The sequence below is a fragment of the Uloborus diversus genome, chromosome 4 (genome assembly GCF_026930045.1).
Source record: "Uloborus diversus isolate 005 chromosome 4, Udiv.v.3.1, whole genome shotgun sequence".
Taxonomy (NCBI): Eukaryota; Metazoa; Arthropoda; class Arachnida; order Araneae; family Uloboridae; genus Uloborus; species Uloborus diversus.
In genome coordinates, this window is record NC_072734.1 from 53,600,176 (window position 1) to 53,672,264 (window position 72,089).

A 72,089-nucleotide genomic window follows, 5' to 3' on the forward strand; every position below is an offset into this window, starting at 1 on the left:
CTCTCACACTATTTTGAACCATTTCTTAACTATATATTACCGTTTCTTGCATAAAAAAAGCAGTATTATTCAACATAAAACTCTGTTACGATGTACAAAATTAATGGTCAATGGGAGAGAGACATGTAAATAAAACAATAATATAGTTACAGTGTATTAATAATTTAATAATGCACGCTTTGGTGCCATTATATCTCATGAACATTAAGACGAAGAATGAAAGAAACTAATGAAAAATGCGGAATAGTTGCACTGAAACAAAGCAATGTTTAGAGTAGTACGGTGTGGAAACTTCCGTTTTCAGTGATACTAAAAGGATGAAGAACCATCAAGAAATCAATGTGTAGTAACCAATGACGTAGTCGATGCTTGCACCCAGCGTGAGCAGTTGTACAAACGAACTATTTTCGAAATTATATTTGCTTGTATATTTCTGCACAAGCTAAAATCCTTTCATTGCATTCATTTATATCCAAAATTTTGTGCTGCGTTTGTATTTTTTTCATTTTTAGTTATCCGTAAAAGTTTTCTCCCCCTTTTTTAAATTATTCCACTTCCATAAAAATGAGTTGAAATCTACCCGGAAAAAACCATCCACAAAAAAAAAAAAAAAAAAATCTCAGAACAAACGTACAATTCATTTTATTGAAAGCATGACACATTTTAGAGGAAGGAGAAGGGAGGGTGGCAGATTGGGCAAGTGAAATTTGAATTCTCAGGCTTCAAATAATCTCTGTATGAACTAAAAATATAAATAAAGAAAAAGAGCTTTTTATTTTTTTTTTCAGTTTTAATTTCTAGTCTTGTCATAACTTTATTTTTTGGAATTTAGTAAAATTTCAAGTTGATTATTTAAGAATTGGTTTATTAATTTATTTTTAAATGCGTGAACGTGTTTAACACGACTCTTAATAGTTTGTTTAAAATGTTAATTTGCATCATTTACGAACGTGAATCTTTATTTTCTGAAATTAAAGAGAAATTTCAGTTGATTATTTAAGTATAATTTTATTTATGTTTAAAAAAAATTGTTAACATGTTGAGAACGACTTTTAATAATATATTTAAGATATTAATTTGCATTTTTTAATAATGTGAATCGTTATTTTCTGGAATTAAAGAGAAATTTTAAGTTGATTATTTAAGCGTAAGTTTAATAATTTGTTTTAAAAAAGTGAACGCGTTGAGAATAACTCTTAATACTGTATTTAAGATGTTAATTTGCATCTTTTAAGGGAGTGAATCTTTGTTTTCTGGTATTAAAGTAAAATTTTCAGTTGATTATTTTAGCATAAGTTTATTAATTTGTTAACGGGGGTGCCCACCTAGGGGGGGATGTTTTAGGAGTGTTTTTCTCTCTTTTGGGGGCTTTTTATTTGGGAGGGGTATTTATGGTTTTTAGGGGGTGGGCCCTTGCTCTTAGGGGAGCACCCCTGTATTTAAGATGCTAATTTGCATCTTTAGAGAAAATGTACCTTTATTTCTGGAATTAAAGTAAAATTTTAAGCTGATTATTTAAGTTTATTTATTTATTTTTTGAATCAAACTGGCCCTGTTTTAATATTTTCTTTTTTAACTTATAAGTTAGAAAAATATTACACGTGTATTATCTGTAATAAAAATGATTTCAAAGCAAAGTTTTATTTTTTGTTATTTCTAAATTGGAAACAAGAAAATGTATTACTTTATGATGAAGTTTAAAAGAATTTCTACACGTCATGCAAATCTAATAACAAATACGACTCATTATACGACCTTTAAGATTTTAACTATGAATAATTAAAAGTTTAAACCATGTGTACATTACATACAGAATTAATTTTTGCCGAAAGTTTATCCCTTTCGAAAAAATCTGTCGAAATAAAACAATATTTTAATGTTTCATTTTATATATAGCACAATTCCTAAATTAAAATATAAAGACTCTAAAAAAGTACATTTGAATGTACTTAACATGTTTTTAAAGAAATGATATGTGGAACAAGTTTGATTTATTGTTTTGAAACGGCGTTGTAGAAAAATATGCGAACATGCAATGCAATCGAAATGCCCCCTTACGTGCATCGGATATCCGGCCCGGATATCCGATGCACGTAAGGGAGCATCGGATATCTGGTATCCGGCAAAATCACTATCCGGTGCATCCCTAGTAATGTGTTTATGAGTCTATGTACGTATTTTTGTTTCTATGTGGTGTTGTAGCAGCTAAACGCCTTGGCCAATTTCGATAATTCTTAAGTTCATTATTATCAGTAAAATTATCAGTAGTTTAGACCACTGCAAGTTACTTAATAAACCTCACAATATAATCTCTCTCAATGAAATGACAAGATTTCAATATTTACGGTCTTATAATCATAATAACTGAGTCAATGAATATTAACTAAAATGTAAAATAAAAATAATTATTAAATAAAAGTGAAAAACCTGACTGCGTAAAAATACACCATTGAAATAGTTTTATAACTGATAAACACATAAGACAAATCATAAATTCAAAAGCAGAATAGAAGGATCACCAGTCGGGGCCCATTCCTTTTTAAATCAAGGAACCCTATAAAATTTGAATGGGCCCTGACTGTTGATCCTTCTATTCCGCTTTTGAATCAATGATTTGTCTTATGTATGTATCGACTATAAAACTATTTCAATGGTGTAGTTATTCAGAAATACTTAATAAAATTCTAAACTACTGGGCTTATATATATATATATATATATATATATATATATATATATATATGTATGTATGTATGTAAAATTAAGCAAACAGAATTACAAATATTAAACAAATTATAAATAACAAATGATGATAAAAAGGAAAAATGCAAACAGCTATTAAGTAGGAATAGAAAAAGAGTGAATCCAGAGCGCATCAGCCGTGGAGGATTCATTAATTATGGTCAAAAGACCAAAATTTTAACTATAAACTAAAAGAGAATGGTTAAGCTCCAGTATATGTAATATAGAGTAACAATGGGCAAACGCACCACTTGCTAAGCTAAAAACAATAAACTAGAGCTCAAACCTAAAACTAAAAGCAGGGGGTTTCGCCTCGACTAATTAGGAAAACAAGTTCCGATAATTAGCCTTCCACGGGACAGTACCTGCCAATAACAAAATTGTCTTACCTTGAAATCCGCGTAAACTTATCCTGTCCGTTGTTCAGCCTGATAAAAAAGCCTATCCATTCGTCAACAAAACATTAAAAAATATAAGAAGACATGTCCGAAAATCATTCCAAAGACGTACCAGGTCGCCTGTTTCGCACGTGTAAAGCTTATCCACTACGGTGATTCATAAAAAAATGGTTTGTCACGGTTGTATCATACATTTACACAGTTAAAACAGTTTCAAAAGAAGCGAAATGTTCATCGAAGGCTATACTTAAGCAGATGTTTTTCAACTAGATTTTTAGGGAAGTTATTATGAAAAAGTAAGTTTTTGAGTACTGAAATTTCTTGCTTAAATGCAGAAATGGTGTTGCAAATTCTTTTAATTCTGATAGCTTGCGAAACAATAATGCCAATAAAAACCTTTTTGCTTAGGCAGGAGGAGAAATCTTGTAAACTATTAACTGTGAAATTGAATTCACGTCTTTTATCATAGATTGTAGTGGAACAATTTGAGTCAATTTGTATGTTGATATCCAAGAAATTAAAGCTATTATGATTAGAATTGGTCTTTTTGAGCGTTAATGAACTATGATAAATAGTTTTGCTGAGTTCAGAAAAATTAGGAAAATTTATACACAAAAGGTCATCAATGTATCTGCAACAAAGAGGTGTAGAGGAAGGATTGTCAATCAAATATTTTCGTTCATAATATAAAAGAAAAAGGTTGGCTAATGTAGAGCTAAAATTAGCTCCCATTGCTATGCCATTAATTTGAAGAAAACATGAATTACCATTTTTGAAAAAATTATTGAAAATACAAAATTTAAAAAGACCAAGAAAAAACAATTCATTAAAATCAAGGGAATCCTTGACTGAATTAAAAAGTTCTGAAACAGAGGAAAAAAGTTCAACGAGTGGGATATTGGTGAAGAGGTTTTCAAAATCAAAAGTTTCTAAGTGGTTTATATCAAGCATATTAAGTAAATTGATGACTTCAACACTATTATTAACAATCCAGAACCAATTCATTTGTTGAAGTTTAAGTTGTTCAAGAATTTTTTTGAGAAATTGTTCAAGCTTTACACTCAGATTTTTTCCAATGGTGTTGGTGGCAGAGCAAATAAATCGAAATCCAACAGGTGTTTTATGAAATTTTGGAATGGCATATAAGTAAGGTAAGTTAACAGAATCGGGGACGTGGCAATTTAAAAAGTTTGTAAGCAGCAGCAAATTTTTTGATGATGGAGGATTCATTAAGTTTGGAGGAAACATAAGTGGTGGTTTTTTCTAGTTCATTTTTCAAAATATTAGCATATAATTTTTTGCAGCAGATAGAGTAATTAGAACTTGCTTTATCAACAACTGTAAAGACAAAAGCTTTTTTAAAATTCTTGATGGCATTATTTTCATCAGCAGAAAGATGGAAGTATGAAGATTCAGTGTTAGCAATATCACGTAAACGTGATTTCAGTTCAATTAAAAAGTGGTGTCTATATTGTCCATCTATATGTGTCCATTTCTTGAATACAGACACCACTTTTTAATTGAACTGAAATCACGTTTACGAGATATTGTTAACACTGAATCTTCATACTTCCATCTTTCTGCTGATGAAAATAATGCCATCAATAATTTTAAAAAAGCTTTTGTCTTTACAGTTGTTGATAAAGCAAGTTCTAATTACTCTATCTGCTGCAAAAAATTATATGCTAATATTTTGAAAAATGAACTTGAAAAAACCACCACTTATGTTTCCTCCAAACTTAATGAATCCTCCATCATCAAAAAATTTGCTGCTGCTTACAAACTTTTTAAATTGCCACGTCCCGATTCTGTTAACTTACCTTACTTATATGCCATTCCAAAATTTCATAAAACACCTGTTGGATTTCGATTTATTTGCTCTGCCACCAACACCATTGGAAAAAATCTGAGTGTAAAGCTTGAACAATTTCTCAAAAAAATTCTTGAACAACTTAAACTTCAACAAATGAATTGGTTCTGGATTGTTAATAATAGTGTTGAAGTCATCAATTTACTTAATATGCTTGATATAAACCACTTAGAAACTTTTGATTTTGAAAACCTCTTCACCAATATCCCACTCGTTGAACTTTTTTCCTCTGTTTCAGAACTTTTTAATTCAGTCAAGGATTCCCTTGATTTTAATGAATTGTTTTTTCTTGGTCTTTTTAAATTTTGTATTTTCAATAATTTTTTCAAAAATGGTAACCCATGTTTTCTTCAAATTAATGGCATAGCAATGGGAGCTAATTTTAGCTCTACATTAGCCAACCTTTTTCTTTTATATTATGAACGAAAATATTTAATTGACAATCCTTCCTCTACACCTCTTTGTTGCAGATACATTGATGACCTTTTGTGTATAAATTTTCCTAATTTTTCTGAACTCAGCAAAACTATTTATCATAGTTCATTAACGCTCAAAAAGACCAATTCTAATCATAATAGCTTTAATTTCTTGGATATCAACATACAAATTGACTCAAATTGTTCCACTACAATCTATGATAAAAGACGTGAATTCAATTTCACAGTTAATAGTTTACAAGATTTCTCCTCCTGCCTAAGCAAAAAGGTTTTTATTGGCATTATTGTTTCGCAAGCTATCAGAATTAAAAGAATTTGCAACACCATTTCTGCATTTAAGCAAGAAATTTCAGTACTCAAAAACTTACTTTTTCATAATAACTTCCCTAAAAATCTAGTTGAAAACATCTGCTTAAGTATAGCCTTCGATGAACATTTCGCTTCTTTTGAAACTGTTTAACTGTGTAAATGTATGATACAACCGTGACAAACCATTTTTTTATGAATCACCGTAGTGGATAAGCTTTACACGTGCGAAACAGGCGACCTGGTACGTCTTTGGAATGATTTTCGGACATGTCTTTTATATTTTTAATGTTTTGTTGACGAATGGACAGGCTTTTTTATCAGGCTGAACAACGGACTGGATAAGTTTACGCGGATTTCAAGGTAAGACAATTCTGTTATTGGCAGGTACTGTCCCGTGGAAGGCTAATTATCGGAACTTGTTTTCCTAATTAGTCGAGGCGAAACCCCCTGCTTTTAGTTTTAGGTTTGAGCTCTAGTTTATTGTTTTTAGCTTAGCAAGTGGTGCGTTTGCCCATTGTTACTGTATATTACATGTACTGGAGCTTAAGCATTCTCTTCTAGTTTATAGTTAAAATTTTGGTCTTTTGACCATAATTAATGAATCCTCCACGGCTGATGAGCTCTGGATTCACTCTTTTTCTATTCCTACTTAATTGCTGTTTGCATTTTTCCTTTTTATCATCATTTGTTATTTATAATTTGTTTAATATTTGTAATTCTGTTTGCTTAATTTTATATTTACTTGGCTTTTTAGTTTTGCTGCGTTGCGCATCTATGGGCTCTTGGTGTGGTCTTTTCAATATTTTTCACTTTTATTATTATTTTATATATATATATATATATATATATATATATATATATATATATATATATATATATATATATATATATATATATATATATATATATATATATATATATATATATGTATATATATATACAGGGTTGTCCAAATTAAAGTTCCCCAACTCAGAGGCCTGTGCAGGATGTTCTATGGGTCATAATGTGATGAAATTTTGGAAACAGACAATTCAGATCACGCGCTCGTGATTTATTTAAAAAAAAAATATTACCTGAAGTTACCGATAGGTGGCGTTGCAGATCAACAAGACATTCTATAGATGTTCTATATGTCTGCCGTGGTTCTCCACAACTTTTTCTATCCGTAAAGTGTATTCCACAGCGGAACGCAATAAGTACACAATTATACCACGCACATTCTAAATAATTGAGTCTTTCAGATCTGCCAAGGTTGCTGGATTTTCTCGGTAGACTTGATCTTTTAAAAATCCCCGTAACCAAAAGTCGCATGGGGTAAGATCAGGCGAGCGAAGAGGCCAAGCTGTTGGGAAACAGCGGCTGATCACACGTGCATCAGTGAAAGTTGCCCGTAACACCTATTGAACGCCCAGAAGAATATGGGGAGGTTCACCATTCTGCATAAATATCGTGTCCTGGAGGTGGCCACGTTGTTGCAGTTCAGGAATCACAAACGTTGTCAACATGTCCTGATATCGTCTTCCTGTGACGGAGCAGGTTTCGAATCCTCTTGGAGTCTCCTCTTCAAAAAAATAAGGCCCAATGATGAATGTTGCAGTGAAACCGCACCATACCGTAACCTTTGCAGTGTGCAAGGGCACTTGATGAATTGCTCGCGGGTTTTCACTTGCCCAAATGCGGCAGTTGTGCGCATTCACTTGACCATTCAGGTGAAAATGGGCCTCATCCGTCCAAAGGATATTCCACGGCCAAGCAGCATCGACTTCCATTCTGGCAAGGAACTGCAGCTCAAATGTTTTTCGAACCACACGGTCCCCGTCCGACAGCTGATGAAGACTATGGATTTTTGTAAGGAAATTAGCGTAGGATTCGACGCATCACACGCCAGACGGTCGTATAGGGCATATCCACAGCACGAGAAACACGTGGCACACAGACAACACCATGCGGCGATTGTCTAGTGGTATCCACGACCGCCAAAGCAACGTCTTCTACGCGTGCAGAATTCACAGCATGGCGTCCTCTACCTGGCAAAATTCCCAGTTGTCCAGATCGTTCGAACTTCCTCATCATCTCTCTTAAAGCGCGTGATGACATCGGTCCTCGGCGCATGTTCTTCAGTCGACGGAATGCTCTTAAAGCAGCACATGAGTTCTCGTCATTCTGGTAAAAAAAGTTTGACCAATTGAGCTTTGTCTTTCGATGTCACCATTGTGTACCAGCGAGGTTGAAAATAACTTTCTGTGCAGCGCCTATCTTCCACCTTCCACTTTTGTAGGGCTCATCTTTTGCATACGTTGCGCAGAAGCTTTATTTCTGCAAATCACGTTGTTGAAATATGCAAATTTCCCAAATACTTGTGTTACAGCGCCATCTATCGGCAACTTTTAGTACTATTTTTTAAAAATAAATCACGAGCGAATGATCTGAAGTGTCTGTTTCCAAAATTTCATCACATTATGACCCATAGAACATCCTGCACAGGCCTCTGAGCTGGGGAACTTTAATTTGGACAACCCTGTATATATATATATATATATGTGTGTAAGAAAAAAATTGAAAAGAAAATAAGAGAAAAGAATTTTTCGAGCGAAAAGAATATGAATAGGTTCAGCTAAGTAAATGTCCAGATAAAATGATGCTTTAATACATGAGCTAAACTAGCCACTTTAAGTTTTAAACTAAATCAGGGATTCTCAATTCATTAGGAGCTCCTTTCCAGAGAGCCGAAATGACACTAAAAAGTGGGGCGAGTAAAATAAATCCTTTTTTAACCCATTAAACGCCGCTATATGAACCGCATTGAAAATATTAAAAACTTTGTATGTTTTGAGGTTCAATACATGTCTCCTATCATATGCAATTTAAATTTTGAAAAAATATTTATTTGTTTAGAAGATATGATATGGTCCCAAAGACTTGGCACCTAATGAGGGTAACATATATATCTCCGGTAGGGTCAGGTGGGGTAAAATGGGTATAAAATAGCCTACTTTTGGATTTTCACTCAAGTATTTTTGTCAAAATATTTCGTTTCTAATTTTTTTTTGTTTTATATATACATTACGTATGTTGAGAGTAGAATTAAATGATTTTTATGACTATATGTTTGTAAACCCATTTTACCCCATGCAGGTGAAAATGGGTAGCCTATGGGGTAAAATGGGTATTAAAGTCTAAGAAGTGATAAAAAAGCATACTATTTGTTCAATGCAGTGTGATAGTAAAGACGTAAGATTCAGTTATCAAAATTTAACTATTTAATTTTAAAAAATAGTGCAAACACTAAATTTGACAAAATATTATTAAGGTTTCTTTGAACGCATGATATCCATACTTGTCTTTCTTTTAAAAAAGTAATGACCTATTGTTAATCTGTGGCTCATTAAATTTTTTTATTATTTGATGTTCTTCAATGAAATCCATGTCGTCTATATCAGGAAAAATTTAAAAAATCCCTAATCTCGGATTTTTTAAAAATATTTCACATCATAATATTTTCCTCAACAGCCATATATTTGCCAATAAATTCTTTCTTGCTTGTTTCCTCAAAGTATAATACTTATACCTTTGCACCTGTGGTTAAATTTTGCTTCATTAGCATATTTTTAGCAGTTTCTATTGCAGATACTTCCTCTGAATGGACACTTTTTTTTCTTCCATTTTTTATTTTCTTGTTTTTAAATTACTTACGTTTTTTACTTTCAACTCTTAGCCTTTCTAAAACATATTTTTCATTTACTTCCTGTATTTGCTAGCACCTGTTTAGTTGTTTTAAATAAATCATGCAGGTGGTTGTCAAATCTGAAGCACTTGTTGAAATTGCTGACAATATTGCACTTTTCAAATCTTTATAAGGTGACGAAATCGTGCTTTGCGACGCTTACTTTTCGGATTTAATCGAGGATGTGTTCCGAGAAATTAAAGGTACATTGGAGAAATTGATAGAATCTGATTGCAATCAAATAAAAATGTGACAAGCAGCAACAGTGTACAGGCTGGGTCCAGCATATTCTGAGGAAATTGTTATTTTGTGAGCAAGGTGCACACAAACGCTAGAATAAGTATACCTCTGGCTTATTTTTATTTATTATGATGGAGCGAAGTTTATTTTATAAAATCATGGCATTGTGTGCATATTTTTGTGTTTCAATCATACCACAAATGAAGGGAAGGAACCTACAAATTCATTTGATGGAAAATATGCTGTATCTTTTAAAACAACTTGCTGGAATGATGAGCCTAACCATATATACCCATTTTACCCCATTTTCAAAATATGAGATTAAAAATAGAAAAAATTACTTTTTTTCTTCCCTGTAAGTTGAAGCAGCAATAAAAATGTCCAACTAAAGGTATTATGACACAGTAAAAAAAATTCCTCGAAAATCAGGAGCTGGAGATAAAAGTTTAAGCAGACACCATGCGGTTTGAATTTATCGACTTCAATTTAAAGTGTTATCACTCACTAAAAAATAAACCATTGAAAAAATATATTTTGTGATATAGAATTAAGAACAGCCAAGTATAATAACCAACTCAAAAGAAAAATGCAAATTTAATTTAAAATAACTGGCTTTTTAAACCATATATTTTGACTACCCATTTTACCCACCTGACCCTATAATGATGTAGTTGAACTTTTAATTTAAATATCTTAGCAAATCTAGTAAAGAAACACTTAAAATTGGTTTTATCAAATAAGAAAAATTAATTATTGATACTCAAAACTTAAATTCAACAAATACCAGTTGGAAAATAAGGATGTTGTAAATTTTCATATATATGTGTACCTGTTTATTTCTTCTTCATTTACATTTTAGTATGAAACAAAACTGAGCAATTTTTGTGCAGCAAAACGCAACATTTCGTGCACCATAATCGCGTATTTTTCTTACAAACTTTCCATTTGGACTGCTTTCCTGCCTGTACGATAAAATGATTCACACCATCAAAGCGTACGTTAGAGTTAACTGGGGGGTGTGGCCCCAGTCGAGACATCTGCAACGGTTCCAGTCTCTCTGATTTCATAAGGCTCATCACAATGTCTCGTAAAAATGTCAATTGAGACATTTGTCCCTTCATCTCTCGATGAATTTTCCAAGCTGCTACCACAGCCATGTTTAAAGTGTTGGTGAAAAATGGCCACCACCATTTCTTTCCTTTTATTCTGGGCCGGTAAGAACTTAGAAATCTATCGAGAAGATCGACTCCACCCATATATTTATTATATGAGCCGATTATTCCTGGTTGAGGTAGATCAATTTTCTTCTTAGAAGTTTGACACCAACGTTTTGCGTGCCCCATGGGCTCAATTTATTCGAAATTTGACGCTAAACAAACTACTTTGTTGTCCTTCCATTTAATTACACTTACATCCTTAGTTATAAAATAATCAGATGCTCCTCTTTCTTCTTTTTTTAAAACTTTACTATTTTTCAAAGGACAGTTCTGAAGACGATTTTCTCTGATTATTCCACTCAGACGGCATTCTTTTTTTCGCATTTCTTCTAGCAATGGCAGAGAATTGAAGAAATTGTAAACATAAACTTTATGTCTTCTGCAGTTTTCAATGCATTCTGTCAAATTCATGACAACTCTCGTTCCAAGGGAATTCGTACTATCAATTGCAGCATCTTTTCCAACGTACTTGTAAATTGTAAGGATATCCCTGAGAAGAAGCAAGAACCCATACTTTGAATCCAAACTTGATGAGTTTTCCTCTCATGTACATTTTTTCTGAATGTTTTCCTGTATAGGGGATCATTTCCTCATCAATGCTTAAAAATTCAGAAAATGTTCCAAATTGTTGCAATTTTTTACAAAAGAGGTCTATAAAACCTCTAACTTTGGCCAGCTTGTCAGAACCATCTAATAAATTATTATTGCACAGATGTAGGTACTTCTTTATTTCCCTAAATTTCTGACGACTCATCGCCTTTTGTATAAAAGGCAAGTTACAGTCATCCGAATTGCTCCAATACAAGTCTTCTTGAGGCAAAGAGTAATACCCACTAAACAGTAGAATTCCAAAAAATATTTCTAGTGACTTCTCAGATAAAGAAAATGCGCAATTATTGTTTTGTGCAGCATACCATAAAGTTTCCTCTAAGATAACATTCATTATATCTGAATCAAAATACATTTTAAACAGTTCATACGGCGTTTTATTCGCTAATTCAGGGTGTGTTTCTTCTAAAACTGGCGTTTTTTCAAATTCCATTGGAGCTAGTTCTTTTTTCCAAACATACGGTCTTTTTGTTAATTTATTTTGTCTCTTTGCATCATTCGTTTTTGCTATTCTTTTCCGCTTTGTTAATTTTTCAGGCTTTTTTTTTGTTGCGTTTGACTTTTATTCAAGTCCTCTTCATCACTTGAAAAATAGTTTTCTTTCAGGTATTTTTTTCTTTTTTTAGATGAAATTTTCTTCCTTGAAATATTTCGCGTTTTGCGCCGTTTTAAATTAATTTCTACTTCTCCACACACATCCAATGGATCTGCATCACTCAAGTTATTTTCATTAAAATTTTCTTCGTCAGTAATCCGACCAGGATCTGGCGGCAAACAAGTGATTGTACACTCATCTGCTGAAATTTCATCTGAATCTAATGTATCCATATAGTCTAAGGCTTGCTGCACGGTCAAAAATTTTACAGGCATTTTTATACTAAAGTAAAAGCAAAAACACTCCCTTTTGGAAATCAATCTCGCTCTCTTATTGTCAGACTTGCAATGTTGACCAAGTATTTAGCACGCACTTAGCTGTACTGTATAGTTCTTTATAGAACGAATGGAATGTCACTTGTTTGTTGAAAAAACCTGCTCTTGAACAACAAAAGGGGGATGACCTTGTTCAATAACAAAGAGGTCAGAGTTTCAGCAGTAAAGAATGCAGAGGGGAGAGTTCATTCATGCAATAAAGGGGTTCACTGATTTGTGTAACAGGTGTGTGCTGTGACTCGGCTCTGCTAGTCAGATCAAGCCAAGTCTCCCATTTTGGGAACTTTCTAAATAAACTTCTATAAAATCCTTTAAAAATTTTTTTTTAACTGCTGTTAATTATAACTTAAAAAGACATCTATTATGCTTCAAATTTAAAGTTTCTGAACTTCTGATCTGGAATTAATTATTTTTTGTGATTTTTTTTCCATGTTAAGTAAAATGAAGCATTTTTTCTTAAGTTTGAACAATTTTAAAAAATAGTATTTAAAATGCATATTTAAAAAAAAAAAAAAATACCATCGAAGCCAGGCACGTCAATTATTAAGGGGAAAAATAAATAATTAAAATATCTTTATTATTTGTGTAGAAAAAAATTTCTAATCAAAGGTTCCCAAAATGGGAGACTTGGCCTTTAATGTAAAGAGTGTTTAGTCATTTTAGTTGAAGAATGTGTTTATTTTACATCGGGAGGGGGGAGGGGAATGAGTGATTTTCGCTTATTCAGATAACTGTTTTTACCTTTATCATTTTTTTAAACGATATCCTTTCGATTGTTTTATTCTTTTTTATATAGGGGATGTTGCAGTGGGATTTCCCGTTTGTTCTGGATGGGTAGTTAGTTTTTCACACTTAATATCTGAGGACTCTTTTTATCTTTTGAGTATGGCTGAAGGAACAAACCATCAAGTACGGGAGAAAAAATAGTTAATAGATCACCTGCTCAGTGGGCATTAGATAAATCAAGTTGTAATAAATATACGCATTCTGACACCAATCAGCTTAAAACATTTTCTTTTTACTTTTTTTTCTACAAAACGGCTCAAACACTTGATAGTTTATTGAAATTTTTTAACTTTTCAATTTGCAAAGTTTGAACAGAACAACGTCTGTCGGATCCTCTAGTGATACATATAACTTACATTTACACTGACATGAAATCGCCTTTGCTTCCATGGAGTTTATATGATGTCCAGCTCTGCTTCGTTATTTCGCAAAAGTTCACAAAAAAAAAAAAAAAAAAAAAAAAAAAAAAAAAAAAAACCTTATTAATTAAAAAACTATGTCTCCCAAACTTAGAATATTGCCTTTAAAATATATAAGGAAATGCGATGCCTAATTTCTATAGCAATCTTTTTATTTTAATTTCACTTCAAACCTTAAACTTGCGGTTTTCTCCATTTTTCCCTAAAAAATTGACCTTGATTTAGGTTTACCCCAACACTCAAATAACTTGCTTTAATCTACTCTGCAACACAAGCAATTTTTCGCGAAGTACAAATTTCATTGTCACAACCTCTTTTTTTTTAAAAATTTGATTTTTTACAAAGAAAATAATACAGCTTTTTTTTTTTTTTGCAAACGAAAATAATGTATTTTGGCAATATGACTAGAATTGTATCTTTAAGAGATCGCTAAAGCAATTTTTTGAGATGTATGAACTACATTATCACAACCTTTCGTTTATATAATTTTTACAAGCAAACATAATGAATTTTGGCAAAGCCTTTTTTTTACAAACGAAAATAATGAACTTTTGCAATATGACTAGAACTGCATCTCTAAGAGATCACAACAATCGCGTCATTTTTCAATCCATCAAACCTGACAGGATTTATGGATTGGAAATATTAAAAATGAATTACAATACTTACCGAAAATGTAAAACACTGAAGGCCACCCTCCCATCGAAGTACTGTCACAGATCAACCCTGAAAGGACTCCTCCTACTAAACGTCCTAGCTGATATCCTGTAAGTCCAACACCCGCCAGAAATCCTCTTTCAGCTTTAGGATACCAGTTTGCTGATAAGACACTAGTCGCTGGCAGCATAAACCCCTGAAAAACGTGCGAAATCTTGCATGTTAAGTGTTCAGTATTTAAACTTATTTTTATTGTAGGGGAGACCGGGGTAAGATGACTATGTTAACAATTTTTGTTGTTTATTAATTTATTTTAAGGATAGTAAAATTAATTTCAGATGAGCTGTTAGAGTATTCCCTTGTGGTATTAAATATATTACCATTTAATTTTTCAAATAAAAATAACGAAGGATATTTTAATTTTTTCATGACCTTAACAAATCATCATCTTGCCTCAGTACTGGGGCACGATGACTTTGACCTTGGGGTAAGATGACAACGTTGAAAAGGTTGAACACATTTTATGTTTTGAATGTTTTACCTAGTTTTAGAAATGATAACTGTTTTTTACGTATTACAAAAAATCAAATTAAACGTAATCCATTGGAGCGTAATGTTGTAGTGTTAAGTTGTGCTGCGAACAATAGACACAAATAAAAATGCCGTTTCCATAACTGGAACATGCCTCATGCCACCACTCTTGACTTTTACAGCACTGGGTCCGTTCTTCTGTTGGAGGGTCACAACATTCCTCTTTACAAGCAGGGTATCTTATAACACCATTTTTTGAAGTTGATGCAACTGAATTGATCGGCATGAATTGAATAGACTTGGACCTAAGTCTATTCAGTTGCTTTAGGTCCAAGGAACTCTAAGTTCCTTAGACCTAAAGGAACTTAGTTTACGTTTTTTTTACTCCCTTTTTAGCTTCACGAGCTTAGTTTCCCTTTTTTTTTTAAATAATCCTTTTTTGTCCTTCCGCTTTGCTCCTTGTTCTGACATTTCTTTGATGGTGCTTGGTAAGAATGTTTGAGCTCAGTTTTCTGCTTTTTTTTTTTTTTTTTGTTTTCTCAAATTGTGTTGCTTTAGGCAATGCATTGAAATCAGAAACACTAACAGGCTTCTTTGGTGCATCGGAATCAGTATTTGCCATAACCCGTTTTTACTGGAGGGTTTTTATTTTGGTTTTCCACTCCCAAGGTCTGAGGATTAGCACTATTATTCTCAGTTTAATCGTTAACAACATCATAGTCCGCTAAAAACAAGGGAATTATGAGTCTTGATCCCTCATTCCTTAAACCCTTTATTGGCATTTCTAACTGTAGCTGGTTTGAAATAAGCGGTGCTCAAAAGTCTACCAATAATTGTGTGTGTGATAGTTTGTCCTAGATGAATGGCCATAAAGTTGTAACATGCTTGGCTATAGTAGGTTTTCAATAGGCAGAAAAATGACGCACCAGGAGCTAGAAACGATGCGATGTGTGGGGTGGCAACCCAACCGCATGATAATGTTTTTTTCACTGCAATATAAGATAGTCTGCAAACTTATGATTATCAATAATCAACAGAGCAGGAGATTCTTTGCTTGGTTTAATTCAGTCAACTAGTCATTTGGTCAACTAGTTTATAAATAGCCTCTGGTCACCGGCTTTCGAACGACACCTCCCTCGATTCAATGCGTCCTTTAAACTCAGAGGAGATAGAAACGCAAGGTCGCGTGAACAAACACACAGACAAATAAGCGTTTACAGGATTTAATAAAATGGACAACGTAGTTAGTTTAATAAATTCCGAAACATGGGGCAAGATGACGACCTCGCCATCTTGCCCCGGACTGCCTGTTTGAACGGATTCTTCTCCATTGCCATAAGAGAAGGCGATTAATTGACATTTATTCATGGTAATAGGTAGTATTTATACTAAGTTTCTCATAAATACTAAAAAGACACGATATAACTTATCTGTAACTGTAGCAGAGCTTTTTTACTGATGCATAAAAGTTTGATCGTGGCAACGATGAACAATCAGAGCTTCAGAACTAACACAAATATGGTGATTTCAGCGTCTCTATACTATTGCTGAACGAACAGCAGATGGGAGAGACTGGGGGAAAACGGAAAAAATAAGGCATTCGTCATCTTGCCCCGATCTCCCCTACATTTATTTTGTGCAATATTTTTCCAAACAGAATTATTTCAAACAGACGAAATGCCTCTTTAACTTGATTTGACACGATTTGCATGCATTAACTGTGACTACGGCATAACGGTTTTAATTTTTACATACAAACCGTCAGGCACTTTTAACTGAATAACGTTGTTTTATTAACTTGACAAGTAAACACTTGAAAAATATCAGCACTCTAAACGTTTTATCTGCAGCTTAATGAATTTGAAGAATATAAATGTTTTGAATAGTAATACGTAATATGTAGGGTACAGAGTGTTAAAAAAGTCTTATACTGGTTGAAAAAAAGTGATTACATAATTGGTTCAGATTTAAACACAATTATTTTTTCGTTTTGACCATTTTAGCTCAAGTTTTTTTTTTACAACGTTAGTACAATTCTGTGAGTGCACCTTTCATAGTTCTGAAAATATTTAGACGCTTTACAACACTATGCCAGGCACTGACGCAACCAGATTTTACCTACTGGGGAGGGGGGGGGATTCTAATGAGACTGTTTATGAAGTCATATGGCCTTTACCAAATCTAGCGCTCTCCCCGACAGGGCATCAGTCTTTAATGCGAAACCACTGAAGCGCTGATGCATGAAACAAGAAATTTCTGACGCCCAGTTTCCACCAGATGGAAGCACCTGGGCTCTCTTTGATGCGAAACTGCGCTAGGAATTTAATTTTACCGAGGGCATTCAAAGACAAACGCGTCCAACGAGGAGTCCAGCACCTTACCATCTGGCGGGTTTGTTCATAACAGTCCTAATAGGGATATAAACTCTTATATTAGGATTGATGAATAAATTTTTCTATGGATGCAAGACTTCATAAATACTCTGCATTATCAGTTGGTGCAATTATGACCACTTCTAGCTTTTTTTATTTTGAACTTTTTCTTATGTCTCCATAAATTAATTTTAATTATTTCAACCGGTGTGGGTGATCTTTTTGACTCTTTAAAACAACCCTCGAAAATATTTACTTAGGCTCTTGAAGAGTAGTTACAATTAATCAACGAATTATCTCAAAAAAAAAAAGAAAGAAAAAGGTTTGATTCTGGCTACAAGGAGTAGAATTATGAACATTTCCTTTTATAATATCCATCAGAACTTTAAATTTTTTTGTACATTTTTACATTTTAGACAATATTTCTCCTATTTATGTGCTAAAATAAAATCTGAGGACCACAGAGTTCTTGCATTCCTTTTGCCAGAAATTAAGTCATCTGTTCGTCATAAATTTCAGTTTCCCTGGTATCTCTATCAGAACGTGATCACGAAATCTAAGGGTATTTCACTCACTGTTTAACTTGAGGTTATTAAATCTCTTTTCTTCTTTTCTTATCATTTTTTGATGCTTTGCTTGTCTTCTTAACTTGTCCACCTTTAGGTTTTCCAGTTTGATATGCTTCCATTCATCCTTTTTTTTTTCGTGTTCTTTTTTTTTTTTTTTTTTTGTCTTTCCTGTAGGGTAGACCGGAGCACGTTTACGCGGATTTTTTTCAATGAATTTTCAAAATTTTATGCTGTCACTTAGGAAATTTCCGATATTGCGGTTTGCTGAAGCAGTTAATGGAGTCAAAATTGGTATATTCAGTTGTTGCTTAGTTTCTGTTTTTATCCATTAAAAAAATTATTTTTGAGTCCAAGTCAGCTGCGTAATCTTGCCCCGGACACGGGGCGCGTTTACGCATACTTATTTTGATACCTAACGTAATTCTGATAGTGTTTTGAACATAATGTCTTACCATCGTTAAAATAAAGCAAATTTATTACAGACTGAATAGTGTGTAAGGTAAAAGCAGAACGGGCATGAAGACAGCACTGCAATGTTGTAAGCTACAATGTACGAATTTGAAACTCAATTAAAAATTAAATGGTGATTTTCAAAACTAAATAGTCTGAAAATACTAAAAAGTTTTGAGACAGTTTGGAGCGAAACGTTTAGAAGTAAGACACAGTAAGAACGTGCGTAAAAAGGTGCTTAGACTTCAGCGCGTAAACTTGCCCCGCCGCCAAGTTTGGATTTATTTTTAACGTGTAAAAGAATGTAATAACTTTCAGTTCATACTAATATAATTCTCAAAAAAGGATAAAATTCTGCTATCTTAAGTATTATTTACTCACAATAAGCTTCAAAACGTTCAACTCAAAATTTACTCGACTCGGTAGAAAACAAATTATTCTTTCTGCATGCTAGACCGAAGTTCGACTGATGCTCAAAAACTTGTGAGAATATTTGCTAGGGAGCAGCATCAATCTGTTATGACTGCTGGCTCTTCAGTTATAATTCGTTTTTGAAACTGGGCACTGCATAAACGTGTCCCATGCGCAAACCTACCCCGATCTACCCTACACTTCAGCAAAAATAACTTCAAAAAGACACTGCAATACTATGATTCATTTCTTTGTTTCAATATTTAAATATATCAAGATATAAGCAGGAATAACATTACACTTGTAGTCAATACAAAAAAAAAAAAAAAAAGGAGAAAAAAAAATTGAATTTTGACATTTTGAATTCAAATTATGTTTTTCGCAATCACGAGTGTGTATCTGTCGGTTTGTGTGTGCATGTGTGTGTAGGCGTGTGCATGTGTGTGTGTAGGCGTGTGTGTTTGTGTCTGTGTACAGGCATGAGTGTGTGGGTATGTGTGTATAGGAAGGCGTGTGTGTTTGTGCCGGTATATGTGTGTGCGTGTGTGTGTTTGTGCCGGTATATGTGTGTGCGTGTGTGTGTGTGTGTGTGTGTGTGTGTAGGTGTGTGTATCTATACGTGTGTGTGTAGGATATGGAAGCAACCTAGAGACGGTTTTCGCTAGAGGAGCAGCATCGCGAGGCCGGTCGACGGTGGTGCTGGCAGAGGGAGGTGGTGGGAAAATAAAATGATAGGACGCCAAAAACAGTCGAGTGAGAACAATGAGCAATCGTGATTGCTCAAAAAAAAAAAAAAAACATTTGAGACATGATCATTTAAAGACTAGTCTCTGAGCGGTGCAACGTCATGCTTTAGTACCTGCGGGGAAATTTACATAATGTCTACACTTCGTTGATTTATTATTAACATTTATATTTGATTATATGGCTATATACGTAAATGTGCCCCATGCGTAAACTTGCCCCGGTCTACCCTACCTTTTCCAGCCTTTTCGTAACCTTTTTTGTTGTCAAAACTAACCCCTGTTTTGGTTTTGGCCTTGTTTTAAATTCCTTAGCTGAGCTTTGTTTGCTGCTTTTCTATTTAAACTTTTTCATGTGGTCTTAATAATTCCATTCTTAAAACCAAATGGGGCTTGTTATGAAAATGTACATTGAGGTACTAAACGTAAATATATACAGAAAACAACAATCAAAAGTAGAAAAATACTTTATGAGTTTAAGTATAAACTCATTTGCACTTACTATAAAACTTTTTCTTTGATGGCTGAAATCACTTTAAATCTCTAAAGCCAATTAGACTGTAAAACGCCGAGACTGTTTTTCGAAGATTTATATACAGTAAAACCTGTGAAGTTGACCACCTGTCTAAGTTGACCGCTTTTTTAAGGCCCTTATCATATAAATCGACCTCTGTAAGTTGACTACCTGTTTAAGTTGACCACTAGAGTAGTGCACCGCAAGTGGTCAACTTACACAGGTTTCACTGTACTCTTTTGGAATTATTTAAATGTTTAACCTGTATTTATATCTAAGAACTATTTAAATGCTCCAGAAAAAAGTTTAGTGTGATAAAATTTTTCTAAATATTTTCATCCTGAAAAAGTTTTTTTTTAAAAATAGCACTACTAATAATTGCTCCGTGGTCAAATTACCAACTTAATCCAAGAGACTTTGTAGTTTTAACTTAAATTCACCTAAACTGAATAAAACTGTGCTTGATTAAACTTGAGCACATCAGTATTGTTACAACTATACTACCTGATCATTACTTAAATACGTGAATTAACAATATTTCTTTTCTCTACTGTCTATTTGTACGCGTTTTGGTTCAATCAAGTAAGTTGTTTGTTCTGTCCTTTAAATGCTTTTTTTTTGAAAGGGAAAATACTTTTTAACTAATTTTCATTCGCAAACTGTTCTCGTTTTTGCACAGTGAATGATATAGGTGTCAATTTTTAACCGACTTCAAAAAAGGAGGTTATGATTTCGTCTCGCGGTTTTTTATGTATGTTTTCGTATTACTTCAAGAATACTGGATAGATTTGAAAAAATCTTTTTTGTTTTTAAGGGTATACTTTCCAGATGGTCCCATGTTAATTTTGTCTGGATCTGGTGATGGGTCCCAGAGAAATCTAAGAAACTTTAAATTTAATACGTTGTGGCTACGTAGACCAGCTTGCGTCAGCTGCGCGATATGTCACAGGTCACGTGGTTGTGGCGTGAACGGTGCATTTCTTCGACGGAGAAATCTTGTCTTGAAAGATATTTAATTCTCACGAATCGGGATGTATGATTTTCATGACGCCGTCTGTTAATTTAAATTATAGTCTTACTATTTTATTTATTACTCATGTAGCGAATCAGTAAATTAAATATATTTTGCTACGGAAATAAGTTGAATTAATTACTTTACTATAAACTTTTTTTTGCTAATAAATAACTTCATTTAGTCATTAAAGTTTCTTTTTTTTAATCTTTCAGTTTTAAAATATATTTAGTGTTCAATTCAAGGGGAATCAAAGACGAAAATCCCCCCCCCCCGCCCCTTCTGAGGATTAAATTTATATTCCTTAATAAATAAATCGTAACTGGTGTCCGATTTCTGAAGTTTGACAAGTATTCTAGACCTAACATTTCATGACGCAGTCAGTTTAATTTGCACTTATGGCAATTCTAATTAACAGACTTCGTTGGAATTTTTTTATCTGCTATGCTAACCGATTACTAGAAGACGCCTGGACGGATTACGAAAACTCCTTTTCTGTTTGAAACGGTATACTTCTCCCGGTCGTCTAATGATCTTCAAATCCGGGTATGAGGAATCCTGGAGAAATCGAGAGAACTCTTCAAATTTCATATTCGCGCTTTGTTGTTTATAAATTCATAGTGTCTCACTTAGGGAAGCGATTTTTATGGTTTTTTTTTTTGTAATGGATAGGAGTGATTAAACTTAGGTCCAAAACCTTTGCTTCACCATTTTTGTTATTTAGAAAAAAGTTGTGGGCAAAAAAACAATTAACTACCTTTAATTTCAATAACGATTAAATGTAAAATTCATTGTTGAAGAAAATGCCATAAAACAAATGTACTTTCTTTACTCAGTGCTAAAGAAAGTACCATAAAACATTAATATTAATCAGTTGTTCAACCTTAAGGGCGGCGGGGGGGGGGGGGGTGTTTTGAGGGGTATTTTTCCTTTAAAGGGGGCTCTTGCTTGGGAGGAGTACCCCCTAAATATTTCCCCTGTATTAATCAATAGTAGTCATATCGCAAATTTTGAATAAAGACTCCTCTGAAGCAAACGGGAAGTTCATTTACAGTCAACTCCCACTACAACGTGATTCAACTTACGCGAAATGGCTACAACGCGAGTTTTTCACCAGTAACGACTTTTAGAGCTAACGGGAATTCCACGTTCTCAACACGAAAATTTTCGGAAGGGAATCACGGTGTGTAAGCATCGAATTCGTTACTGGCAACTAAAAATATTGGTTTCGTCGGTTGACTTTCATCCCTTTAGCATCACTAAAACTGGAAGTTTCCTTAACGTACTAGTCCAAGCATCGCTTTGTTAGTGTTATACAAATAACTACGCATTTTGCATTTATTTTTCTCATTCTAAGAGCAATAGTAGATAAAACATAATGGTTCCTAAGCCCATTGTTTCATGTAAAGTTTGTGAAGATGGAAAGAAAAAGGAAAATTTCTGACAACTAAATAAAAGATAAAGATGCTCGATGTGCTTGAACAACTAAACAATGCGTCGATTTTAGCACGACAGTTGGGTACGCATGAATTTTCCATACGTACAATTAAAAGTCAATAAAACGGCAATTCGTGCGTAAACATTCGCAGAACAGTATCTGTGCAAAATGCAAACCAAGGACGGATCCAGAATTTTTTTAAGGAGTGGGCGGTTGACTTTTTAACTTATCTATGTAATTAATTAAAACATGGTTTTGTGTGTGGGGGCTGGGGGGGGGCGCACAACATTATTATCTACCTGGGGAGATCTCCATACTCCTTTTTTCTTAATATCGCAAAAAATTGTCTGATCAAAATCTTTGAAACTTCAACTCTAAAAAATTTCCGAGAAGGAGATTCATATTCGATTCCCATTTCTTTCCTTAATGTCGTCAAATATGGCCTACATTTGTGTTTTAAGACTTTAATTCGGAAAATTTGCCAGTGCAGGGTGTCTCAAGGGAGGAGCGATCGCCCCCATCGCCCCTCCCTTGTATCCGTCCTTAATGCAAACATTGTGAAAATGGAAGCTGCTCCTGTATTGTGGATTTCAGAAACCAAAAGGAGGGGTGTTACTATAGATGGAAACGTCGAAGCAACTGTATTTAGAAAATATATTAAAATAACTATTTGAGATCACGCATCATAAATCATCATCATTTTTAAGTTACATATATTGCTACTGTATTTACTGCACACTGTATAGATCAATTAGTACCACAGACAGTACGTACCGTGATGTTTTGTTTTATGTCTTTCTCTCCCATTGAACATCCATTTTATGCATCGTAACAGTATTTTTTGTTGAATAAAACAGCTTAAAAAAATACAGTTAAAATTCAGTAATTTTTATAAGAAAATGTAAAGTATAGTTTAGGAATGGTTTATAACAGTTTTCAGTGGTGTTTACAAACGTCTAAGCTAATCGAGTGCGTTTGTAAAAATTCATACACGTACCTTTTTTGACAACGCGAAATTTCGACTTACGTAACTGACAATCCACCAAATCCTGAGTTAAACACTACATAATTTAACAAAACGCGAAAGTCTTCAAAACTAAACCTACTCAGTTACGTTAGGTAGTAGTTTACAGGAGGCCTCGACTTCAAACGGTTATTAAAAATTAATAGATCGTATATAATTAGTTTGGTATTAAAATAATTCATCGTATAGCAATTAAAATCAGTGTTTATTTTATGATTGGCTGTTTAGTTGATTTTTGTACTGGAATTGTAAAATAAATTTGATTTATACGTTTGCGTATTAAATCGTATGTAAGTATGACCAATTATTTTTTCTCTTTTCCTTTTTTTTTTTTTTTTTTTTTTGTAAATAATTTTACCTGAACACTGGCATCAAAATAATCATTTGTTAATTTTCAATCTAACGAGAAAAAACTTTGATATTGAACGAACAAAAGACAATCTCAATTTATATTAACAGTAGAAATATTTCGCGGTTTAGATTTACAAAAAAGCGAATACAGGTATCAAGTTTTATGACCCAAGACCAAAAAAAAAAAAAAAAAAAGAAAAAAAAATATGAAAATCAAAGAGAGGAAACCAGCATAGAAAGATTTAGGGACAGTGAAATGAATTGTCGCATCCCGACTTTCGCGAGGGATGCGTTCCTAGGCTCCTCGCGTAAGTCGAAATTTCGCGTTGTGAAAAATTGTATGTATATGCTTTTTTACTAACATACCCAATTATTATAGACATTTTTCAACACCTTTCAAACTATTTTGGAGTATTTTTTAACTATATGTTATCGTTACTTACAAAAAGATCTGAATTTTTACTGTATATTTAAAAACGCTGCATTATTCAACATAAAATAAAGTTACGATGCTCAAAATCAGTAATCAAAGGGAGTGAAAGACATAAAGTAAAACAGTCTGCAGTAGTAATAATGTAACGTTTCCATCTAAAGTAACAACCCCTCTTTCAGGGTCTCTATAATCCACAATATAAGAGCAACTTTCAATTATAAAGTAGTGCTTTAAACTAAAACTAAGTTCTGAACTGATACAGATTGCCTTTTCATGACCTTTAGTTGTATGAATGGAAGAGTCACTCATATCTAAGTGTCGTGCTACCTTATATCCACTTTTTAGTTGGTTAAGCGAATCAAGAATCTTTACCTTTTCTTAAAATGTCGCAAACTTTCGCTTTTTGTTTCATCTTCACAAACTTTAGATGAAACAGCGTGACTAGGGACCACAATATTTCATCACAATTCATATTTAGGATAAATAAATGAAAATATGGAGTGATGATTTCGTCGACACAGTGCTAAACTAACGAATGTGAAAAATCGTATTTTTCAAACTCAATGTTTGCCACAGTACTCAAAAAGGGCTACTTCAAACGATAATGTTTTTACTCGTAAAGTTATCTATAAAAATTTAAACGTTGAAAATAACTAAACGCGTAAGGTAGAAAAAAAATATGTTTAGATTTTGGCTCTCCTGAAAAGTGCCCATTTTCACATTCGTTAGCTTAGCATGGTGCCGACGATTTATACACTAAAAAAGTAATGCTTACACTAGTGCGATGTGTGAACTTGAGCAGTCATTGTTGCTAAGAGGATGAAAGTACATTCACGCAACCAATAATAGTAATCGATAACGAAGTCGACACTTAGCACCGCGATTCTTTCCTAATATTTTCGAGTTGCGAGCGAGTAATTCGAGTAATCTCGAAAATTCGTTACTCGTGAAAAACTCGCGTTATAGCCATTTCGCGCAAGTCGAATCGCGTTGTAGCGGGAGTCGACTGTACTCTCTTTCATAGAGAAACTATCCATATACAACAACTATCCATGCAGAGACTTACACGGAGGCAAATTACTCAGATGTGTAGAATAGAGTGAATGCCAACGATAATTTGCTGAGTTATAAAAGAAACCAGATATTGCGGAGTGGACCAACTTGAATATTCAAAACAAAAATGAAAAATATATTTTTAATGTGGAAGTAGAAATCCTCAGCTCCTTTAATCAGATTCAAATTTCTGATCATTAAAAATTTTCTTGAAACTCATTTCAAATAAGTAATATATGGATGCTTCTGTTGCCAAATCGATTAACTCCACTTTTAAAAAAAATCATCATCTATGCTTAAATAGTGCTTAATCAATGCTTAGCATGTGACTTTATATTAAAGTTTTGGTTCAGTATATTTCTGACCATGTGATGGCAGAAAATGCAACACGAGGTCCTATTTATTCCTACGTAAAACACAATCTTCTTCGTAATTTTTCTCAACTTTTTGCTTCATGGAGTTAATTGATTTGGCAGGTGAGGCATCCATATAACATAAATATAAATGGTTTTTTTTTTAAAAAACTAGTGCTGCTAAAAAATAACAGTCCATTAGTTTTACCAACCTGAGCAATTCCTCGAACACATTGAATGAATATCAAAAAGTAAACATGTACTGCTGGCGTTAAAGGAGTGATCAAAGTCGTGAAAGATGAAACAAATGTTCCACTAAAAAGTGCGATTTTGGGTCCAAACGTTTCTGCTAGTTTTCCTCCAACTGTCAGTGTTAAAACATATCCAAAGAATCCAGCACCTAAAATAATGCCTTGCATTTGAGGGCTCCAGTCATATTTTACTGTGGTCTAAAATAGAATAGAAAGTTATACTTCAGCATAGAAAATCAAACCTTAAATTTCAGTGAATAAAGAAAAGACCGAAATGGGAGATTGTCGAATGCACAGGTGATTCACAGGAAATAGTCACTAACCGATGTCTTTGCTATGTGAATGTTGACATTTGACAATCAGCGGTGAATATTTACTTGGTTTCGGAATTTTACAGGAACACATACAATATTTGCGTACTATTTTTAACAGAGTGAATAGTTCTTAAAGCGAATGTTAAAGCATACCTGGGCAGTTCTCAAAAGGTAGGAACAAAAAAGTTAACTTTGAGCAATTTCAAAAATTTTCAAATTTGACATCAATTTTGCTTTTATTCTACAGCATGCATACCTAGAACACAATATATGAACTTGAAAAGACAGCAGGTATTTGTAAAAATTGTTAATTAGCAAATCAAATCAGCAGTCTGTAGGTAACAGATTTTGGACATTGTTGTCCTGTAGGTAACGGATTTTGGACATCATTATAATGTAAGTTTCACCATTTTTGACAATTGTTAATCTGATTTTTAACTTTTCCAATGAAAATTTTATTTACTACTTTTTGAATTTTGAAATTTAATAATAAAGAGGATATTAATGAAGTACTTGAATGGCTATACATGCTGCTCTTAACATATAATAAAGTTTTGGAATGATTTTCAAGAAGTTGATGAAAGGTAAAAAAAAGCTTCATGGAAATAACTATACAAACTCGTAGCTTCTTTTATTAAATAACATTTGTATTTCTCTGGACTATTAACTTTCATTCCTGCAGATATTTTCCAAACTTAGAATATACTTCTACCAGAATCTCACTTTTTGTTCTACTTCTAGGAGACATAATCTCATGTGAGCATTAAACTTTGCAATAAATCCTTTTGAAAATAGGTATTAAAAATCAATAATGACTTCAAAAAGCATATAAATACAACACAAATTCCACAAAAGAACTTAATTAAATTGTTTAAAGCACTTTTTCAAAACATGTCAAAAAAAATTCTGAAGTCTTATCTTTCACCCTCTTTCCTTTATATTACACCGTAGAAACGCATTTATGCACCACTTTCAATGCTGTTAAGGCAACAGATGAGGGGGTTTGGAACTTTGCTCCGAAATTTTCCGAAATCGAAAATTCAAAAAGGTAACTTGCTGCATAAACTGCAGAGTTCCTCGTGTACAATCCCTCTGAGGCGCTCATCAACAAAATGTAGCCGTTTATTTCGTGTATGAATGTTTATTTATAGTCACCGGTACATTTTTCATTATGTCATTAGTTATCAAATTGCATGTAAAAATTTGTCAATAATAAGAGAATTATGTTTCTGATTTTATATTTACTTTATATCCAATGAACCGTTTTTAAGAGAATGAATTTCGAGAATTATTTAATTACCAATTCCAGTTGAGTGAAATATTTTCCGCTTTGTATGATATGCATATATTCATCTTGTAAGCTGTGATGCATATTGACTGCATAAACTGCATAGTTCCTCGTGTACAATCGATTTGAGGCGCTCCTCAGCAAACTGTAGCAATTTATTTCGAGTATGAATGTTTATTTATAATCACCGCAGTTTTATTCATTATCGTTAGTCATCAAATTGCATGTAAAAATTTGTCAATAATAAGTGAATTATGTTTCTGATTTTATATTTACTTTATATCCAATGAACCGTTTCTAAGAGAATGAATTTCGAGAATTATTTAATTACCAATTCCAGTTGAGTGAAACATTTTCCGCTTTGTAATGATATGTATATATCTTGTGAGCTGTGATGCATATTGACTGCATAGTTCCTTGTGTACAATCCATTTGAGGCGCTCATCAACAAAATGTAGCCGCTTATTTTGTGTATTAAATGTTTATTTATAGTCACCGCCACATTTTTCATTATATCATTAGTCATCAAATTGCATGGAAAAAATTGTCACTTGGGACAACAGCCTTAACTCTAAAAAAATTAAAAATAAAAAAATTGCTAGCGCAGGTGATAAAGTTGCCAAAACTGGTGCAGCTGAGACGATAAACTACATTTGTCAAACTGGAATTCCTCTCTGGTAACCTTTAGCTTATCGTATACTGTGTTGTCGCCAATGGCTTGGCGATTTTAGCGCAAAATGACTTTCGTTATGAACATAACTAGCCATGTTTCTACTGTAATTTATGTATTGTTCAATGTGTAACGTATTAATTATGCAAAATGCCAATGGATTAAAGAAGATAACATTATAATAACCTTTTTTATTGAGGTTAGAAGACAGTGGATCATCAAAAAATTATGAATAAACGGACAGAATTATCGGCATCAAGATCGTAACGCCATTTGGACATCTCACATGTATGTTTAAGAAAAATCATTTTTCTTCTAAGATACTGCATAAAAGCTTATGAAAACACTTTTAAACAATTGAAAATTGATTCTGAGGATCGATAAATACCTTTAAAACGAAAACATCATATACTTAGTTCTCAAATAATAGCATCGTAAAGATCGTAACTTTTGGACATACATCAAATTTCAAACTTGCGTTTTTTTAAAAATCGTTTACAAAGTAAATAATCTATCTTTACTTTTCTTATTTGTGTAAAATATTAACAAAAAGTTATTCAGTGTAAGATTCATACCTTTAATTTTTTTTGAAACGTATGGAAATAATTAAAAATTTTTTTTTAAATGGTACATTTGCTCAGTTAACGTTTTGGTATGTTCAAAATTGTGCCTTTTAGCAAAGAAAATATTTTTTAAGGGCATTTGAAGAGCATTTTTCCCATAATTTATGTCAATTCTTGTCTCTATACAGTATTATAGTTTAACTCAAAAATTTTTGAGTTAATTAAAATGACAGTTATTTAGTGTTGAAGCTTCAAAGTTGAGGTCTGTGTTTGCTTCCACATTTTGAGAACTGCCCACCTGTGCCTTTAAAACTGCAAACAATAAATTTAGATTTGAAGTTATTGCAGGTCAAGATATCAAAAAGTCTCGTATCAATTCAGAAATGCTGCACTGATTAAAAAAAAAAGACGAAATAGTCACTAAAATGGTGAAAAATAGAATATCCCTACAATAAAAAAATATAAGAGAGAGAGAGAGGGGGGGGGGGGAGAGGGAGAGATCGAGTTTAAAAGAAAAATGATTGACTAAAAGTTCACTAATCATTTATCATAACGTTCTGTTTGTAATGAACATTTCAGTTTATCTAGGAAGGTGAAATTTCCTATCAATCATATTTATTTAACTTATTGTTTGTATGCTTTAGTAATTTAAATGATGGTAATAATATTTATGTCGTACTTCAGAAGTAATTTATAAGACTGCTTTTAGCCACCGTATACAGTATAAATGTTAATTTCCACGTCAAACATAACATAATTATAATGTCAAAATAAAATTGCAAAAACTACGAAATAAAGTATTAAGACTCCAGTAAAATCAAACTACGGAATGGAGTTTAGTGGTTTTAGTACCTGTACTTCACTTTGGGAACTCTGATGAAGTATTTCCTGTGTTGCATTCAAAACATGGGGAACAGGAAGGTTTCTATGGGTTGGAGGATTCACTATTTCTACTATGGCGACACTTATGCTCATTCGATGAGCATTCATGATGAGATACGTTAGGAATCCTATAAATGAAATATAATATCGGCGCTTGAAACAAGGTTGATCTTCTGAAATGAAAGCAAATAAAAATTGGCACTTGTTCTTCCGTTTTACCTCTTAGAAATTTTAAAATAAATTAATTACTGCATTCAAGTACATAAAATCAAAGTTTTCAATTAATATAGTGTAAAAAAGAAGACCTTTAATAACATATTTGCGTAAAATGTAAAATAGTATTCTCCGTCAACAACGGGTGAGAAAAAAAACATTCCACCAAAATTTCTTTTATCATTGCCATTACCAAAAACAATTGATATCGCAGACGATAACTAATTTGAATAACACAAAGGGATATAAAACATTGCAGATAGTAATGAATTCGCAACTCCAACGAACTATAGGGGGCACTGCAGCCACTGTCTAATGGCGGACGAAAAAGGTAAAACAAACGCACGCCGTAGCGTAGAAAATTCTTATAAGCCTAGTAAATTTTGTTCGTATGCACCATTTTTTCGCTTTATTCTTTTAAAATTAATTTTCAAAGTCGTGTGGATATTCTGGCCTACGTAGAAAGAAGTAAGAATTTAAGAAGCACTACTAAATGTCAAAAATTAATGCAAATTACGTAGTTCGTAGTTCTAAGCAGCCATTTCCACGATGTTGAATTCGATATTTATCAAATCTTGATAAAACTAAATAATAATTGTGGCCTGACAAGAATACCAATTAATGCTAGATAGTTTGATTATGTGACATTACGAATTATTAGGGAAAGAAGATGATACTTCTTTGCCTTGCTTGACTAGCGCTAATTGTTTTGCATTTGTAGCTGAGTTATTTTTCTCAAATTGCCAAATCGGTTAATTTTAAAATTTTCTGTTTCGTATGCTTCTAATTTCTGAGTTATGATTTAATTATATCATGCTATGCAAATTATCAAGAAAATTCTCATGGATATATGGTGGTAGTTTTCTTCCCAATTGATCTACCATTATTTCTTTTTACAAATTAAATTTTGTAATCTTTCTACCATTTTATTCCACTCATGATAAAAAATTAAAATGGTTTAACTGACATGCGAAATCTCGCCATGGATTCTTTCTGGCCAGTGTTGGGCATTAATCAATTATTTTTTCAATTGCCTTGTTAATTGATTAAAAAAGTAATTGCAATTAAATTAATTGCAATTAAACTTTTAGTTGTGCTTTGCAATTAATTTAATTAGATTTATGTACGTTAATCGCTTTTCACAATTAAAATAATTTCAATTAATTTTTAAACTGTTTTATGAAACAATTAAAACTAACAATTAAATTAATGTATCAATAGGTACAGCGCAGCGTATAGAGTTCAAAGTATTATTCGAATTCGTATTTTCGTTCATTGTTGATTGATCGCTCTCCGCGTGAACTATTCTCGTCTTGGCAAGTTTTTTCCACACGTAAATGTTTGCGTTTTAATTAAGTGTTTAAAAATTGTGCAAATCATTGTTTTATAGTTTAACCTCTAACAGGGGAAATCACAAAGAAGGACATAACAGGGGACGTAAGATTTCAGAGACCGCTCTGTTCATTTTTTTTCATCGTGTAATTAAGATGCATTCCTGTAATTACGCTCAGATGTTCTTCGGACTTTTACTAGAACGGAAAAAAATATATTAATTTTTAATTGAAATATACCTTTTTGAGAATATGTTGCTGGAGCCATACGATTTTTTGAGAAAAGTCATATGCTGCAGTGAATAATTTACTGCTCGTAATAAAGTTACTGATACATGAAATACACCGCTAGCTCAGTCATTTCCAGCCGAGGACTGCAGGTTCGTGCTTATTAGCACTCATCAGCCCGGCATAGGAAAGTGACTGAGCTGGAGATGGAAAACCTCAAACTGGTAGCTAATATAGAATTAGCGCAGACCCAGACGAGTGACCGAAGCAATGGTCCAATTCAACTCGAGTATTTCACATATTTCTGCTTTAGCCTTTGCTGTTGGGAGGTAATTTACTGACAGTTACTGATATTTTATTTGTTGCTAACATGTGTACTTAAATAGTTAGATAGTAATATGGTAGGGGAAACCCGGCTAAAGTGAATACCCCGGGCAAAGCGAATTTTGCCTATAACTCCCATATAATTAGTTGGCTGGCAGCCGCGTTGTCATAGCAACGGTCGCCTGTTGCCGCTCCGTGTGCGGCAAACACGTCGGGACGAGTTCGCCTCACGCGACGCCAGTGAGCGAACAAAGTGTGTTTTGGGGAAACAATATTAGTTTACAAAGCTTAGTGTTTCATTTATAACTTTAATACTATTGTTGACATGTTCTTTGTTATAAGTAGGATTTGATGTACGATTATGTAGCTTTCAACTATCCGTAGACGACGAGTTTAGATGCTCTGGTTTTTTTAGCAATTTTTAGTAAACTCAAAAATGTACCAGAAGGGCAAAGCGGATTGGGCAAAGTGAATACCATATTCACTTTGCTCCCGCTCATGACAAGTCACTTCAACCTAACATGGAAGTCCTTCTATTTTAAGATGTCAAGTCAGTGCTACCATTGAAGACCGTCCTTATACTCCCATGGGATCTGAAACAACAGAATAAGTCCAAAGCAATGATGTTCCCGCTGCTTCACCCAAACCTGGATGTTCTACGAACTACTACAGTCCTTCGGTTTTACAACCTATTCCTCAGTCTGATAAAACAAATAACAACACGTAAACAAAAACTAGAGATCTACACTCCAGACAAGTACTCCAGTAAAGTATATTCAAAGACAAAAATTTGAAAAATCAAAAAGACTGTCATGAAGTAACTAGATGATGTTTCGACGAAAGCTTCTCAGAAGATTATTAAAAAAGCCAAGTACCAAAAAAGATTAATCAAAAACATCTGCTACAAAATATAGGACGGCATAAGAGAATGATAAGAAGAAGGAGTAAGGAAGTTTGATGATGTAAGGTGCATTTTCTGCGACGAAATGTTCATTGAAGAAGATGATCAGCCAATGGAAAACAGGATACAATGTCGTATTTGTACTCAGTAGTGTCATAAAGAGTGTTCAGCATTCGAAAATGGTAATGATTTTGTTTGTGATAACTGCAATGATTAGTAATGTAGCAGAAAAATGTTTTTTTTTTTATTTTTTTTTTTTTTTAATATGCTCCTAAATTTTGGATGTTGCCTTTTTTTAAAAAAATTTCTTTGCTTGTTACAATAATTACTGCAATAATTAGTATTGTAGAAAAATGCTTTTTAATTTGAGCCTTTAATTTTAAATGCTTATTTTATTCTTAAGTTCAGTTTCTTTGTTTTTAATAACAACAATAATTAGCACTGCAGCAAAAAATGTTTTAAATATGTTCCTTTTATTTTCGACGTTTATTTTATTCTTAAGTTTAATTTCTTTGTTTGCAATAACTACAATAATTAGCATTGTAGCAAATAAATGTTTTCTGGATATGTTCCTTTAATTTTCGATGGTTATTTTATTTTTAATATTTAGTTTTATGACGTATAATGTTGCTGTTCGCTTTGCCCTAGTAACGAATCCACTTTACCCGGGGTGTTGGGCAAAGTGGATATTAATGCCATTGTTGAAAACTGGTCTTATATCTGATAGTGTAATTAATATTAAGGGCAACTGTTATTGCATTACGCAAGTTCATTAAATGAAGACTGATTACAAACATTTGTTTCAATTTCTAAAGTTATAACTAAGCGACAATAATCAAGAAAAGCTTAAGGTATTCACGTTACCCGGGTTTCCCCTAACCGTTTAGCGTTCACGTCCCAGGTAGACCTGTCGTCTGTAGAATATATTGTACAAAACCAGTCATTTTTTTATGAGTTAGTTTTAATTAAAATTCACAGAACAATCGACAATTGTTAATTGTAGTAAACGACAATTAACAATTAATTAATTGTTAATTGTAATTTTTCACAATTACAATTGTTCAATTGTTGTTGTGGTTATGTTTATCAATTAATCAATTGTTAATCTTTAATTGTCAATGCAATTAAAATTTGCCCAACTCTGTTACTGGCACAATACTAAAACTATAACTCTAAACAAATTTGGCGAAACCTTTCGACTGAGAATAAAAGCAATAAAGTAAATTCTTTCTTGGTTAAACATTTTTCATTTCGTTCTACGATAATATATTCAAGAGAATATTTTGCATACTGTCCATTCCAATTAAATGCTGCTGTAAAATATGGTTAGTAATTAAATTAAGATTAAAAAAGAAAAAAAACACATTCTTATTCACGCAAAACAATAAAATTTTTTAACCTGGTATAACGTTATACAAGTTTGTTAAACCAGAGTTTTCTTGTGGTTTACGCTTTCACCATTTAACAATCAACTTGCTTTTTAGGAGGAAATAATGAAAACTACTATTACTTTGAGAAGCTTGAGAATACTATTAAGGGACGAAACAATTTCTGTTGCTGATAAGACACATGGAATGCGTTAAAAAATACTCAGTATAAACTGCCTGTGTTTACGTCAACAGACACACATGGAACGCAATGTGGCAATGCTTTAATTTTTTCAGCAGTTTTGTAAATCACCGCAAGGTAGCGTATTCGAACGCTGGAGTTGCAAATCGAAAAATAATAAATGTAAAGCACAGCAGACGAATAATTTAAAAAGTAGTAACAGCTCTTATGTCATACCATGGTCACAGTCAAACATATGAGTAGAAATATTTATACTTCTTTAATTTTCATGTTTGTCAGGATAAACTAAGCTCCTTTTAACAACAAAGAAAAGTATGGGAAACTGTTAGTTATTTCTAATGTTGCCTAAGCTTAAACCAGTGGAGAAAAGGTGGCAAAAGATATTTACGCACTTATCTAAAATTTTGTAGCATTTGTTACTGTTAAAAGTAACACCTTTTAATGCAACACCGATTTCAAAATTCTATGAGTTTTTTACTAAAAGCTTTTGAATAGCGGCTTAATAAATTACGTGTTAAAGCCCTGGGAAAAAGTACAAGGTTCAGAAAAGTATTAACAAAAAGTATGTAAATTAACTCAACAGGAACATTTTAATATCATTCTTTCATGAAAATGAAAGTAAAAAACATAAACGTAGGTTAAATACACCTGTATAGTAAAATTAAAGCAATGAATGAAATTTTGAAATCTACTGGCATTTGATGTTGGAAATACATATAAGGTTAAAACGCTGTGAAGGAAAAAATAGACTAGTTGTTGTACTAAATTAAAGTTTCTTTTTGATATTTTCTTTAATATTCCTAACCGCGCATTGAGGAATTTGCCTCTCTTTCGATACTATCGCATATTTTTAGAAACAAATTGCGCAAGCATGCGACAAATAATTTCCACACCTCTTTAATCGGGACTGGATGATGTTCAATCAAGCATACGAAACCCATTTTCTTTAAATCAAGCTTTTGTTGAGTGAGCAGCGTGAATGCTACGATCAGGGGCGTCCCGATGTTAGGTCACGGGAGGTCACAATGGCATCCCAAAAATTTCCTTATTCCGCAAATTTTGAATGTCGATTCGGCGAAATTATTATCATTCGGTGAAATGTGGAGTTCTTTTCGGCAAAATTTGGAATTCCATTCGGCAAATTGAGAATTTCTGCCCTTCCAAAAATTATAGTTCGGAGCGTCCCTGGCTAGCATTACCCTGCTCAAGTACCAACTCTCCTGTTGATAAAAGTATGTGGAGAGTCAAATCCCAACCCAGAATACACAGATATTTTTCTGAATTCATTTTGGTTTTAATTACCACAATTGGTAACGTGTCATTAACAAAATCGTTTCTCTTACTGTTATATGTAGAGCAAGAGCCTGTGAGCGCCAGACCTACGTCATAGAATAAAGGCTCAAAATTTTACTGCGTATGCACATCAGAGCAGGTAAGAAAGGTTCGCTATTATTTAAGCTGAGTCGCGCTGGCTTTTGCGGAAACAGGTAGCAAAAGTTAATCAACAGGTAGAAAACTTAATCATTCCACCTCAAGTGACTTCGTCGCCCCACCCGAACATGTCTGATTTGATCGAAACTTTGCACAGGTGCAGGCAAGCCTCTGAAAAGCTCACGACACAAATTTGCAGCTTCCAAGACCCGAATCTTGAGGATCTAGGACCGCTAAAAAAAGGGCTCCAAAATGGCGGATTAGCTTTGTGAAGTGAATTGTCATGTTTGGCACAGTTCCTCCATTGGAGGCCATTTGGAGCCCACTTTTTTTTTTCTTTTTGGAGTATTCCAGATCCTCATGATTTGTGTTTTAGATGCTGAAACTTTCCATAGGTTACTTTCAAAGGCATGTCCGCTCCTCTCTAAAACGTCCTTTAAATGGTAGATGGTTGGATGTCGACCACCAGGTCACGTGACATGGAATGAATCTGGGATGTTTAGCTTTTGCCTCAATTTTACGCACCTTTTCTACCTATTTCCCGCCAAAGCCAGCGCAACTTAACTTAAATAATAGCGAACCTTTCTTACCTACTATGATGCCCTTACGGAGAAACATTTTGGCCTTTTATACTATGACGTAGTTCTGGCACTCATGGGCTTTTAGACTATTACTGATTAACTTCCATACTGAAGCTTGGAAAAGTTATCGCCAGTTTTTAATACAAAGAAAGTTTTTTTTAACATCATGACAGTACTTTTAAAGTCATATGACCCTTCAAAAGTTTTGCTTTTCTTTATTCGGAAAAGTTGTATTTTTTCATTGATCTGCTTGTCACGATATCGAAAAACAGTTATGTTCTTCTGATACAGAGTAGGCTTACTCACAAACTATTTCAGAAGACTTGTTTCGTCTCACGACTTTAAAAAAATCAGTTGGTTTTGGGCAGCCTGAAACCAATTGGGAGTCTTTGAGCGTGATTTATTGAGTCGGTGATTGTAATTAGAGGACTGAAACTGATTGATTGATTCATTCATTCATTGAACGATATTTATTAAATGAGCGTTTTTGGTGAAAAGAAAGTGGTTCCTGGAATGACCGTTGCTAACTGAGCGTGATGGATTCAACGTGGTTTATAAAATGAGCGTAATTTTACGTATATATACGAAAATTAATTATCCAAAACACCTTGCCTATAATTGGCAGAGTTTCTTACATGAACAGTTACCCTTTTAAAGCACACCTGTCATGTCGCCAAACAGCAAAAACGACGCACACATACGTATAAATGCATTACTTCAATCAAGTAATTGCAATTAAAATACACGTATGCAAATTCATAAATGTAGCTTATGTAATCGTGAAAGCATCCCTTTTTTTGTGGGAAAATGTCTAGTTTTAAGCAGACTAAGGTCCACATGTTGTAATTTCTTCAAAAATCTCTTAACTGAAACCTGAAAAATTCTTAAGATATTTTAAAGATTTTCGGCTTAACAATGCAGAACACTTTCAAACAAAAGTCATCCAAGAAAAGTTAATCGTTTTTAATCATCTAATATAGTGAACGTTTAATTACTACGGAATTATTTCACAATCTAGAGTTGGAGGACACCGCTTAGGATCATGTTTTACTTTCCTAATATAATTTTAAAGCATTAATGCTAGCGAGCATTGTAGCGTCTTTATCTGCAAATTTGGCATAGGTAATGATACACCAGTGAGAAAAAAAATTAGGGAGTGACTATATTTCAATCATTTTTTTTTAAATTGTAAATAAATGAAACTAGACAATGTATGATAAGATCTTTTTTCGCAAAATTTTGAAAATTACTTTCAACTTTAGGATGAAATTTGAAAATTGAAGGAGATGGGGCGGGGGGGGGGGGGCATATAACAATTTCTTTATGAGAGAAGAAGGCGTGGTTATCTAAGGCTTGAAACTCACTGAATTAAACACTTTATCACAAATAATAACTAAACTGATCAGAAGTATCATGGCATCATGTCATAACTCTTTTAGTATCGACTCTTTGTAGCATAAATATTATTACTCTTTTGAGTTTTGCTGAATTTTCAAATTAATAACAAACATATGCAACTGAATAAAGTACACTTAAACGTTATAAAATTGTTGTTTGTTCAAACTTACTTACCATCTGCCTTCTTCATAATTTCTCCAGAAAACAAGCAAATAATTAAAGTAAATTGCGTAAAATTATATCATTATCTTATAAAATGATGTCATACACTGTCTAATTTTAAGTAAGAAGTGATTAAATCCTGACACAGATTACATTTCATTCATAACATTACACATTTTTTTCGAAGTTAAATCTGACCTGACTGCTTCTCAGGTTCTTTTAGCGCATGCAAAGCTGCTATGAAGCTTGATCAACCTTTGTCATCATTTGATAACAGTTAGCCTTTGATGTTTCAACACTCCTTAACACTTTCATCTGAGCCACTGAAATACGTAAACATTTGCGAAACATGAGATATTTTTTGAATCAGTTGAGATTGGACCTTGGTAGACACAGTTATTTATTTAATTTTTTTTAATGAATTAACCGTCGATGATAAATGTTTTGCTGCACTTTGTATAGGGTGCCCGTGTACCCAATAATTTCTGAATTTCAAGAGCAGAGTCACAAAGTGGGGTCTAATTATAGTCAAGTTGCCACACGTGATACAATGAACCAGCTTACAGCGCCACCTCATGGAAAAACTCGGAGTTAGCGTTCTTATTTCAGAAACGGTAACAGAAACGGGGCGAAAGTCAATTACAAAGCCGTCCAGCATCATCAAAATCAGAAAGAAAAGTCAGCTTCCGGACACTAATGCTAAAATGTTTCTCTTTTAAGAACTACAAAAATGCATGCAGTACTTACCATTGATCTTTGTCGTAGAGGTTTCATTTTTATTTTCTTTTGTATCTTTTACGCCATACTTTTGTTTCCAACGACAGCAGTCTAAGAACATCATAATTTTCCTGGACACATCAATCATTTTAGCTGATGAGGACTTCTTAAGTATTGTGACTTCAATAAATAAATCAACACCTAATCGTTTTGATGAGAGTGCTAAAAATAGCAGAAATTCCACATTTGAAGATCGATTTTTGATTGGTTAATCAATAAGCAAATACAAAGTACTACTGATAAAGTCATTTCCTTGAGTAAAAGAACTTTTCCACAAAAACTAATAATATTACACATTCAGATGAATATACGCTATTTGAATTGGCGCATGGAAATTCATTAGGTAAAAAAAATATGCAGGGTGTTTCAGTTTAACGCTTCAGAACTCCTAAGACGGGTAGGGTGCATCCTGATGACCTGAAATCATTCAGCAATGCGGGGTCAGAAATGCTTTCCTAAGCGATGATGTACACAGAAGCACCATAAGAAAAAGAGACAGTAAGTGAAGACAGAAAGCAAATGGTACATGGGTCCAAGTAGGAGCTCGAAGTTTTTGCTATCGGCTACAATGCAAACCTCATATCATCGGCGCAGTTAGCTCCGAACAGTCAGGAGTTCTTCCGGCATATCTCAAATTTATTGGATCAAGAAAAGGATTCCGAACCGTATTGCAATGTGATTTCTAGCCGTCAGGATGCACCCTACCCCTTTTAAGAGTTCTAAAACGTTTAACTGAAACACCCTGTATTATTGTTATCGTATAAAAAGTAAAGAATGTTGTATTTTATTTGGCCCACACAGTCAACTCTCAATAGCTGTTTCATTTCAGCATTAATAGCAGAAAGTAATTATAGATGTATACTCCCCTGGCTTGCCTTTTTTCTACTTTTTATACAAATACCTTCAACGTTCGTTTTTAAATAACCTGGCATAATGAATTTTACCATAATCATACGCCTGAATAAACATCAAAACATATTTTATATTTACTTATATGCAAAAAATAGTGATATTTACGTCACGGAAGAATAATGTCACCCTCACCTGGTGAAATTGAAAGATTGATATTCAGTATTTAAACTGCTGAAGGATCTCCTTAACCGCGAATAATCCGCGTAATAGACTAAAGTTAAAAGCAAGTTAACTGTTTTGATCAAAATTTAAATAACGTCGCTTCAATTATCAATATGACAATTAAAATCACGTTATAACTGTCACACAGCGTACTGGTGCCAGTCGTTGCAGTATTTCCCCTGGTAAGTATAAGCTTTTATATTTTATTATTACTAAATGTAAGTCTGCAGAAAGCATTGTTTATTGTATGCAGACATCACGGATTACGTTTAAGGTCTAGTAAAAAGAATGCGTGATGTTGTTTTTACAGGTTTTGTGTGATTTTGTCACTTTTTTGACGTCATTCCTCTGGCGTTTTATTATTTTTTTTTTTTTTTTTCTGTCACTTACTCATTCAAACTCACATATCATGACGAACATTAAAAGAAGCAAACAGGGCGAGATAGACTGGTAAAAAAGTGTCAAACAAAAAGATTACATTACCAAAGTATTAAAATTGATCCGGATAAAAATTCTAAATTATAAGAGAAAGAAAAGAGGAACTAATAGTCAAAAAAGGAAAAGGGACAAAAATAAGAGAATAACATAGATAACTCTGCTAATAGTGTCATTATCATAACAACATTTTCACTAAAAAACTAAAAAAAATTCAAAAATCTTCTAGCCTTCATTTTTTTTCTATTGTTTTTCATATAAGAAATTTAAAGCAATAAAATTCTTTAAAGCAATAAAAATAGGTAATTTATTGAGTAGTATTACAAACTCATTCATCGTGAATTAAGTCTTTATCTTAGTCCATTATTAATGCATTGTAGCAAGAAATGTCCGCCGCAGTTCTCGCATATCACTGCGGAAAGTAAGCATACCCAGGCCAATGATAGCCTTAAAAAAAAACTAGAGACCCGGCCTTTGAAAGGGCTCGGCTCGGAATCAGGTCAGGTTTTATTTTTAAGTTTTTAGGAGGGGAGAGGGACGGGGAACAAGTATAGCTTCAAACAAGGGGGGAATGTTGCAATATTTTACAACATTTTATTGCTGTAAAATAAATTAAATACTATTGTCAAAAAAGACTGTACAGTAACCTCAACATTAGCTTGATGAAACGTTCTTTTTTTTTCGAGTATGCTTCTAAAAATCAAAAACTCTTGCATTAAAAAACTACTCTTAAAATCAAATTATCACTGATTAATTCAAAATGTAATACTAAATAACTGGAATCAATAGAACATTGGAATTATTTCATCATCAATTTGATTTATTTGTTTCTTTTGGAAATGCTTGTCAAAATCAAAAATCGTTTCATGGAATAAAACACTGCTCTTAAAATCAATTTATCATTGATTAATTCAAAATTTAATTCATAATAACTGGAAACAACTGAGCACTGGACTTATTATTTCATGATTTTGTTTTCTTTAGGAAATGCTTCTCGAAATCAGAAACTATTTCATGCAATAAAAAAAGTCTCAAAATCAAATAATCACTGGTGAACTCAAAAATCAAATCTTGCTATCAATAACTGGTATCAATAGAAAGTAATTGTGTTTCATTATGATAAACTTATTTTCGGCAAAGAAATCACAAAAAGTCTCGTACCTACTGTCTCTTCTTGCGTTATTCCATGATTCCACGAGCGAAAAATAGCTGCGTAAATAAGATTGTTACGCATGGATATGCAAAAATACAAATACCCTCATTGTCACAGGGAATCGCTGTATGTGTAAGTCACATGATTATCGAAGGAAAAAAAAGTTGTGCAATGTCAGAATGTTTATTTAAAAAAAAATCTGACGAGGTAAGGTGTTTCGGACATATTCTCTTTTGCAATGATCATATAAAAAAGTCTTTCGCACTTTATAGAAATGATTTTGAATTTATTTTATTTTTCTACTCGCCAATTGAAGATACCATTTATTAACTTCAGAAAAATCGTCTACAACTATTTTGTTTTCATAAGAATGAAAAATAAAGTTTTTTTTTTTTTAAATCTCCTCTAAAACTGATGAATGTGTCTTAAAAGTTATGGCGCAAAAGCTCCTAAAGTTGTTCTCTCCGCGGTAAAATAAAGCGTTGAAAACAATTTCGGTTAGTGTAGTTTAGGAAAAGTACTTAATATGTATTGAATTTGAAAAATAAAACTGGTTTAAATAAAAGTAAAACTCCAAAAAAAAAAAACATCCAGCATCACCCAGTATTTATTTGAATTTTGACGTCTCGAATTCGAATTATGTTTTTGCCCGGACCCTACTGATGAGTTTCTTGTTTTTACAAATGGAATGGAATAGAAATGACCAAGAAATTCACCCGTCATATCATGACTAGCGATTTTTTAACCGACTTCAAAAAGGAGGCGGTTATCAGTTCATACCGTATGTATGTTTTTTTTTTTTTTTGTCCACTCATAGCGTCTCACCTAGTGAACCGATTTTGATGATTCTTTTTTTAATGGATAGGGGATGGTTCAACTTAGGTCCCATTGCTTTGTTTGACCATATTTGTTCTTTAGAAAAAAAGTTATGGGCAAAAAACAGTAAATTTTATGCAATTTCCTTATTAAATGATTAAAATGATATTGTAGCGAATTTCGCACTTTTCATCCGTGGATAACGGTGGCCCAGTAGTAGAGTACTCGCCTCCCACACGAGCGACCCGGGTTCAAATTCCGGCTCCGACAAAGTGACTTTTACTAAAATTTCGTTTCTACTGTTCCCGTATTTTCTCGAATGTTCTATTAATTTCTGTATCTTTTGTATCTTTCCAAGTGTGGAAAGTTCCAGCACTTCTCAAGTTGTATATAAGGAGATGTAACGTTCATTCGTGGTTCTGAATAAAGATCTCGAGTTGAGACTAACGAGTATTCGCTTCATTTGGCTTTCACATTGTCTTCGCTATCTTCATCTACGCGACAATATGAAACTCATTGTTACAAAAGTTTGGTGCCATATAACAGTAACATTAATAGTAATTGTAATGATAATTTTGAATAAAGGCTTTTCTAAAGCAATACAGTGATATAGAGCTGAACTTCTTACTAGGTAACTTCTTACTTTTACTGAAATATCTACATTTACACTAAAAAGAATGAAATAAAAAAAATTTGAAAAAAAAAATAGAACCGACTTCAAAATTGCTCTAAAAAGTGAAAAATAATTTTATTCTTTAAACACCATCGATAATACTTTTAAACATAATTTTTGAAGTTGGCGCAAAAACAAAAAGTAAAATTCATTGTAACCATGCTTCGTTCATATTTTTATCAAAAAAATCATCCAAAGTTAGGAACGAAACATTTATATCGTTACTCAAATATGCTGTCATCAATGCGTAATGCATGTGGTAGTGAAGAAACTGGACCTGGTTAAATTTGTACTTGTAGTTGAGTTATGGCTGTGAATGATTTTATCGATCGTTTTTGCGCCAACTTCAAAAATTATGTTTAAAAGTATTATCGATGGTGTTTAAAGAATAAAATTATTTTTCACTTTTTAGAGCAATTTTGAAGTCGGTTCTATTTTTTTTTTTCAAATTTTTTTTTTTAGAATAGGTAATACAAGTTTAGTCATGGAAAAATAGTTGATGATTGGGATGCGGTAGTAAAGATAAAGATTTTATGGCCGATATCCACTAGTACACTTATATAGATTATTTACAGAGTACAACGTCATGCATTTTTATTTATTACCAATCTTAAATGATGGTAATTAGTAATCTTGAAATTTTGTAATTAGATGAAGTTTGTTTTTTTAGTTCATCTATGTTGATGCTTTTTCCGAAAAAAACGTAACTTTACACCTCCTTCTCCCGTCTCTTTTTAAAAGTAAAATCTGCTTAAGTTAAGCTTGGAATGAACGCAAATGATTTGTAACCGTGGCGATGAAATATTTTCCTCTTAATAAATATTAAAACAATGAGCTAGCATATTCTCGTGTTTATGGCGATCTGAAAAATAAGAGCAACATCATCTTTAGTCAAGTGAGCTTAATAAGCAATTTATAATTGCCCAAAAATGACAGGAACTTTATTCTAAGACTTGAAATGCGGATAAATATCAAGAAAGTAAATAATGTTATCCTAAAAGAAAATCTGACGACTAAAAGCATCGAAACTGTAATTGTGTCTAGCTCTGTAAAAAATAAAAAAAAAAAAAAAAAAAAAAAAAACATTCTTGAAAATTTAAAGTTAAAAAATAGGTTTGAATCTGAAGTTCATCTACTTCTGAAATGACAATTTCTGCTATAAACACAAATTGCAGAACATTATAATTAAATATCTAGCTAAAGTACAAAACGGAAATTTATGGTAACGAACAGAACTGCTTTGATCTGACGGTGTATCACAGATTTCGAAATATACAGCCGGCCTGAAAGTGAATTCCCTGCATTCCCTGCACTGTAAAAAAATAAATAAAAATGTAACCTCACTCCACGCGATCGGTAGCCGTCTAGGTGGCTCCACTGCTCTAGAGTAACTTAACTGACATAACTGGTGTAAAGTTACACATCGCTTGTGGAAGGTCACACAATGATAATGTAATCATAGCGTAACGGTTCACTATTTTCTGTGTAAGGTTACACCACAGTTGTCTGCAAGCTTACACATAAAATGTTTGTAATGTTCTTCTTCTTCTTCGTCAAGTGGCACTACAGCCCGTTATGGGCCTTGGGCCTGATCCACAATTTTGCTCCAGACCACCTTCTGACCGACCTTCTCCCTCCATCTGCGGATCTTCATTGTTTCCAAGTTTGCAAGAACATCATCCAACCATCTCTTTCTAGGTCGTCCTCTGGTCCTGTGTGGTTTCCAAAGGTTTCCATTTAAGGATCTTTTTCAGTCTAAAATTATTGTCTGTTCGCTCAATGTGACCAAGCCATGAAAGACAGCGGGCTTTTATAAAGCGAACTATATTTTTTCCTTAAAGGATATTCTCAATTTCAATATTAATTCTTACTCTCCACTGATCACCCACACTTTCAAAGGACCAGCGATTCTACGTATGACCTTTCGCTCAAATATCAGTAGGTCTTCTTCATCGCTTTTATTCAGGGTCCAAATCGACAAATTTGTCGCCAAGTTGGCGACAAAACTTGGCGACCAAAAGATTGGCGATATATCGCCAACTGTCCGCCAAATTATAACACCGCTTGAGTTTACATCGAAATTAAAAATGATTTCCCTCCAAAAAGGGGCAAAAGACCCCTTTAGAAACACCCGAATGCAACCAAAAGGAGAGATGCACAACTAGACCCCATTAGGAGTTTACGTACTAAATTTCAACTTTCTAGGACATACCGTTCTTGAGTTATGCGACATACATACGCACTTCCGCACATACGCACGTCCGCACATACGCACATCCGCACATCCGCACATACGCATATACGCACATTAGGGTGTCCCAAGATATAATGGCGAAAAAAAAAATTGTGAAATCGAATACGCATACCCTCCAAATTTTTTCCATTTCACCTCAGAAACATGAGAAAAAAGTTTCATTGCAATAAAATAACGGGAACCCGTGCCTACTTGAGGTCCAAGTTGGACCTGAAATCCAGTACGGCGACCACAGTGGAAAGATTGCTAACTGTATAATTCCTTACTACACGCGGCATCAATTTATTTAAAGCAGATATTTACAACAATATTAGACTACAAGAAACATTACTGTGCATATTTTTAATTAAATGCTTGCTTTTTGCAGTCAGGATGGAGCTTCCGCTGCTCTTGAACGCAACGTAACACAGATTGTTTTTGTTCCTCATCAGCTGTTAGCAAACCATGAAAGTCCTGCATCATTTTTACCGCTCTTTCAGCTGCATCGTTTACTGCTTTAAGCATTGAGACAGTCTTTTTTACATCAAGGAATGAAATATTATTGACCATACTATAAAAGCTGGATGAATTTTTGTAGAGCAGCTTTTGAGATAATTGGGTCCACATTTTCGTACACTTTTATCAAAAAGCAGAAATCTTTGTTAGGTGCTTTGACTGCCAAAATGCATTGAAGCCATGGTTTCACGTATATTGTCGCTACAAACAAGCAAACATCAAACAATGCTTCATTTTCCTTCGTATCTAATTTTAGTTGTGAACTAAATAGTAATAATTTATGGAGTAAATCGCTTGAGCTATCCATCGAGCTTCGTGCATGGGTCCCGGTGGTCCTATTTTAAATTCATTTTCTGTATCTCCACCTAAAAATATGATAGGTAGTTCTATCAACTCTTGATAGTCATCCCTGACCGTAATATTAGTAAGTTCAACACGGTAAAAGTCAAGTAAATTTTTCAAGTTAGGGTACAGTTCGGAACAACTCCGCAGCTCCTCTATAGCACTGTATTTTAGTGGGATAGATCAGTTCATATATATATGATGGCGGCAAGCAAAGGAAAGCATTTCTCTATCAAATTTTTGCTCAAGAATAGCGCAAGAACCACTTAAAGGAGCTGTAGTATCACAAAAGAGAGTTTTAAATTTGTCTTCGAGATTCCAAGTTAAAACTGCCTTTCAAACAGCCTTTGTTTGTTCTTTTCCTGTGGAATTATCCAGTTTAGACTCAGCAATGAATTGTTCGTCACATCCATATAAAATAACTATAGATAAGCGATCTTCTTTTGATTTTTGAGCACTCAAAGCAGGCAACAGTTTCATATCCCAAGGTAAATTCACTACAGATGGTACCACGTACTGAAAACCGATTTTTATTCTTTCCTCGTGCTCCTTCCACTTTTCAGTTCGAATTCTTTGAGTTGAAGATTTACTTATTGGAAATTCATCAATGTTACACGCAAGTGCATCAATAGTAGCTTCAAGAATGAACACATAATCTCGTATACTTGGACACCTGTCCAATGCAGCAACTGTTTTTGGAGTAATAAAATCACTCCTCATTACATATTTACTTGTTCCAGGTTCTGATAATACTTGTTCCAGGTTCTGGAATACTTGTTCCAGGTACTGGAATACTTGTTCCAGGTTCTGGAATACTTGTTCCATGTTCTGGAATACTTGTTCCAGGTTCTGATAATACTTGTTCCAGGTTCTGGAATACTTGTTCCAGGTTCTGGAATACTTAGTCCAGGTTCTGATAAACTTGTTCTAGGTACTGATTTATATGTTTCAGGGAAATTTTCTGAATTAATATTTTCACTAGAGCTCGAAGAGGAATCTTCTTGTATAGGTTCATACAATTCCGAGGATGTTGAAGCGGAATCGTATTTAATGCGCCTGTTATCCTCTTGGGACAGCTCAAAGTCGAGCCCCTTTCCTCTTTGTCGGCCAGTTTTTTATCCACTCCCCCTAAAGTGACCACGTCGGCTCTTTGGAGTTTGCAAGAAAATCTCAACTTCCTCTATTTTGATTAAGCGAAGTGCATCAGCATGTGCAATATTGAATAAATTGTTTTAATTACTCTCAAAGTCTTGTTGGCGCTGCCTGAATACTTCTTGCAGTTTCTTTGCATTTTTTTTGTTAGTCTCTCCAAATTTGATTCAGGTTTTTTAAGTTTATTCCCGCAATTTGGCAACGATTTGGTGGGAATGCGTGCCTTTTCCCAAAAGATGATGCATTCCCGAATAGCGAGATTTGCACTTTCACTGATGGTTAAATTTATTTCTCGAATGTTATAAAACAAAACAGACAGAACTTGTCCGTTTGAAGGAAATTTCAAGCCCGTAGTTTGGTGTTATATGACTCCTATTAAAAATATCTTTTTTTTTTCAAACTTTGCAATTCCACTGCCATGTTTCGTTCCCTATGAAAGGACTATACTGCGCTCACTGACCAGAATGTATTCGTACTGACATGTTTGACGGTTTGAAAATTGCCACGGATAGCCCCCCCCCCCCCAATATATGTTTTTCTGTTTTCATTTGTTTTCTGTGCGCTATTTACAGCTGTATTGAGCTTCGCAAAGTATCGCGTCGCCAGCGTTCGCTTGCTTATGAATACACGTGCTATTTACACGTTTAGACCTTTAGGCGCAAGTCGGCCACGGGTTACCGTGCTTCAAATTGCATGAAACTTTTTTTACAACGGTTTTGATATAAAAGGAAAAAAATAAGAGGGTATGCGTTTAAAAAAAACGACTTTCATTTTTTTGGGACACCCTAACGCACATACATACATACGTACATACGGACGTCACGAGAAAAGTCGTTGTAATTAACTCGGGGAACGTCAAAATAGATATTTCGGGTGTCTATACGTTCTTAGGTACTTATCCACGTGTGGTCGGGTTGAAAAAAAAAAAAAAACCTCAACGTTAATTCGGGGGTGAGCAAAATGGAAATTAATGCCGAATTTTGAGTAAAAATTTTTTCGCGAATACAATAGTTCCTTTTTTGTAAAAGGAAGTAAAAAGTAGCAGTTTCCTATAGATTGTCAAGTAGTACAGTAAACTCACGATTATCCGCGGGATAGGATGGCACATTAACCACGGAATATCGGAGTTCACGGATAATCTGCAAAATAGGTCTAAAAATATGCTAGTGTATGCGAAAACTTAAAAAAATTAATAAAACTTGCATACGTTTGCTAAGAACGAAAAAAGGGTTTGTAAAAAATGTATGTAAAAGCTAAAAAGGGATCGCTCATTATTGGAAACACAGTCCACACTAACGAAAGGAAATCGTGCAAACAAATTAACTGCAACAGATCAAGCTATGTTTCAGCAAAAACGAAATTCTATCCGAACAAAACTGGTCTAGTTACTTGTTTAAGCGCGAAAGTAGTGTAAATATAACAATTTAGGTTTCAACTAGAAATGTAGATCTAAAGCAGTAAGTATTGCAGATATAAAAAACCAATTTTAGCGCAGATTTAAGAGTTAAATTTCAACTAGTCAGGTTTCGATGATCTTGGAAGGTTTGATGTCATAGGAAAGGGGGAAAGGGGAGAAATAAATAGAAATATTTTTAAATGGATTTTGCTCACGCTAAGTTAAAACTGGTGTGTTTATTTACATTCAGATACTATTCAGCATTTTCTTTTTTTTTTTGCAAGTCCGCAGATAAGTCGCTTGCAAAGGGTGCTTTTCTGCAGTCTTATTTAATGTACAGGAATAATTTTTGTGAGGGGAGGGAGGGGGGGGAGGAGGGTAACTCTGAACATTTTAAGCAACCTTTAAGAAGATTTTATAATGGTTATTATCTTCAAGATGTATTTCCAACATCACTTTCAAACTAAGTAGATTTTATAAAATGTACGAAAAAAATTAAAATAATTTGTTAAAATAAATGTTGTTTGCAGAAATGATTTTTAACAAACCCCAATTAATAATGTATTTTTCTGGTATCACAACATTAGTATTTCAAGGAAAACTTCTTTATACTATTTAATAAACCGTTGAAGCGACAGACTTTTAAAATGTGCTATTATTGCTGACAAAAACACTGCAGTAAATTGTAAAAGAAGAATTGCAATTATTCACATTTGATATAACAGTACAACAAAAATTAGTCTAAAGTGAGAGAGAAATTGTAAAATAAATACAATACACTTCAAAACAGTTGTTATACATTAAGATAAATACTTTTAAGAAAAATGATGCACTTATAAAAACAATGAAAGTTTCACAAATATATATCTAAATAATTTCAGAGTAAATTTGTTATCTTTCATTTTTGTTTGAAACACATTTTTCCACCGCTTCCGAGAAATACTCGAAACACCGAAAAATTACCCCCCCCCCATCCCCCCACCTTTAACTTACCTTACAAAACCGGGAACCTTCAGCATCTGTACTAACCACTCTTAACAAATTTCTGGAGTCAAAAATTCGTCGCATATTTCCTGTAAGCGACAATGTATTCATTGGACTATAAAGGCTTTCATTACAGGCAGCTGGTAAAATACTTATCAAAGTAAAAGGTGGCGGTTTTCCTCAAATTTGTTTCATCTAGTTAAATAAAAGATGAGAGTCATTATTGAAAATCAATGTTCACAGTTTTGATAGTTTTGTTATTTACACTTAGATTAAGAAAATGTGTAAATCCGTCGAAATTTTCACGAACGCATTACTTTTTACTTCCTTTTACCAAAAAGGAAGTATTGTATTCGCGAAAAAATTTTCACTCAAAAATCGGCCTTAATTTCCATTTTTCTCATCCCTGAATGAATGTTGAGTTTTTTTTTTTCGATCCGACCACACGTGGATATGTGCCTAGGAACGTACAGACACCCGAAATATCCATTTTAACGACCCCCGAGTTAATTACAACGAGTTTTCTCGTGACGTCTTTATGTACGTATGTATGTGCGTATGTGCGTATGTGAGTATGTGTCTATGTTTGTATGTGTGTATGTATCTCGCATAACTCAAGAACGGAATGTCCTAGAAAGTTGAAATTTGGTACGTAGACTCCTAGTGGGGCCTAGTTGTGCACCTTCCCTTTTGGTTGCATTTGAATGTTCTTAAGGGGGTCTTTTGCCCCTTTAGGGGAGGGAAATCATTGTTAATTTTGATGTAAACTCAAGTGGTGTCATAATTTGTCGGACACTTGGCGATATATCACCAGTGTTTTGGTCGCCAAGTTTTGTAGCTAACTTGGCGACAAATTTGGCGATTTTTATATATTTTTTTAAAATCTGGTTTCAATTTGGTCACTGTTGGTGATATTTAGAGAGTAAATTTTTGACTCATATTAAAACTGCCAATAATAAAAAATGACATTAAATTGGAGTAAAAGGAAGTCATGTGATGCACACATCAGCTCGTTTTCTTCGGGTTAGAAAAAGAGTAAGGAAAACTGTAGCTCAAAAGTAAATGATACTTCAAAACACTTCAGATCTGACAACAATTCAAAGCGTATCTGACATATATCAGGATGAATATTTTCACTTATTCTTGTTTGACGAAAGTCAAAATTTTGATGCAATCAGCATCTTTTTTGAAAATAGTCACGGAACCTCCAGAAGACAACCCCCGAAGCTTTCATGGATCACCTTTGGTCCTCAAAACCACCGGTTGGTAACTACTGATATAGCGCATTCAAATCCTCTATGCGTTTTGGTGATTTTTAGAGGCTTTTATGGGTACAAAATGGGATTACTAGTATTTGAGAGCATAAATGCACAAAAAATGTCTCAAACCTTGAATTTAAACATGGCCCTGCTTAATTCTAAAAGTCGTGACTATCGCTGAAACTCATGGCAAAAAAGAGAGCGCTACAGTGAGCACCCTCTTTCGATTACGTTGCCATTGATTGGTGGATTCAAGGTTTCCGTTCAGCTCCTCTTCCGGTTAAAATGGGCGCCGTCCAAGCAAAAATAAACAAACTTTGAAACGTTGACATTGATTGGTAGGTGCATGAGCTGCATCGGTTTAACACAGAAAAGTCATTAATTGGCAAGGCCCGTTAAGCCTTAGCGTCATCTAGTGGGATCATAATTTAATTATTTCGTACCGAAAAATCCCCATTCGAAGACACGCAAATATTTATTGGAAGAGTGTCTAAAAACTAGAACAGAAATAACAGCTCTCTCCAAAAATCTCAACTTGTAAAAAAATCTTGTAAAAAAATCCAATCAGATAAAGGGGTGCTAACTTTGAAATTTGAAATTTTTAAGTGAAGATTAAGTTTGATCCATCAAAGAAATATACTTTTTCTCGACTGGCTAAAATATCAAAAACGTGCATCTACTTTTTCGTCTTTTTTTTGTTAGAAAAACTTAATAAAACGGTGAAGTCCAAGTACACTGTGCGGCAAAAAAAAAAAAAAAAAATGCTTCTGACATTTTATCTTCTGATTCATATGTAAAATGCCCCCTGAATCCGAATATGACCTCCGTTCCCCACCTATACGTACCGATTTTTTTAAAAAGGCCCCATAAGTTTTTTCAATTTTCCTTAGTTTCAGAGCGATTATTATTTTTTTTTTTTGGAGGTTAAAGGAGCTTTATCTTAACTGATAACATTGTTTTGGCGGGCAAGTATATCCCCCTCCCCAATGTTAGAAAAATTAAGAAAATGATTTTTTTATTATGCTTTTTTAAAAAAGAAGCTTAAAAAAAATTCGGTGCAGAATGAGAGTATAAGACTCAGTTCTATGACTCCCATCGGAACTCCCATGAATTGCCCCCCTCCCCTCGGAGCCAGTTCCTTTTCAAATCAAAGAACCCCGTAGAATTTGAATGGGCCCCTACTGTTGATCCTTTTATTCTGCTTTTGAATTTATGATTCGTCTTACGTGTGTATCGATAATAAAACTTTCAATGGTGTAGTTATTCAGTATTACTTAATAAATTCTAAACTAATGGGCATATATTTTTTTCTTTTTGGTTTTCACGCAGTCTGGTTTTTTGTTTTTATTTAATACTTACTTTTATTTTACACTTTTTAGTTAATATTCATTGTCTTAGTTGTTATGATTATAGGACGGTAAATTTCGAAATCTTGTCATTTCAGTGAGAGTTTATATCATGAGGTTTATAAGGTAACTTTCAGTGGTCTAAACTACTGATCATTTTAACTCGGCTTAAAGCTACATGTGCTTGACCTTTAGCAAAAATGCACGAACTTAAGTCAGCCACATCACAGCTATATAGCTCATGATGACGCGAAATCAGAAACGTCGTCAGTCAAATTTTTCTCGCAAAACTAAAAAAGCCCATCAAGAAAGCACACGACGCGAAACTCAGTCCCTTGAATCAAGGCAAAAACAAATGCAACATATGTTAAAGATTAAATTCGAATTCGCAGACTTAGTGAATAAAACATTCAGTAAGTGAAAACGCTACCTGCATTTGTCGCTCGCTGTGTCGCAAGCAGGTAGCATGCGACACGATCCCGAAATGACAAAATGGCGACTGATTGTTGATATGGTGAATTTTGATTACTGTCATGTGTTTAGTGACACTTCTAATGTTAAGACAAACCGATTAAAGCAAGAAATTATCAAAATTGGCCTAGGCGTTTAACCTCTAGAACGCTACACAGGAACAAACATACATACACTATATGACCAAAAGTATTGGGACACTTTCAAAAATTCACATTTTTACGGATTTCTCAAGAAATAAAAGTTTAATTGCTCTGTAATTTTTTCACATAAAAGGTATACTCCAGCCGCCATTTTGCAACAAAAATTAAGTCTACTGTTCATTTAGGTGATAAATAACAAATTGAGGAAACAAAAAAAAAAGGCTTTTGACCATTTTGCAATGTAAATAGCTGGAAACAACTTAAAAATTTCAGAAATAAATTAAAAACCTATCTAGAATTTATTTTTATATTTTCGTGAGAGTATCTCTTATACCCACAGAGATATAAGCGTTTCTTTTAAAAATGCAAATTTTTTTTAAAGGTTTTTGGCTCATATCACACAGAGTTTTTTTGTCAAACGCTACTAAACTTTCAGAATATTTGACAGCATATTAGAGAAACATAATAATAAAGTTTGAAGTTAAAATATTTAAAATATAATGAAATATCAACGTTTAAAGCAATTGATTTTTCGCTGCGCATAAAAAAAAAGTATAGTTTTAAGAAAAGGCAATGTCTACAAACAATGTCATGCTTTGAGGTAGCCTTGGGGAGGGAGAGGGTCATGAAACTGTGCGAGTTTGTGACAAGGGGGAGGGAGGAAGCAAAAAAAGTGTAACATAACGAATTTTTAAGGAAGCGTGACATGTGACGAAGTGGGGTGAGGAGTGAGGTGAAGCGTGTGTGTGTTTTCGTATGTTAAGTGGTTTTCAATTCTTTAAAGAGGCTTTATGAAATTTGAACCTATTAAGGTTTTTTTTTCTCCTCCTCATAATGATCCTCTTCATTTTTAAAAACTATTTCGTTGAATAGATAAAACTAATTGCCATTTGATCATATTTTACCAGACAAACCAAATGAGTAAACTTTTACTTGAAAGAACACGGCATTTACGTACAAAACAACAATTGAATAAATATCGCATTGCTAAACATTGTCATGAGTGAACTTTTACTTGAAAGAACACGGCATTTACGTACAAAACAACATTTGAATAAATATCGCATTGCTCAACATTGTCTGAGTTAGACGTACATAACTTCGTCCAGCCATTTAACTGCACCGACCGCGTTTCATTATTTTTAAAGTTTTTTTTTTCTTTTCTTTTTTTTTTTTTTTTTTTTTTTACTGGGCTGCTAAGTCTTATTCGGACTGACTTGTTACGAAAGGGGAGTCTGAATTGCTTAAAAATAACTCCCACTCCGGGATTAAAAAAAAATATTATTGCTGGTGATTTTTTCCCCTCTACTCTTGCTTCGAAATTCGTAAGTACAAAACATATAGGAACCCTAATCGATGGAAGAGAGGATTATTTTGTTTCCCGCCCGTCTATTACCTTTCGAAACAAGGTTTTTCGTCCAAATCATTGTCACTGCTGCAACAAAGAAAGTTGTTTGATGCTAAAATCTAGCAATATTTTTATGTATCCCGGGTCCGACTAATCTCGAGCCGGGCAACTAAAAATATTCGGAATGGCGACTAATTCTTTCAGAACAAGAACATTTCAGAAGATCTATTACTCTGAGTTCTTGGATGAAATCTTAAAAATAATTTGTGTGGTGACTAAAAATTTCTCCTGGGGCTGACTATTAAAATTTTGGAAATTTTGGTGGCATAGCAAATAGTTTTTAATATTTTTTTTACAACCATTTATCGAATATATCGTCGCCTCAGAGCAGCGCTAAGACATCTAATCCCAGAAATAACACTAAGGTATCCTACTGTCGTAATACTCGTCATCAAGGACATATAATGTCGCTCCTGATTGAAGTTGTGTTTTGCATTGCCATGTAAGCATAATCAAGTAACTGCCATTTGTCTTGAGGAATATTTTTGACGGATCTTACGACATAATTTATTTTTTTAAATCTCGTTTTGTATAAACAAGACTATTTAGCAAGATTTATGAAGAGATGGGTAGGCAGCACAATATGAATATTCTCATATGAAATATGCTGACTATCCAAAACAAGTTTTTAAAAGGTTGTATGAACTTCCAGATGAAATGAGGGTTTTTCAGCTGGGGCAAAAGGCATCAACATTTTCGGCTGTTTTCCAGATTTCACACGAAAACCGACGGATGATAAGTACCTGTACTTATCCGATATTTTTGATGAACTGAACGAAGTGGCTATTTTCACCCAATGGGTAACAGCAAAAACATTTGTTGTGAGGGGCAAAATAACAGCGTTATAAAGAAAGTTGAATTTCCGTGTTCCCTACCTAAAAAGAACAACGTAGAATATTTTGCTCTCTTAAAGGGAATTTCTACCAGAAACAATCTCTATGAAGAAAACGCAATGCAACTATTTTGTGATTATAAAAGTCCTTACTGTCCATTTGAGAAACATATGGCACTGTCCATGCCCGAGTTAGAATCATGATTGCATTTCATAGTTCATCTGCTGGAAACTAATTTTTTGATTCAGTTTCAAACAATACATTTTGGCTTAGTGTTGAAATGGAATACCCGTTATCGGGTTACAAAGCTGTATCTTAAAACTTCTTCCTCACGTAACAACTTAAAAATGCAAAACAAGCTTTCCAACCTATGCGTACCCAGAAAACGAATTTAGTTCTTGGATGCAGCTCCTGCGGTACATACTCATTACTCAACCTTTGGTCAAAAGTAAAAATTTATAGCTTTTATCAATTTCACAGTGAATTAATTCGAGCTAAGGTAGTCCAATCAGTAAAGCACTGAGTTCGTGGCTAAAGGGTCTCGGATTCGATACCGACAACGGTCGAAGATCCTTTATGTACGCTAATTTGACTGGTGTGAGTTCAATCAGTTGTGATCGAAGTCTTCCAAAATTCCCTCCTAAATCAATATTTCTAGGGAGAGTGGGCTGGTCACGGCCGGATTTAGGGGTGGGCAGGTGGGGCTACTGCCCCGGGGCCTCCACAACAAAGAGGCTCCCACAGCAAAATTTTTACAAAATATCCTATATTTCACGGGTCGAAAATATCGGATACATACATATATATCAAAATATTCGGATATATATCAAAGTATCGGATATTTTTGAAAATATGATGATATTTTCGAAACTTGATTAAGGGCCTCCACTCCTTTGTTGCCCCAGGGCCTCTACACTTCCAAATCCGGCCCTGGGGCTGGTATTGTTTAGCCCCTGGTCAGGATTAAATGCTTAGACCATGGTCTTTAGGGTCTCTTAAAAAAACTGGTAGCATACTCTTTCCGGTATGTACGGAGGACCAGTGGCATATTTATAGGTTTGGGGGGGGGGCGTTAAATGCATATTTGGGGCTCCTTCGTTTATCACAGAATTATATAAAACATTTATCATGTGCATTTTTGTATTCCCTTCAGAGCCCTTATTGTCATGGGGAGCATTTCTGTTTGTGACATGATAAATCCGTCATTGTAGAGGACCCTGGAGCGTGCAGTGAAGTATGATATGGGCTTATATAATGAAACTTTCCTCTCGATATTTCATATGTGAGCAATCGAGTCTTTTTTTTAATAGCAATTATCAAAATTCGTTTGTATAGCGACATTTGAAATTAACGATTTATATTAGTCAGGTTGGAGCAATTTGCTGTCTTAGAGATATTTGAAATTTATGTATCATCGTAATCTAGTTGGATAGATTTAGTATATTGGATACAGTTCTAATCATACACATTGCACAAGCACTGAATTATGAAAGGGAATCATGATAGAAGACAAAAGCATTTCAAGTACTCCTCTTGAGCAATAAGCGCAAAAACCAAAGGTGAATCCACAAATGTTTCAGTTGAGGTACCCTTGTATTTCTGTTTTTGTTTGAATTATTGTATTATTTTACGAGATATATAAGTAGCCCTAATGATTGACGAGAAAATCACTCTACTGGGTCACCCCTTCGAAATGATTGGTGGCCAAAATTTATCTCCACCTCTCCTATTGAGGTGCATATGCGTACCAATTTTCATACGAATCCTAGTAATAGTGTTCGACAGACAGCGCACCTTTAACATGTATGTGTATCAAAATGCAAAAATTCTCACATAATCAAAAGTTTTTTCTATTCAGAAAAATGTAATCGAATTATGATCGTTTTTCTTCTATCATTTGACTCCAGGATCGTTAAGAGTCACTTCTTTTAAAGCTGGATACCTTTGATACTTGATGTCTTCAATTTTCGTAAAAACTTCAGGATGTGGTAGTGGTACTATGATAAGAAAAAGTGAACTTTCTTTTTAAAAAAAAACTGATTTGTTTGTCCTTGAGTAGGGGTCAAAGTTTAAGGTCATGGAAAAAAAAAGACCTAAATATATGATTGCTTTGCTTTAAAAGCAATGGCTGAACCAAGCCTATTCTTTTAAATAAGGGTACTACTTTATATTAGGTACATTCTACTACTCAAATTCAAAATAATAGAATGCTTCCCACTTTCTGGAAAAAAGTTTATTCTAACCAAATATAAGTGCAAATTAGGTATTTAAATGAACGTGCCACCTTTCTTGGAGCTTAAAGTGCATTTCATTTCAAATTTACTCAATTAAAAATAATCTCAGACAGAATAATCCAAATGTTTATAGTGATGAAGATTTACATTGAGTCAAAAAATTAGAATATTTAAATTAAAGGGGGAAAAATACTTTCAAAAGGAACAATATCAATATTAGAATGCGCCATTTTTTGCTGGATCCAATGCTTTAACCCTTTGTCACACGGATTCTACCACCTGTTTACATAATTCGTTTCTGACACTGTTTCCATACCCTCTTAAAGGCAGCATCGAGCTCAACTTTGTTGGCAGGCACCAGGTCTTGAACTGCTTTCTTTAGATTTGACGGTACCACAAATTCTTCATCGTATTGAGATTGGTAGAGTTGCTTGACCAGTTTAATACTGAAATTCCTCTTTCTGTTTAAAATCTATGAGTCTTTTTAGAGATGCGACATGGAGTTGAATCTTGATGAAATATAAAATGTGTCACTAAATGTGTAACTACGTGCCTCAGATGAAGTATCATACAATATTATTGATAAACAGCGGAAGTCGCGCATTGTTTTATTTTAAGATATATATAATTCCAGCAGCCTTCATGCACCCACAAACCAAGAAAGATGAGCCAAAGTGGAGAGAACGTCTTACACAAGATTTTTCAGACGCTTTTCTTTTAAACGTCAAACCCAAACACCTTTTTTTTTGTTCACAGATATTTCAAAAAAAAAAAAGATTTATCACTGAATATAATACTTTTCCAACCTTGTTGCCCCTGTTAGAGCTTCTCTTTGCTCCAAGAGAGTTGTGCACGTTTCTGCTTCATGTTTATCTTTGGTCTTACTTCGTAGATCCGCAATTTCAACCGCCGTTTACGCAACCGTCAGGTGTAGTTAGCGTGGATAAGATAACTATACATTCTGTCCAACACTAATGGATGTATGAAGCATTTTCAACGATTATTTTGGATAATTTATTTTAATTTGGGTTCATCTCTGCCAGGGTTACAATTTTTCTATCTTGTCCACTTTGATTACTTTTCAGATGGTCAGTCCTTCTATGTTCCTTTAAAATCTTATATACCATAGATTGTAAAATATTCATTTGAATTAAGTTGGACAGCTTTTTTTCTAACTTTAAGAAACGATACAACTTTATTTTTTTTTCCTATTTATCACATCGAAGACCCATTTTGAGCAATAAAAGACCTTTTCAAGAGCGTAAAACTATCCGGGTCCCAAGCTCCATACTTGTGACAAACTATAGGGAAGCAGGTATGCAAACATTTTCGCTACCTTTCGAAATTCACATTGAATGAATAAATTATTCTAATTTTTTGACCCATATGAAAAATCTATCTATTTTTCCAATGCATTAATGAATGTATAAATTGTTAAAATAATACATGAAAAGTTGGTTAAATTGATTTACCCATTCATGAATAACAAGTTATAGTCTTTTTAATTTGCATGCGTTCATTTTTCTCGACTCAGGGACAAGTTTTGTTCAAACAGTTCTAATATTCTATTATTTTGAATTTGGGTTGTAGTATAAATATTTTGGTAACTCACGAATGGCTTTGAGAGCAAACATCAATTGAAAATGCAAATTTTTGAAACTTTTTTTGCCTTGTTTGGGCCTGGATATCTGCTAAAGCCGCTAGTAACCCTCGAAAATAAGTATATGATTAACAACTCACTACAGTATAGAATTAAGAAAAATATAAAATAGCTTTCGTTTCTCTTGGCTTCAGTAGTTAAACGATCTCAAAGTCGATGATTTTTTAAAAATTGCCAAGTTTAGAGGTCAATAACTTTGATCGTGACGGGTCGACAACTTTGGGACACAGCTGTAGTTATAGTCCGAGTGGTGTAGTTTAAGGTCCAAGTTAGAGAACCATGGCAACTAATTAACCTTTTTCTTTTTTTTGTCTACTTTTTCAGTTTTCTCGTTTAAAAAGGATAAAAATGGTATAAGTTCTGATATATTTACAATTACATGTAGCTACACTCCTTGGTGTTGTGACAACGTATAAAGATGCAATAAATAATAATTTACTATCCAGGTATAAATAATCGTAACTGTCATAAATTTACCCTTCTAGGAAGGGCGACTTTAAGACAAATTTAGTTTTTCTTTAAAGTAATGTTTAAAGAACTCAGTAACAATGACACACCATCAGGAACAAGTTAAAAAAATATGTATTAAAATATAACCTTTTTTACTTCACTTTTAATTTACAATTTAAATTTGTTAAAGATCAATTTGAAATGCCAGATTTTTGATGAGAACAACTCTTGTCGTTTCTGGACTTGCAGTTTATTAACTTAGCGATTAACCTAGCCTTTTTAACGTACACTAAGCACTTGAAAAAACAATGTTATTTATTTCGTCGGGTGACTTTTGTGCTGCACAAAACTCCCGCGTTGTAAAGTATAGTTGTGGGCACTAAAGCCCATTTCCGACTTCTTTCTATTGCTACATTAGAGAAGCAATTCACCAAGAGCCTGTTCCTTGATTAGGTTTAACATCAAATTATCTTCATAAATGATAACATCATGATTTAAATCGAAAACGTTGTCACTCAAACAAAACGTGATTAGAGATTTGTAATCGGATTGGTTGGCTTTAGGACGGCCTTACCCCCATCACCCTCAGAATAGTTTTTGCGTCAGAACTGCTAACTCAAATGAACAAGTTGCTCCGCCCCTCTCTGTTAAATCAACTTAATTTTGAAAATTAAGAGACTTTGTTATAGTTGAAAAATCCACGTTTGAGTGTTTTAAAAGTCGCTGCCGAACTTAATAAAACATTTTGCGCTTCAATTTTACCTGAAACTGTTCACCTAGTTCTCGGAACAGCTAGATTGCAAAGGAGCTCTGCCCATAGAATTATTTTTTGTTAGTGCGAAAAGCAGAAATTTTAGGCTTTCCTTCTCAAAACAAATGTTAAATAAGCTGTTTTAAAATGATATATTTTGCAGATGAAAACAAATTTAAAATTTTTTGGTTCCGTTGGGGCGTTCAATTGTAAAGAGAAAAGAAGTGAAGAATTCAATTCCAAGAACTTAGTTGGAACAGTTAAGCATGACCCTGGAGATGTTACTGTGTGGGGGTGCATGTCAGCATCATAACTTGATAATTTGATAATTATTGATCGAATAATAAATCATTTTGCTTATTTAAACAATTTTACAGAGCATTTTGAAAACATCAGCCTAAAGCTTGAGTTATTCGCAACAATTTAGGTTGTTATTTGAGAAAATAATAAGTAAATAATTTTTTACTTCTTCGTTAGTTAAAGTTCCACATACAATGGGACACAAAAATCCAGCACCAGATGCTGCTGCTGTACTTATATCCGTCAAAGAACCTTGAAAATAGTTTTAACATGAAAAGGTTCTTAAATTTTCTGAGCATAACGCATACTGTATGAACTTTTTTAATAATACAGACTGTTTTGCATAATAATGACTGCGGATGTTTAGCAGCCTGTTTACTTAATACTGACAGATAGAATCATTATTAAATAAAAAAACAGTCAAAAACTTTGTACAATGAAAAAGTAATTAGGACAACTTGTATACTTGTATAAGTAAAAACAATTAAAAGGAGTTAAAAAACTCAACAAACAGCTATTCCGAAATTATAAAAGCTAACTCTTTCATTAGAAAAAAAACTCTTGATGACTTTTTCCAAGAATCAGTCAACAGATTGTTAAAACCCAGTAAACGTTGAATTTTTGTGTATCATTTTCACCGAATAATATACTGAAATTTTCGCAACTTAAACACCCTGTTCAGGAATTGGACAGATGGGATATTTCCCGTCAGTGTGGATTGGTTTAGATTGGATAGACTAGACGTCTTCTCAAATTCCGTTTAAAAGAACATGAATATTATATATATATATAAAAAAAAGGAATTTTGAACGTTCCTCCATGCCCAGAGTTGTTGGTTCGGCTATCATAAATATTTTTCTTTTGCCAAAATTGTTCATGGTTGTTCTTCCACGTACGATTCAGATTTTTGGAACTAGACCATAGTCTGTTACGTAATCAGACCCAGCTGATAGTGTCGAGTTTTTCGTGTCTGTGTCATGATGAGTTTTCAAACACTGACGAAAACCGCTTTCTCTTTTGAATAAATCACGTTAGATCCTTAATAAGTTCTGGTCGTTTTTTCTTTAGTTTAGATATACATTTCTTATACTAACTAATCTTATCTAAGCAATGTAAGTTTTCTTTCCTTACCTTTGGATGAAAAAAAAAAAAAAAAAAAGAAAAACTCTACGAGTTATTAATATTTTTTAACAAACAGGAATCGGGACTAACAGGTGTCCATTCTCTCTCCCCTCCCCCTCCCGTGCATGCCCCCTGTTCCACCTGTCTTATATTTACGCTTCATTTCTTTAATATCCTGGTAGATTCTTTCTCTCTGTTCCTCACTAACCGCACCTTTATCTTGGGGAAATAAGTCAAAATGCGAATTTGAAAAATGCACTTTCAAAGTCATCCGAGAACCCAACTATTTGAATTTTGTTAGCGTATTTTTTACGACAGATATAAAGTTGGGGTCCTTGAAGTTCCCGAGAAATTTTGTGACGACTTATTTGAAAGTTCCCTAGGTTTCTTTTTGCTCCAATTATTTTTCTTATTTCAAACACTTTTGCGACCCTACAGTCACACCCGTAACAGGTAAAAATCATTATTTTTTTTAGAGCTAAAATGTTTTTTTAGAAAGTTGATACTTCATATTATGGTACATAATGGTACTTTATATTGGAATATATCACAGCTGAGAGAAAAGTTTAAAATAACGGAGTAAAGTGAAAATATATCCGTAAAAATGACACACTCGTTCAAAATCAATTGAGAAAGTCACATTAGTATTATTTATTCGTTACTGTATTTATTTATTTGAAAACTTTTCCTAAAATCAGAAGGTCCTAAGAAATATTTTTCTTACTAGTCAAGCATTAAATATTTTTATCTTAAAATAATATTTTTTTACAAGCACTATCATAAAATTAAAGTTTGACTCATCAATAACTACAACTGATTCAAAATTGTTTTTTTTTTTCATTTTAAAAGAAGAACTATTCAAAATATATACATGAAAAGAAAAACACGTATCTTCTGACACATCTTGCTTTTAGAACATTAACCAACCTGCACCCATTGCTGCGTAAATAAAACTGATTCCGACGCAAATGCGCATATTCATATACCCTCATTTTCCTAAGGTTACGTTGTATGTGAATGCCACATTAGAAAATGTCGAAAGACTTTCTAACGAATGACAGTCTGAATTATTTATAAGATATACATTCCGATGGATATGGTATTCTTGACATGTTTTGCTTCGCTACGAACATATTCATTTTACATTGTATTTGCTGATAAAGCTTTCAAATATGTTCGAAAGAAGCTTACGTTACTTCTATGCAGAAACATTAAAACAGACTATGAGAATCCAGAAGTTTCATAATTTATTGCAAGCAACTGTTTTAGGGTTACAGGAAGCGTTTCTTTGGCAGTGCGGAGAAGGCGGAAAGCAGCACTAATAAACGGTGCTTATCCCTTAGAAGCCCAAAGCTATTCCACATTTGAGAAAAGAGATTCCTTGTATTTGAGGGCGGGGCTGAAAGTTCCGCGGGTAAGTTGTTCCCTTTGAAATAGCTAAATGAAGAAAAAAGATAAATGTATTTTGTAAATACCTGGTAAAATAGAATGTTGCAGCGCATCGATGGCAGTCATATTAGCCAGGTCAGTGGCGTCCGTTATATTAAAAGCTGAGCACGTGCATCACTGATCTACATTTGAAAATATTTTCGTTTTTGAACTTTTTGGCATTTTTCGCGAAATTCAAATGATACAGTTTAGTTCTTTGGTATTTTTAATGCAAATAGTTATTGTGCATTCTGAAATATTGCGCTGAAACGATTTAGGTTTCGTTAACTAACCTAAAATTTAATTTTTCAAGGACTTTTGCTTGTGAGGCTAGTTGTTCCGTCTTTGCGGGGCAAGTTGTTCCGAGGAACATCGAGCCCCAAGAAACTCCTTGCCCCTATTTATCTATAGCACAGTGCAGTAAGTAAAAAACACATATAAATAAATATTATATGTATATATTTGGAACTCTAAAATGTAGAAATCGGAGAATGTCGACTTTCACCGATGATTCATCGAAAATATTTGGATGTTTACTCATAGACAAATATAAAAGTATGAAATTTTTGAAGATCATAATGTGAATCAAAATATCTTTCGTACTTCCATATGAAATTTGCGAAATATGTTGTTCCAGAGCCTGATTACGCCGCCTTGCGGTGGTTTGAGAAAGTAGCCAAAGAGGTAAAGCAGTTTAATGTTGCTCAGACCATACAGATGTCTCATTAAACAGATCACATTCTAAGTGGATTTGTCTAGGCTTTACCTTTTTAGCCGTCACTAGTCAGGGACTGTAGCTTGTATTTTGTGAGTTTAGCCTCCTGGTCAAACTTGTGCAGGACTTTCATTATTGGAGGTGCAAATTAAAAACGCAAGTAACCTTCCTTTTCGTAATCCAGAGCAAGGTAGTTGCAACAGTCACTGAAAATGGTAGTTAGAATATCATGCATGTACAATAAACTCCTGGTTACCCACGGAACAGGGTGCCACGGTAAACGTGGATAAGCGAATTTCGCGGATCTTTGTTTGATGTTGCACAATGGGTAAGAAAAACAGACCTAGTACATACAAGAGCAAATGAAAATCAGGAATACTGACATACATTCAAACTGAACAAACGATGCTAGAAGCAATGGATTGAACTAGTAACACTAAAAGTGACAATTGTGCTATTTAGAAAATGTACGTAAATGCAAAAAAAAAAAAAAAAGATTGCTCATTACTGCAAACGAACACAGAAAATCCTGCAAACAGATCAACCAAATCAACTGAGGTTACGCCAAAAACGTGTAAAGCAGGAGAATTTTTTCAATCAAAACTATCTCAGCCACTCGTTTACAGGCATATGGAGTTTGGATGTAAAAATTAGGTTTCAACTAGTCAGGTTTCAGTGAACGAGGAGAGTTTGATGTCTTTGGTAAAAAAAAGAAATTAAATAAATTGGAATGTTAAAAAATAGATCTTGCACATGTTAAGTTCAAATTAGTATTTTCTAGAAAAATTCAGTAATTTACAAACGCAAAAATAAATAAATCCATAAACAATAAATAAACAAATCCGCAAAAACAATATCCACCCATGAGTAATTGGGAGTTCATTGTTATCATTTGCACTAACCTTGTTTATGGATCGTCTGCGAAGCATCGTATCAGTTATAATCAAAGACGGTTTTCTGCTATGGTTGCAGACTGAACTAGTTAACGTAGCTTATTAGCTACAGAAGCTGTTAAATATTTTATTTCATTTTACTACATTATTCTATTCCTACTATATTTTACTATGTTCATATACATTATAATACTACTATACTTTTTAACTGTGCCTTAATATATGTATTTGTACTTAAAAGGTAATAATTGAACCTTTAAGTACAAATTATCAATGCTAAAATGTAAAATAAGTTGAGTGTTTTTTAAACATAAGAAAAGCATTTGATTATTAGAACGATATTGATTATTAATCATTAAATGAACACTTGTTTTCAATCAACAATTAGTTTTTTAATCACAGATTAGACCTTCAACAAATTACTTGTCTTGAAACAATGTTCACCTCGAAATCATCATCGTATTAATTATAAAAAATCGTACAAAATACTACATAAAAAACAGTTATTACATCATAGGGGCATATATTACTTTATTTTAATCTCAGAATAATGCTTCTAGAACTACGTTTTCATAAAAAAATTCTCCGCTAATTATTATCGGAGAATTATGTTAAATAACCGAACATAAAGACAGGAAAAATACGAATCCATCGATACCAAGTTCGATGGTCAGTACACTGTCGTTCGGGAGAAGAAACTCGGACATAGATACATGGGTACATACGCTCAGTTCTTAATTATAGAAGATCATTAATCGTATTAAGATCATGATGTTCTTAGAGACTAATAGTCTGTTGACTAGTTTGCAGTATGGTTTCAGGAAAGGTAAATCCTGTACTACTAATTTATTGCATTTCTACGACAAGGTTACCTCAGCTTTAGATGACAAAAAATGTGTGGATGTTGTTTATATTGACTTTCAAAAAGCTTTTGACAAGGTACCGCATGTTGCTCTTCTCAGCAAGTTAGCTGACATTGGAATAGGAGGAAAAACTTTACTTTGGGTTAGAAATTGGCTTACTGGTAGGAAGCAAAGAGTAGTTGTGAGAGGAAATCATTCTAATTGGAGTGATGTTTTAAGTGGGGTTCCTCAGGGATCAGTTTTAGGGCCTCTTTTGTTTATTATATTTATGAATGACATCAATGAAAATATTTCTGGAAGCATAAATTGTTTTGCTGACGATGTAAAAGTTATGGGGATTGTCGAAAATGAAGAACAAGTAAAACAGCTGCAAGAGGATTTAGATCATATTACTAAGTGGGCAGATAAATGGGGTATGGCAGTTAATGTAGGGAAATGTCAAGTGCTACACTTAGGTCATGGAAATAAGCGTATGAGATATCATTTACAGGGTTCAGTCATAAATCAGGCAGAAAATGTTATGGATCTGGGTGTCCTTATAAATCAGGACTTCAAGTTTAGTCAACAGTGCAGTATTGCTAGTAACAAAGCCAACAAAATGCTTGGGTTCATCAAGAGATCTATTTCAAACAAATCTAAGAAAGTTCTTCTGCCTTTATATAGGAGTTTAGTAAGACCTCATTTGGAGTATGCTGTTCAGTTTTGGTCGCCTTATCTGAAGAAAGATATTTTTGTATTGGAAAGGGTTCAAAGAAGGGTAACTAAATTAGTAAGGGGACTCTCAGATTTAGATTATGATACCAGACTTAATAGGCTTAACATGTATAGCCTGGAGCAAAGGAGAGTCAGAGGGGACATGATTCAGTTATTTAAATTTATCAAAATGAAAGATGTAAATGGATTAAATTTTTGCGGGGAAAGCAGGACAAGGGGTCATTGTTTTAAGCTATTTAAATCTCAGGCTAACTTGGAAATCAGGAAAAACTACTACTTTAGCAGGGTCGTGGGCACTTGGAATAGCTTACCGGAAGAGGCGGTAATGAGCAAGGGAGTGGATAGCTTTAAGAGGGCCATTGATCTTCATTGGGGACTAATTAATTGACTAGGACCAGCCTAGCTGGGCCCAGAGCCTGTTGCTGGTCGTCACATTTGTATTTGTATTTGTATTTGATAGTTCCTCTTCTTGAGAATGAAGAAGATGATACAGTGACACATACGAGCATGTACATAATTTAAGCAAATAAATGAATGATACACACAATCTATGCCATTCAAAAGTTATTGATGAATAGTTAAAATGTTTCCTAGAAACCAAAAATTCATTTCTACATGTGTCATTATAATAGGGCACGTTTACGAGGATTTTTTTCAAAGAAAAATTTTAGGCATTGGGGTTTTATGAAGCAGTTAATGAAGTCAAATTGGTATATTCAATTGTTGCTCAGTTTGTGTTTTTAACCGTTGAAAAAAAAATTTTTGAGTCCAAGTCGATTGCGTAAACTTGCCCCGGACACGGGGCACGTTTACGCATATTTATTTTGAGACCTAACGTGGGTCTGTTAGTGTTTTGAACATTATGTCTTACCATCGTTAAAATAAAGCAAACGTATTACAGACTGAATAGTGTATAAAGAAAAAACCGAACGGGGATGAAGACATGGTTGTAAGCTATAAAATACAAATTTGTAATTCAACTAAAAATTAAATGGTGATTTTCAAAACTAAATAATCCAAAAATATTAAAAAGTTTTGAGATAGTTCGGAGCGAAAAAAGCGTCAGAGCACGTTTAGAAGTAAGACACAGTAAGAACGTGCGTATAAAAATGCTCAGACGTCAACGCGTAAACTTGCCCCGTCGCCAAGTTTAGATTTATTTTTAATGTGCAAAATTTTTTTAATAACATTTCGGTTCATTCAAATACAATTACCAAAGAAGCAAAAAATTTTGCTAATTTTTATATATTTGTTATTTCTCAACTAAGTATTATTTATTCAAAATATGCTTCAAAACGTTCAACTCAAAATCTACTCGACTTGGTAGAAAATAGATGACTTTTTTTTGTGCGTGCTAAACCGAAGCTCGACTGATGCTCAAAAACTTGTGAGGATATTTGCTAGGGAGCAGCATCAATGCGTAATGACTGTTGTGGCTCTCCAGTTATAATTCGTTTTGAAGAAAGGGCACTGCGTAAACGTGCCCCGGTCTACCCTACACCCAGATATTTTTTTTATAATGCTGCAATCTTTTTCCGGTTTTGAAATTTCGGGTATATTTTACTGGTTATGGCATTAGTCTTTTGGTTCTGGTATCATTTTGATAACGGTTATTGGAATTTTTTCAATGGAGTTGTTCCGAAAATTATTTGACAATGACCTAAAGATGCGATTTTTGGTTAAACATCTGGAAAGATAGAGAATGTTTCGTCGCCAATTTTTAAAAACAAAATTTAAAGCTTTCTGTTCCGATGTTGTGGAGCGGGGAGGTGCTCGTTGGCCTCCCCCGGAAATTTATCCTCGAAGTTGAAGTACTGGAAACGAAAAATTTGGATATGTTTATAGACGATAAACGTGTAGGAAAAGGTTTATGCATGAATTCAATGAGTGTAAAATATTTTTTAAGCCTTAATATATTCCGCTAATTTATCGTTAGAGATTAAAGTAGCAGCTGTAATTTTTTCCCCTTGTTTTCAAAGTACGAAGCGCAACTTCTTGACACATGCATGAAATAAAAGCAAAGTAGAACTTATATCCGAACAACAGTATCGAAAGGAAGCCACGAAAACTCGTTGTGTCGCAGAACTAGCGTAGTTTTCTTTTTTTGTCTTGAAATGTCTGAACTAGACGCATTATTTTGCTGGAAAATTTATCGACTGTTAAGATTAAAAAAAAAAAAAAATACAATATAAAAACACATATTTTATGTGCCAGTGTATCTGGTTGCTCGGTTGAAAATTACAGAAAGAGGATTCTGAAATAGTCAGAAACGCTTTTGAAAATAACATAAAAAGGATTCCGAAATACGCAGAAATGTTTTTGAAACTTTTCGGGTCGCAGCTGCCATATTACTTCGGAAACGTTCCGGATTTGTTTTACAGTGTGTTTTCCGAAATTTTTTGATACTGAATTTCTAAAAACACAATTTTAGGTCATACTTTGATGGAACTGTTTCTCTAGGAAATGTTTTAAGCTTCAAGGACAAAAAATGCTCCTTTTCTTGCTAACGTTAGGGGAACAGAGAGTGTTTGGGGACTTTCCGAAGAAATTTTAGATATTAAGGCTCTAAAAATAAAACTTTTGATTCTTTCTGGTAAGGAAAGAGTTGAAGATTAAGAGCTCTTCGATCCTAAAAGCTTATTTTACATCTCAATCCGGCGACATTAAAAATTGAAAATAAGGAAAAGTTCCCTATCGGATGTTGTTCGAAACTGAATCTTCAAAAGTGCTATTTTATACAACATTTGGCTAAGTTAAGGAAGAACGAGTAAATAAATTGAAAAAAAGTTAGAAACTTTAATCCAGAAAATTTTGAAATTAGACAGCTAAAATGCAAATTTAAGTATCTATTCTATGTATACATTCTAGGTAATAATTCTAAGTATCTTTAGTAAGATTGGGACGGGGGAAAGGTCACTTTTGAAAAGTTTCCGAAATTGAAAGCCTAAAAACGCACTTTCATGCTCTCTTTGTATTTTGCAAGAGGGTCAAACTTCACCGTTGGATTCACGCCATTGCGCATCACCTGTATCCGCCGCCTCTCTTCCATAAAAGCCCTCGTACAAGGAACTTCTTAAAAAAACTATAAAAAAAAACAGAACAGTTATGAGCTTTAAAATTCTAAGCACCTTTTACTGCTGCTGCTTTGTGCTCTTTCCGCACTGCTAAGGAAATGTTCCTTGTAACCCTGAGACAGAGTCTTGTAATAAATTATGAAACTTTTGCTACACGTGTTGGATCCTCATAGTCTGTTTTTTGTGTTTCTGCACAGAAGTAAAGGAAAGATTCTTTCTGAACTTTCTAAAAGCTACAATGAATAAAAATACAATGAAAAATGAATATGTTCGTAGTGAAAAAAACGTGTCACGAACACGGTACTTTTCGTAATTTTTATCTTATAAATAACCTGACTGTCATTTGTGAAAAAGTCGCTGCACGTTTTTCTTTTCTTATGTGAAATTAACATACAGCACAACTTTATTAAAATGAGGGTATTTGAATTTTCGTATTTGCGTCAGAATCAGCTTTATTTACGCAGCTTTCTGCAATGGGTGCAGGTCGGTTAATTTTCTGAGAGCAAGATCTGTCAGAAGGTACGTTTTTCTATTTTGATGTTTACGTTTTTAAAAGTTCTTCTTTTAAAATCGAAGAAAAATACAATGTTCAATTGTTGTAGCCATATATAAAGCTTATATTTATTAAAAGTATTCTTTTATGATAAAAATAGTTCATGAGTAAAAAAAAATATTTTAGAGCACATTTTTCCTTTTCTTTTTTTCTCTTTTTGCTGCATGAAATACCTTTTGATTTTAAAAAGTATTTCCAGAAAAAAGAGTTTCCATAGAAATGTATATTAATGCAATTGTTACTTTGATAACTGTTTTCTGAAACGTTGAAAAATGTTTTATGCCAATAAGTACAGGTCTGGATTGGCGTGAACATACTAAGTTTCCCACTCCCAAGAGAGCTTTTGCCGCTGCATACAGATTTGTGCCAAAATGCACACGTTTTTTAATTAAGAATAGGGTGCTCCAACCTTGTTTGCTTCGCTCCCTAACCCCTGTCCGCAACCTGCGGTAGTTCAGTACCTTCTGTCTGGGGGGGGGGTCAATTGATGATTTTAATGCTTTTCAGAGTGTCATGAAATCCCTTGATGTCCTTAGGGCATCCGCAGGATTGGATGTTTGACTCCTTAAGGTTAAAGGGAGGAATCGTTTCCCTTGGATGTTCTGTCTATCCAACTGTACCAGTATTGACCTGGTATTTGACTGACCCCTCATTTGAGAGGAGCAGCATAGTTAGTTTCTTTTATTTTTCTCTTAATAAGTTCCTAATGAAGACGAAAAAAAATGTTTTTTTTTTTAAATATTTTTAAGCACTTTTGTTTTTTAAGGAACTTGTGATTGGAAAACGTCAGGACTTTGGAGAATCGCAAATTTAATTTTCTAGATGATGAATTAAAACTCTATTCATGAGTTGGTAAAAAAACAAGAGAGAAAGATCCTTGTGAACTAATTGAAACGTTAGTAGAGAGTTTCAGCTATTAATGAACAAGTGTTTATTCTTTGAAAATTCTACGAAGTTAATTTTTGTTCATCTTATAAGGTCTCTGTCAGTTCTAAGCAAGACACCTTTATTTTCAGTCGTTGCTCTAAATAATTTTTAACACATCCTAGTTACAGTGTACCACATAACCTACCGAATTTCAATCTAATTAAGTAAAATAACAATTCTTAAATCTCTGCCTCATGGGCTGAAGATGACGAACTCGTCATCAATTACCGATAAAATTATATTACCATGGTAATGTTTCCAGCTCACATTACTCATCAGTTGCAATTATTGTATGTTGCATTTTTCGGACGACTAAAATAATTTTTCCATCCTGCCAATGACACTTTCTTTTGTCACATCTAAATGAACCAGTAATAGAACAACATGTTTCTCCGCTTCTTACCAAATGCATATTGCCGTGTTTTACATTATGAGTTACGCATAAGAAGAGAAGACTAACAATGCAAGCTAAATGCTACATTATTACAAATTTATCTGTTTGAAAAACATTATCGTAAACGAAATTTTCATCTTGCCCCGCGTTAGAGGCAAGATGATAATTTCGTGTATCATCATTAACATCATTAAAAGTTAACTGAAAAAAATTTTTTGGAGCTCCAATTTCAAAAAATCACAGGTCCCCTTGACGTTACCAAAGATTTTCTACAATCGGTTTTTTAAGATTTCAATTGAAAAAAATACTGGGGTGAGCTCAGAATGTTTCTTACCCCTAACGTCAACAAAGATGGTCTAAAACTGTTTTTACAGCTAGGATTTCAAAAAAACTTGGGAGGCTAGGGGGAGCTCCCGAACTTTTTTTCTCTAACATAATCGGAAATAATTTACCATTGCGAGTTTTAAACATTCACTTTTTAAAAGCATTTTTAAAACGACAAATTAGAAAAAATTAACAGGGGTGGGTGCCCAAATCTCTCCGACCCATTAACTGCACAAAGATCATAAAAAACTGCGTTTTTATAGCTACGATTTTGAGAATTTCCAGAGTAGAGCCTCCCCTCCCGAACTCCTTAAAATAATTAAAGGTTTTTAGAATTGCGTTTTTAAAGTTAAAACTTGAGAAAATGGCCAGAGCAGCGTCCCAGAATTTCTTCTTCCTTTAACATTAGCAAAAATAGCACAACTTTAAGACTGTGCAAATTAGAAATATTTCCGGGGGTCGAGCCTCCACTTCTCTCCGTCTCTTTTATCTCACCAAATATCGTCTAAAACTGCGTATCTAGAACTACAATTTCGAAAATGTTCGAGAAACAAACATTTGAAATAATCAAGTGGCCGATAATATCATGCAATTCCCCCCTCCTTAAGCACTTTTTTGACCTCGTGACGGCTCTGGTTACTGTTCATTTGTTGCCCTGTAATTTCCGGTCAAATACAAAAATGATCTATATATGAGTGACTTCTTGTTCTAGAAGCCTCATCAAAATAAACTGATGAAAAAATATCTACTGACATCATCACAATTTAGTGGTAAAAATGTTTACTACGTTGAACAAAATTCTGACGTGCTTCGATTGCTGGAGTTGGAAACGAAGGTATAACGTAAAAGATGCAAAAGAAGATCGAGATGAAAAGTCCATGAAAGACCCGGATGGTAAGTACTGTTACATACATTTTTGTACTTATTAAAAGAGAAATCCCTAGTATCAACGAATACAGGGTATATCGAAAACCGCTTT

At 33.7% G+C, this 72,089-nt stretch overlaps 1 protein-coding gene across 1 annotated transcript; it reads right to left on the minus strand.

Moving 5' to 3' along the window:
* Positions 1 to 11,378: 11,378 nt before the first annotated feature.
* LOC129220575 (sialin-like) lies at positions 11,379 to 37,817 on the minus strand. Its single transcript, XM_054855007.1, has 5 exons — positions 37,710 to 37,817; positions 29,530 to 29,732; positions 25,804 to 26,040; positions 14,350 to 14,533; positions 11,379 to 11,506 (listed from the first exon to the last, which is right to left on the minus strand). The coding sequence occupies exons 1-5, from the start codon at positions 37,723 to 37,725 to the stop codon at positions 11,379 to 11,381; spliced, it is 768 nt and encodes a 255-aa protein (XP_054710982.1). The 5' UTR covers positions 37,726 to 37,817.
* Positions 37,818 to 72,089: the final 34,272 nt, after the last annotated feature.

Coding starts and splice junctions, on each gene's coding strand:
- LOC129220575 (XM_054855007.1), bottom strand. Junction 26,041..29,529: donor GTTCCCAAAGTGAAGTACAG/GTACTAAAACCA, acceptor ATTCTATTTTAG/ACCACAGTAAAATATGACTG. Junction 11,507..14,349: donor TTCAGTGTTTTACATTTTCG/GTAAGTATTGTA, acceptor TCCCCTATACAG/GAAAACATTCAGAAAAAATG.